We start from the raw sequence: 71,912 nt of genomic DNA on the forward strand, positions 1-71,912 counted from the left end.
TGTTGCACATAAGGGATCTTGTCCATATAATATTATTTTGTATTATTATATGTGATTTGATGATGAGCACGAGAGTCACCAATTCAGATGCTGCCCGAGTTTTGCTGTTGTAGCATTTTCTTCTACACAACTGAGGACAATTCCTTCCTCAAATGGGAGAACTGTTACATGTATGTATTTTATTATATTGTTGATGCATAATGATCGTAGAAAAGTACATAATGATCGTAGAAAAGTATGCTTGATTTAATGGAATGTGCAAATGTGCACAAGGTTATGTGGGAATGAGCACAAGGTTATTTTATGAGTTATTTTTGTTGGCCAAGTGCCAAATCTTTGTACAAATTATTTATGGATTCTTATGCATGGCGTTGCTATATTCCTAACACATATGCTAGAAGAGTTTTGATTATTTATAGTTAGTGTGTGAACAAGCTCTAGTATTTGAGCTTTTTTTGTAAAAGTGGAAAAGAAAGCTTAATTTTGTACACACAACTACTAATAGCTCCTTGGGCTATTAATTGAATACAATTCTCAAAAATACTCATGTCGTGGAAGTGGAGCTGCACGCATGAGGGGGGATATTGCACCCAATCTTGGAGTCATGCTTGTGAGCTAAGTATTATTTGTTATTCTCTCAAATATTGAAATATGTTGAACATGTGGTATTTGATAACTTATTTGATTTGATTTAATCAATTCTTGCTAGTTTCTTTTAACTCTATTTTCCTAGAAATTTAGATCCGTGAGACAAGAGAGAGACTACTCACCTAAACACCAAAAAACCGCTCGTTCCAAAATGCTCACCGAACAAATACACCCATCTCCATTGATGTTAATAAGAAGTTCTAGTGAACGTTAAGACCTATGCCTTCCCTCTTTGATGATCTTAGGAAATTAGCATCTCTGCTCGAAAATGAGAATCCTAATTTGATGCTCCCTAGTCCTCAACGAGAAGAAACAAATGACCAACCTAACAAAGAACAAAGGTTGAGAAAGACCTAGATCTAGTTCTAGATGTTTAGATTTTTTAGTACTACTTTATCTAGTTTATTATGAGTCTACTACTTTACATACTTTAGTTTATTGCTTTGGGAGCTTTCAAGAAGGTTTATCTCATCTTTGCAGAAATACTTTCATTTTATATTATTTGTATTCGCTTTGCTGTTTGGGTCTATAAATAGACTCAAGAATGTTTGTAGGTTTTTTTCGTAAATTATGGAGCTGATAATGTTAATTATTTTAATATTTTTTGATCACTTGTCAAATAATGTGATAGTTGTAAAATTTGTTTCAACAAATTTCATTTAAAAAAATCTCCTTCATTAATAAAATTTACGAAATATTTTTTTCTTTCAACCATATTAATATTTCTTTAAGTTGTGTGTGGACTTCTTCTATGCCATTTGAAAGTCAAGTTGCTTCATAGCAAACAATACCAATTTATAAATCTACGGAGGTCAATCTTGAAAAAATGTTAAAACTCATGTATTTTTTGATGTACAAATGAAATTCTAGATGTGTTTTCTAAAAAGTGCTATTTTAAGGTTTCCATGAACTTTGGATGGAATCGTTTTAGGTAACTCTCATCACTTACCTATTTTTCCCACAAAAATATTCTCTCTCCATTGTGATCCGTCTCTCTCTCTCTCTCTCTCTCATGGCTCTGTTTTTGATGCTGCAACCTCGGTGAATATTGTTGCTGCCATCATTATCATTATGGTTGCATTTCTCATGATGAGATTACCATAATCACCAACATAATAGCTATGTTTTCTCTTAGCACCAGCCTAAAACGTAACCTCAAGAAGTAGTAGTATTAAGTCATTTACCAAAACAAGGTAATGAGCTTCAAACTTCTGAGCATCAGTATCATCATAATGCGTGGTTCTTTAAAAATCTTGGAAAGTGAAGCTTTAAGAGAATAGTACAGGTGCTGGTTTTTTAAAGATACACCACCAAGTACAGTACCAGTTGCATAATGATTGGTGGTGTATCTTCAAAAAACCAGTACCCATACTATTCTCTTAAAGCTTTGCTTTCCAAGATTTTTAAAGAACCAAGCATTGTGATGATACTGATGCAGAGAAGTTTGAAGCTCATTACCTTGTTGGTAAATGACTTAATACTACTACTTCTTCTCTCTCCCTTGGGACAAGGGGGGAATCTTGGTATGGCTAAAGGTGTTTGTGATGTTTGAGATGTCATCAATGTGAAGACTCAAGAAAAGATCAATGTTGAAGTGGACGACTGCTCATGCTGTTTGTGATGTCATCAATGTGAAGACTCAAGCAAAACCAATAGCACGGGTGAACATGAAAAAACAAGAAACTTATATTTCTTCTCATTCTGATCCCGACTGATTGTAATGCAGTGTGACTCACCAAACCCACACAAAAAAGGGTAAACCTTTTTTTTAAACAATAATATGCACACACATTTAGGCACACGGTCAAAGAAACACATGCACATGTAATAAAACTGAATAGACGAGGGCAGAATGTTGGAATAGTAATCTAGTCCAAGATGATGTTAACCGTCACCTTCAGGCCCCTTGCATGCGACATGTTCCTTGCTATATATGTAACTAGCTCATTCTGTTTCTCTCCCGTGTCTGTGAGCACATTTAGGCACATTTAGGCACACTGTCAAAGAAAGACATGCACATGTAATAAAACTGAATAGACGAGGGCAGAATGTTGGAATAGTAATCTAGTCCAAGATGATATTAACCGCCCCCTTGCATGAGACATGTTCCTTGCTATATATGTAACTAGCTCATTCTGTTTCTCTCCCGTGTCTGTGAGCATCCTCGATTTACTCAGGCCACTAGGCCTCTCTTCTAATTCCCACCAACAGTGGGTAGATCGGTTGCTACAAGGACGACCTCATACAATCCAAAACCCATCTGCGCACCAAGGCTTCTCCAGTACCATTCCGCAGGGGAGCCAGATGGAGAGGTAAAGAAAGCGACCGCAGCTTGCTCACTCTGCCAGACCCCCAGCCCCACCATTTTTCCCAAGCCGCAATCAACGCCACAATCCAAGGACCTGTAGAAGGTGCAGGAAAGCAGCTCCTCCACTTGGTGGAAGTAAGCCTTGGTGATGGCCAAGCAAGCGTAGGAAAGCAGCTCCTCCGGATTCAATTCTGGCCGATCGGCAGTTAGTGTGACGTTCCGCAAGTGCACCACGTCGCCCTTTGTCGGTTGCGCCCGAGCTTTTAAGCCGGCCCCAACCGGTCTCTTGTCTAATTTAGAGTCCCAGCAGGAGACCTCGTACCAGCTCACGTCTATGGCGTCTGCCAAGGAAGAGATAGCCTTCTCATAAGCATTCACCTGCGCAAAGATTAAAGAGGTCCACGTTGGATCAGCTAGCTGGCGCATGTTGAGATTAGTAAAGTTAGAGAGCATTAACGATGTGTATTAGGTTAAGGGTGGTACCTTGGGGTGCTTATTGCAAGGACCGTCTTCAGGAGTCAATCCCTTATCCCAAATGGAGTAGACGGCGACCTGCGTAAGAATCGACGCTTATTGAACTCAGGCGATTTGATTGAATTATTGTGTGGTTCAGCTTTATTATATGAAAGTAAGTGATGGTGTGTGTAGTTAATACCGAAGTGGAACTGAGGCTCTTGAGGATTGCCGAGCGGACGAAGCCTGTGGAGTGGAAGGAGAGGGCCAGCGAGGAGAGGCGGACGATGACGTGGTGGGTTGTGAAGGGCGGGCGGGGTTTGAAGATGCCCACCGAGACCCAGGCCGAGGAGGAGTCCACGCACACACCCAAGCTGGAGCACGACGTGTTGCTGCTACAGCTGCGGCTAGCAGTTCCGGGCATCATCGACGCAGCAGCAGAGCCGCGAGCCTTGTATATAAATGTAAAGAAGAAATAATGAGAACTGTATTACCCAGGTTAGACCTAAATGGACTGCGTCGTATATATGTGTGTGTGTTTATCGGATCATCCTATCCTACCTATGGGAACACGAGAACTCTGCCGGGTGTCTTCCGTCACCAGTGACAACGTAAACAATGGCAGCGTGTTGTTTCGCCTGTTGACGGAGGCTTGTACGTCTTTTACCCTAGGTGCCGGTTAACGATTCGACTACAGATGAGGTGGATCGGACTTTCTTTGGCCAGAAAGTCGGGGTCACGACTCACTGCTTACCCATTGGACGGTTCTGACAACAAAACTTACCCTTGCCCAAGCGTGTCAGCTTGCAACACGTGTGACGTTCTTTTTTTTCCTTTTTGAAAATTTCCTGGTTTTGTGATCTAATACATTTTTTTCCGAGTAAATTATTTGTCTTCTATTTGGAGCTACATTTTTAAGGATAATGAAAAATCCTATTTCAAAAAGTGGCACTAGTTTGAATCTATTATTTTCTGACAATTTTGACAAGCAAATATTGATTTTAGCATTGAATGCATGCATGTTGTACAAGGGGTGGTGTGGCCAATGCCACTTGGATCATGGGCCATTACATGTCTAGAATTGAGGCTATTCTATATACCCTTAATTGACGCTATCCTGTATGCTCCTATAGAGCCATATCAAGGGTAGGTTAAGTTGGTTACTCGCGTCATCAAATTTTACACCCCTCTACATTTTTTAAAAGTGAAATCTTAGAAAGAAGTGCTTCAAAATTTTCTTTTCTAGGATATATCTACATGACCAAGAAACCAGTGAGTAAACAACATAGTCAACATTCATGATGCTGACTACATCCCAAATAGAGGTATGAAAAATATTAGAGGCATAAGAGGGTCTAACTTGCAACGTTACTCGGGGAGTTCACTATAAGTAAGCCCTCTATATCACGTGCGTTCAAGGCCTATTTTAAAAATCCCTTATCTGTGAATTTTTCATGAGTAAAATATACCCTTCTTCAATTCAACCTATGAATACCCCCTTTAAATGGTACCCTTATGTATGTAAAAAATGTGTAAAAAAGAGTATTTTAAAAATCGCTTCTGTTGAGCCCATGTGCTACGCTTACGTATTTATAAGTGACCCCTCCCCCGGGAGCAACTTTATGTCCTATACAAAAGAAAAAAAGTGATTTTGATGTGCCAATATTTTTGTATGAAGATTTAATATCGTATAAAAGCCTCGATAAAAGCATGGTATGAATAGTCCACATTTAATAAAAATTTGTACTCTAGAATTTACAACCATGAAGCTATAGGACATATTAAGGTTCTTTTATACATAATAATTCTAAAGTAAACATTGTACTACTACTTGATGATTGAAAACTCTAGACTATAGAATTATTATGCATAAAAGAATCTTAATATGTCCTACTTGATGATCCTAAGGAAAAAAAGTTTGACTACACCTTTGTTGCTTTTATAGAGAACCCTGTGGGGACGAGGCCCACAATGAAAATCTGGTCAAAGAACAGGGACATTCTGGAAAACCAGACCTCAAGGGGGTGTACCACTGAGGCCATTATGGAGGCCTGCATTATGATGGGTTATCAGATTTCTTGGCAGCAGTCTAGCTTTCTGTTGGAGGAGGAGAGTTGGGCATTGCTTTGTAAACTTCTAAATAAAGCAAAGTGTGCAAGTAGAGGACTGAATTGAGAAAATTATTGATGTACATGACTTACTGGTGTACTTGGTTTTCTAGCTAATATAGATACTTACTATTGTTCCCCAAAAAGAAAATCTTTTTCTACGATATATCTACATGACCAAGAAACCAGTGAGTAAACAACAACATTCATGACATTGGCGCCATGTATAAACAATATTACAGGCATAAGAGGGTTTACCTTGCAACTTTATGTCATATACAAAGTAAAAAAAAAGTGATTTGGATGTGGTAATATTTTTGTATGAAGATTTTATATCGTACAAAAGCCTCATAAAAGCATGGTATGAATAGTCCACGTGTAAAAACAATCTTTATTTATAATTTTCAACCATCAAGCTACAGGACATATTAAGGTTCTTTTATGCATAGTAATTCTAAAGTTGACATTGTCCTACTTGATGATGATGATTGAAAATTCTAGACTATAGAATTATTATGCATAAAAGAATCTTAATATGTCCTACTTGATGATTCAAATTTCTATCGTCTAGAAGTTTGAATCATCAAGTAGGACATATTAAGATTCTTTTATGCATAATAGTTCTAGACAGTCTAAATCATGATCGAAAACATATAGTCTAGAAGTTTGAGTCATCAAGTAGGACATATTAAGATTTTTTTATGCATAATAATTCTAAAGTTGATATATTACTACATATTTATATGACGATAGTCCAAAATCATAAAACTTTCATTATCATATTTCTACCATAATAGTAGCTCAAAAGAGCATTAAGAAATGTCAAAATTTAAAGAACTTGTAAGGTAATAGTCTCAAGGTCCAAACATTTATGTGGATAAAATCTAGCTATAGATCAACTTGCATATATTTGGAGCTCCCAATGGAGTACTCTTACTTTTGTAAATCGTTCTAATGCACATTAGAACCATCCGTTTCTCACTCGAAAATATACATGTAAGTACATTGAAATGTTTAAAAATGTATAAAAGAATGCATAATGCCTCTAATCTATGTTTTACCCAACCTTGTTCAAAGAACAATGTTTCAAAATGTCATTATAGATAGCTTAAATTTGTCTAGAACTCCACTATCATCTTAGTTTTGACTTCATCCTCCAGATTGCATGGCTTTGTAGGTTGGATTCATGCTCCAAATTGAATGGCCATTGCATATAAGAAGCCCTAAAAAAGTTTTCTAGCAAAGTTATCATGAAAGAAAGTTATGGCTTCTTCATGATGGTGGTGCATAGTAAGATCCTTAAGTTCTCTCTCCCTCCTTCCCTCCCTCTCCCTCTGTCTCTCTAAACTCCCAGATAGGCCTGGTATCATAAATCTTAATCTATGAGGTTTTCCATGTTTTTTTTATTGTGAACCTATTGAACTCAATGTATTCCACAAAACAACCAGGCAATTAGGTTTTGTAAACAAAAGAAGCCATTAACATAACTTGAATAGTTTAATTTACTTTAACATGTTGAATTAATGAGCACATTGTTGCTTCTTTTACACATGCATATGTCTATGTAAGAGAGAGAGAGAGAGAGAGAGAGAGGACCAAAGTATATATATATATACAAAGTTCAATTCAATTAGGCAGAATATACACATAGCCAATTAGCATACATCTCCACCAAGGCACTCTCGATGCAAAAACTTCAATAATTAAAGAAAATTTGGAAGTTGTATAAATGGATTTAGGCTTAAGTGGAGGTGTTGAGAAAGAAAAACAAACTAAACCAAATTTTGCTAAAAGTTTGAATATGACGTGCTGACTAAACCTATTAAGTGTCAATGACATGGCTCTATGGATCAATTGCCTCTAAGCGGTTTGTAACAGTTCACAACATGGAAGCTAGGATATTCATAGTTGATATAGATTTGTATGTTGATATGACACATGACTACATGGGAAAATATGGTATAGTTTATAACATCATGGATATCAACCTTAGAATATTGGTTGATGTGGACACACATGGATGGTCATCACTCTAAAGTATCTAGGTAGCAGCGCAGATGAATAGTTCATAATTTGATAGGATTTTGGTACAAGAAGAAATTTCTCACCACTCACTTTGACCTAACCATGGTAAAATCATATCAAAGTACATAAGGGACATGAAGAAAATTAACATAAGACAAAACATTAGGTGTAATCACCCCTCCCCGGGTGTCTATAGCTCCTCTTTCAACACATTAGTATTTTTTATATTTTCTCCAAAAAAACAGCCCAAGGCACCATAATTAAATTTTTTGTTACATAATGTCCATCCTTTAGTTGTACGGGATTCCCAGGTGCTAGTGTACACATTAAATACTGATTACCTAGTGGTATGTTGTTGAGGTGTAACAAGTAGTGCCATGCTTGACAACTGTATTGTGGTCAAAGTGAAACAAGTGGACTATGCTAGACAACTGCACACGGTCGAAGTGAAACAAGTGGTTTATTCAACTGATGTGCCATGCTCATTGGAGTGTAACAAGTGGTAACTCACACCATGCTAGATGATGTGTACGATGATACTATCATCATAGTGAAATAAGTGGTGAATATATGTTGTGTTTGTGCCTATCAACGTTTCATATTGGGATTAATTGTAGAGATGTACAATTAATTGCGATATGTTTACAAAAATAGGTGATTAGCACTGATTGTGTTGCACATAAGGGATCTTGTCCATATCATGTTATTTTGTATTATTATATGTGATTTGATGATGAGTGCGAGTCACCAGTTTAGGTGCCGCACGAGTTTTGCTGTTGTAGCATTTTCTTCTACACAATTGAGGACAGTTCCTTCCTCAAATGGGAGGACTATTAGATGTATATATTTTATCATATTGTTGATGCATAATGATCATAGAAAAATACGCTTGATTTAATGTGTGCAGAAATTCACTTAATAGAATGTGCAAATGTGCACAAGGTTATGTGGGAATGAGCACAAGGTTATTTTATGAGTTATTTTTGTTGGCCAAGTGCCAAATGTTTGTACAAATTATTTATGAATGCTTGTGCATGGCGTTGCTATATTCCTAACGCATATGCTAGAAGAGTTTTGATTATTTACACTTAGTATGTGAACAAGCTCTAGTGTTTGAGCTATTTTTGTAAAAGTGGAAAAGAAAGCCTAATTTTATACACACAACTAATAATAGCTCCTTAGGCTACTAATTGAATACAATTCTCAAAAATACTCATGTCGTGGAAGTTGAGCTACATGCATTAGGGGGGCTATTGCACCCAATCTTGGAGTCATGTTTGTGAGCTAAGTATTATTTGTTATTCTCTCAAAGGGTGAAATATGTTGAACATGTGGTATTTGTTAAAACATGAGGGAATGGTCTCTCTCTCTGTCTCTCTGTCTCTCTCTCTCTCTCTCTCACCATCTAATCTCAATATGGTATTAGAGCAAGTTTGAACCTCTCTCTCTCTCTCTCTCTCTCTCTCTCTCTCTCTCTCTCTCTCATGGCTATGTTTTTGATGATGCAACCTCCGTGAATATTGTTGCTGCCATCGTCATCATCATGATCATCATTATGGTTGCATTTCTCATGATGAGATTTCCATAAGCACCTAATAGCTATGTTTTTTCTTAGCACCAGCCTAAAACTTAACGTTAGACATATCCCTTCATTTTTAGTGCACGATGTTGTCCCCTAGTGGTTCCACCGTGATCCGTTGTGATCCGTCTCTCTCTCTCTCTCTCTCTCTCTCTCTCTCTCCCTCCCTCTCTCTCTCTCTCTCTCATGGCTCTGTTTTTGATGCTGCAACCTCGGTGAATATTGTTGCTGCCATCATTATCATCATGGTTGCATTTCTCATGATGAGATTGCCATAATCACCAACATAATAGCTATGTTTTTTCTTAGCACCAGCCTAAAACGTAACCTCAAGAAAAAGTAGTATTAAGTCATTTACCAAAACAAGGTAATGAGCTTCAAACTTCTCAGCATCAGTATCATCACAATGCGTGGTTCTTTAAAAATCTTGGAAAGTGAAGCTTTAAGAGAATAGTATGGGTACTGGTTTTTTGAAGATACACCACCAAGTACAGTACCAGTTGGTGGTTGCATATTAATTGGTGGTGTATCTTCAAAAAACCAGTACCCATACTATTCTCTTAAAGCTTCACTTTCCAAGATTTTTAAAGAACCATGCATTGTGATGATACTGATGTAGAGAAGTTTGAAGCCATTACCTTGTTGGTAAATGACTTAATACTACTAGTTCTTCTCTCTCCCTTGGGAGGACAAGGGGGGAATCTTGCTACGGCTAAAGGTGTTTGTGATGTTTGTGATGTCATCAATGTGAAGACTCAAGAAAAGATCAATATTCAAGTGGAAGACTGCTCATGCTGTTTGTGATGTCATCAATGTGAAAACTCAAGCAAAACCAATAGCACGACTGAACATGAAAAACGAGAAACTTATATTTCTTCTCATTCAAACTGTGGTTGATCTCGACTGATTGTAATGCAGTGTGACTCACCAAACCCACACAAAAAAGGGTAAACCTTTTTTCTAAACAATAATATTAGGCACATTTAGGCACACTGTCAAAGAAACACATGCACATGTAATAAAACTGAATAGACGAGGGCAGAATGTTGGAATAGTAATCTAGTCCAAGATGATATTAACCGTCACCTTCAGGCCCCTTGCATGCGACATGTTCCTTGCTATATATGTAACTAGCTCATTCTGTTTCTCTCCCGTGTCTGTGAGCATCCTCGATTTACTCAGGCCACTAGGCCTCTCTTCTAATTCCCACCAACAGTGGGTAGATTGGTTGCTACAAGGACGACCTCATACAATCCAAAACCCATCTGCGCACCAAGGCTTCTCCAGTACCATTCCGCAGGGGAGCCAGATGGAGAGGTAAAGAAAGCGACCGCAGCTTGCTCACTCTGCCAGACCCCCAGCCCCACCATTTTTCCCAAGCCGCAATCTACGCCACAATCCAAGGACCTGTAGAAGGTGCAGGAAAGCAGCCCCTCCACTTGGTGGAAGTAAGCCTTGGTGATGGCCAAGCAAGCGTAGGAAAGCAGCTCCTCCGGATTCAATTCTGGCCGATCGGCAATTAGTGTGACGTTCCGCAAGTGCACCACGTCGCCCTTTGTCAGTTGCGGTCTTTTGTCTAATTTAGAGTCCCAGCAGGAGACCTCGTACCAGCTCACGTCTATGGCGTCTGCCAAGGAAGAGATAGCCTTCTCATAAGCATTTACCTGCGCAAAGATTAAAGAGGTCCACGTTGGATCAGCTAGCTGGTGCATGTTGAGATTAGTAAAGTTAGAGAGCATTAACGATGTGTATTAGGTTAAGGGTGGTACCTTGGGGTGCTTATTGCAAGGACCGTCTTCAGGAGTCAATCCCTTATCCCAAATGGAGTAGACGGCGACCTGCGTAAGAATCGACGCTTATTGAACTCAGGCGATTTGATTGAATTATTGTGTGGTTCAGCTTTATTATATGAAAGTAAGTGATGGTGTGTGTAGTTAATACCGAAGTGGAACTGAGGCTCTTGAGGATTGCCGAGCGGACGAAGCCTGTGGAGTGGAAGGAGAGGGCCAGCGAGGAGAGGCGGACGATGACGTGGTGGGTTGTGAAGGGCGGGCGGGGTTTGAAGATGCCCACCGAGACCCAGGCCGAGGAGGAGTCCACGCACACACCCAAGCTGGAGCACGACGTGTTGCTGCTACAGCTGCGGCTAGCAGTTCCGGGCATCATCGACGCAGCAGCAGAGCCGCGAGCCTTGTATATAAATGTAAAGAAGAAATAATGAGAACTGTATTACCCAGGTTAGACCTAAATGGACTGCGTCGTATATATGTGTGTGTGTTTATCGGATCATCCTATCCTACCTATGGGAACACGAGAACTCTGCCGGGTGTCTTCCGTCACCAGTGACAACGTAAACAATGGCAGCGTGTTGTTTCGCCTGTTGACGGAGGCTTGTACGTCTTTGACCCTAGGTGCCGGTTAACGATTCGACTACAGGTGAGGTGGATCGGACTTTCTTTGGCCAGAAAGTCGGGGTCACGACTCACTGCTTACCCATTGGACGGTTCTGACAACAAAACTTACCCTTGCCCAAGCGTGTCAGCTTGCAACACGTGTGACGTTCTTTTTTTCCTTTTTGAAAATTTCCTGGTTTTGTGATGTAATACATTTTTTCCCGAGTAAATTATTTGTCTTCTATTTGGAGCTACATTTTTAAGGATAATGAAAAATCCTATTTCAAAAAGTGGAACTAGTTTGAATCTATTATTTTCTGACAATTTTGACAAGCAAATATTGATTTTAGCATTGAATGCATGCATATTGTACAAGGGGTGGTGTGGCCAATGCCACTTGGATCATGGGCCATTACATGTCTAGAATTGAGGCTATTCTATATACCCTTAATTGACGCTATCCTGTATGCTCCTATAGAGCCATATCAAGGGTAGGTTTAGTTGGTTACTCGCGTCATCAAATTTTACACCCCTCTACATTTTTTAAAAGTGAAATCTTAGAAAGAAGTGCTTCAAAATTTTCTTTTCTAGGATATATCTACATGACCAAGAAACCAGTGAGTAAACAACATTTCAACATTCATGATGCTGACTACATCCCAAATAGAGGTAGGAAAAATATTAGAGACATAAGAGGGTCTAACTTGCAACAGTACTCGGGGAGTTCACTATAAGTAAGCCCTCTATATCACGTGCGTTCAAGGCCTATTTTAAAAATCCCTAATCTGTGAATTTTTCATGAGTAAAATATACCCTTCTTCAATTCAACCTATGAATACCCCCTTTAAATGGTACCCTTATGTATGTTAAAAATATGTAAAAAAGAGTATTTTAAAAATCGCTTCTGTTGAGCCCATGTGCTACGCTTACGTATTTATAAGTGACCCCTCCCCTGGGAGCAACTTTATGTCCTATACAAAAGAAAAAAAGTGATTTTGATGTGCCAATATTTTTGTATGAAGATTTAATATCGTATAAAAGCCTCGATAAAAGCATGGTATGAATAGTCCACATTTAATAAAAATTTGTACTCTAGAATTTACAACCATGAAGCTATAGGACATATTAAGGTTCTTTTATACATAATAATTCTAAAGTAAACATTGTACTACTACTTGATGATTGAAAACTCTAGACTATAGAATTATTATGCATAAAAGAATCTTAATATGTCCTACTTGATGATCCTAAGGAAAAAAAGTTTGACTACACCTTTGTTGCTTTTATAGAGAACCCTGTGGGGACGAGGCCCACAATGAAAATCTGGTCAAAGAATAGGGACATTCTGGAAAACCAAACCTCAAGGGGGTGTACCACTGAGGCCATTATGGAGGCCTGCATTATGATGGGTTATCAGATTTCTTGGGAGCAGTCTAGCTTTCTGTTGGAGGAGGAGAGTTGGGCATTGCTTTGTAAACTTCTAAATAAAGCAAAGTGTGCAAGTAGAGGACTAAATTGAAAAAATTTCTGATGTACATGACTTACTGGTGTACTTGGTTTTCTAGCTAATATAGATACTTACTATTGTTCCCCAAAAAGAAAATCTTTTTCTACGATATATCTACATGACCAAGAAACCAGTGAGTAAACAACAACATTCATGACATTGGCGCCATGTATAAACAATATTACAGGCATAAGAGGGTATACCTTGCAACTTTATGTCATATACAAAGTAATTGGATGTGCTAATATTTTTGTATGAAGATTTTATATCGTACAAAAGCCTCATAAAAGCATGGTATGAATAGTCCACGTGTAAAAACAATCTTTATTTATAATTTTCAACCATCAAGCTACAGGACATATTAAGGTTCTTTTATGCATAATAATTCTAAAGTTGACATTGTCCTACTTGATGATGATGATTGAAAATTCTAGACTATAGAATTATTATGCATAAAAGAATCTTAATATGTCCTACTTGATGATTCAAATTTCTATCGTCTAGAAGTTTGAATCATCAAGTAGGACATATTAAGATTCTTTTATGCATAATAATTCTAGACAGTCTAAATCATGATCGAAAACATATAGTCTAGAAGTTTGAGTCATCAAGTAGGACATATTAAGATTTTTTTATGCATAATAATTCTAAAGTTGATATATTACTACATATTCATATGACGATAGTCCAAAATCATAAAACTTTCATTATCATATTTCTACCATAATAGTAGCTCAAAAGAGCATTAAGAAATGTGAAAATTTAAAGAACTTGTAAGGTAATAGTCTCAAGGTCCAAACATTTATGTGGATAAAATCTAGCTATAGATCAACTTTCATATATTTGGAGCTCCCAATAGAGTACTCTTACTTTTGTAAATCGTTCTAATGCACATTAGAACCATCCGTTTCTCACTCGAAAATATACATGTAAGTACATTGAAATGTTTAAAAATGTATAAAAGAATGCCTAATGCCTCTAATCTATGTTTTACCCAACCTTGTTCAAAGAACAATGTTTCAAAATGTCATTATAGATAGCTTAAATTTGTCTAGAACTCCACTATCATCTTAGTTTTGACTTCATCCTCCAGATTGCATGGCTTTGTAGGTTGGATTCATGCTCCAAATTGAATGGCCATTGCATATAAGAAGCCCTAAAAAAGTTTTCTAGCAAAGTTATCATGAAAGAAAGTTATGGCTTCTTCATGATGGTGGTGCATAGTAAGATCCTTAAGTTCTCTCTCCCTCCTTCCCTCCCTCTCCCTCTGTCTCTCTAAACTCCCAGATAGGCCTGGTATCATAAATCTAAATCTATAAGGTTTTCCATGTTTTTTTTATTGTGAACCTATTGAACTCAATGTATTCCACAAAACAACCAGGCAATTAGGTTTCTGTAAACAAAAGAAGCCATTAACATAACTTGAATAGTTTAATTTACTTTAAAATGTTGAATAAATGAGCACATTGTTGCTTCTTTTACACATGCATATGTCTATGTAAGAGGGAGAGAGAGAGAGAGAGAGAGAGAGAGAGAGAGAGGACCAAATTATATATATATATATATATATACAAAGTTCAATTTAATTAGGCAGAGTATACACATAGCCAATTAGCATACATCTCCACCAAGGCACTCTCGATGCAAAAACTTCAATAATTAAAGAAAATTTGGAAGTTGTATAAATGGATTTAGGCTTAAGTGGAGGTGTTGAGAAAGAAAAACAAACTAAACCAAATTTTGCTAAAAGTTTGAATATGACGTGCTGACTAAACCTATTAAGTGTCAATGACATGGCTCTATGGATCAATTGCCTCTAAGCGGTTTGTAATAGTTCACAACATGGCAGCTAGGATATTCATAGTTGATATAGATTTGTATGTTGATATGACACATGACTACATGGGAAAGATATGGTATAGTTTATAACATCATGGATATCAACCTTAGAATATTGGTTGATGTGGACACACATGGATGGTCATCACTCTAAAGTATCTAGGTAGCAGCGTAGATGAATAGTTCATAATTTGATAGGATTTTGGTACAAGAAGAAATTTCTCACCACTCACTTACCTTTTAAACTAGAATCAAATGGCATGTGTAAATGACCTAACCATGGTAAAATCATATCAAAGTACATAAGCGACATGAAGAAAATTAACATAAGACAAAACATTAGGTGTAATCACCCCTCCCCGGGTGTCTGTAGCTCCTCTTTCAACACATTAGTATTTTTATATTTTCTCCAAAAAAACAGCCCAAGGCACCATAATTAGATTTTTTGTTACATAATGTCCACCCTTTAGTTGTACGGGATTCCCAGGCGCTAGTGTGTGGGTGACTACACATTAAATACTGATTACCTAGTGGTATGTTGTTGAGGTGTAACAAGTAGTGCCATTCTTGACAACTGTATTGTGGTCAAAGTGAAACAAGTGGACTATGCTAGACAACTGCACACGATCGAAGTGAAACAAGTGGTTTATTCAACTGATGTGCCATGCTCATTGGAGTGTAACAAGTGGTAACTCACACCATGCTAGATGATGTGTACGATGATACTCTCATCATAGTGAAATAAGTGGTGAATATATGTTGTGTTTGTGCCTATCAACGTTTCATATTGGGATTAATTGTAGAGATGTACAATTAATTGCGATATGTTTACAAAAATAGGTGATTAGCACTGATTGTGTTGCACATAAGGGATCTTGTCCATATCATGTTATTTTGTATTATTATATGTCATTTGATGATGAGTGCGGGTCACCAATTTAGGTGCCGCACGAGTTTTGCTGTTGTAGCATTTTCTTGTACACAATTGAGGACAGTTCCTTCCTCAAATGGGAGGACTGTTAGATGTATATATTTTATCATATTGTTGATGCATAATGATCATAGAAAAATACGCTTGATTTAATGTGTGCAGAAATTCACTTAATAGAATGTGCAAATGTGCACAAGGTTATGTGGGAATGAGCACAAGGTTATTTTATGAGTTATTCTTGTTGGCCAAGTGCCAAATGTTTGTACAAATTATTTATGAATGCTTGTGCATGGCGTTGCTATATTCCTAACGCATATGCTAGAAGAGTTTTGATTATTTACACTTAGTATGTGAACAAGCTCTAGTGTTTGAGCTATTTTTGTAAAAGTGGAAAAGAAAGCCTAATTTTGTACACACAACTAATAATAGCTCCTTAGGCTACTAATTGAATATAATTCTCAAAAATACTCATGTCGTGGAAGTTGAGCTACATGCATTAGGGGGGCTATTGCACCCAATCTTGCAGTCATGCTTGTTATTCTCTCAAATAGTGAAATATGTTGAACATGCGGTATTTGTTAAAACATGAGGGAATGGTCTCTCTCTCTGTCTCTCTGTGTCTCTGTCTCTCTCTCACCATCTAATCTCAACATGGTATTAGAGCAAGTTTGAACCTCTCTCTCTCTCTCTCTCTCTCATGGCTATGTTTTCGATATTGCAACCTCCGTGAATATTGTTGCTGCCATCATCATCATCATGATCATCATTATGGTTGCATTTCTCATGATGAGATTTCCATAAGCACCTAATAGCTATGTTTTTTCTTAGCACCAGCCTAAAACTTAACGTTAGACATATCCCTTTATTTTTAGTGCACGATGTTGTTGTCCCCTAGTGGTTCCACCGTGATCCGTTGTGATCCGTATCTCTCTCTCTCTCTCTCTCTCTCATGGCTCTGTTTTTGATGCTGCAACCTCAGTGAATATTGTTGCTGCCATCATTATCATTATGGTTGCATTTCTCATGATGAGATTGCCATAATCACCAACATAATAGCTATGTTTTTTCTTAGCACCAGCCTAAAACGTAACCTCAAGAAAAAGTAGTATTAAGTCATTTACCAAAACAAGGTAATGAGCTTCAAACTTCTCAGCATCAGTATCATCACAATGCGTGGTTCTTTAAAAATCTTGGAAAGTGAAGCTTTAAGAGAATAGTATGGGTACTGGTTTTTTGAAGATACACCACCAAGTATTCTGTACTTGGTGGTGTATCTTCAAAAAACCAGTACCCATACTATTCTCTTAAAGCTTCACTTTCCAAGATTTTTAAAGAACCACGCATTGTGATGATACTGATGTAGAGAAGTTTGAAGCTCATTACCTTGTTGGTAAATGACTTAATACTACTAGTTCTTCTCTCTCCCTTGGGAGGACAAGGGGGGAATCTTGCTACGGCTAAAGGTGTTTGTGATGTTTGTGATGTCATCAATGTGAAGACTCAAGAAAAGATCAATATTCAAGTGGAAGACTGCTCATGCTGTTTGTGATGTCATCAATGTGAAAACTCAAGCAAAACCAATAGCACGACTGAACATGAAAAAACAAGAAACTTATATTTCTTCTCATTCAAATTGTGGTTGATCTCGACTGATTGTAATGCAGTGTGACTCACCAAACCCACACAAAAAAGGGTAAACCTTTTTTCTAAACAATAATATGCACACACATTTAGGCACATTTAGGCACACTGTCAAAGAAACACATGCACATGTAATAAAACTGAATAGACGAGGGCAGAATGTTGGAATAGTAATCTAGTCCAAGATGATATTAACCGTCACCTTCAGGCCCCTTGCATGCGACATGTTCCTTGCTATATATGTAACTAGCTCATTCTGTTTCTCTCCCGTGTCTGTGAGCATCCTCGATTTACTCAGGCCACTAGGCCTCTCTTCTAATTCCCACCAACAGTGGGTAGATCGGTTGCTACAAGGACGACCTCATACAATCCAAAACCCATCTGCGCACCAAGGCTTCTCCAATACCATTCCGCAGGGGAGCCAGATGGAGAGGTAAAGAAAGCGACCGCAGCTTGCTCACTCTGCCAGACCCCCAGCCCCACCATTTTTCCCAAGCCGCAATCTACGCCACAATCCAAGGACCTGTAGAAGGTGCAGGAAAGCAGCCCCTCCACTTGGTGGAAGTAAGCCTTGGTGATGGCCAAGCAAGCGTAGGAAAGCAGCTCCTCCGGATTCAATTCTGGCCGATCGGCAATTAGTGTGACGTTCCGCAAGTGCACCACGTCGCCCTTTGTCAGTTGCGGTCTCTTGTCTAATTTAGAGTCCCAGCAGGAGACCTCGTACCAGCTCACGTCTATGGCGTCTGCCAAGGAAGAGATAGCCTTCTCATAAGCATTCACCTGCGCAAAGATTAAAGAGGTCCACGTTGGATCAGCTAGCTGGTGCATGTTGAGATTAGTAAAGTTAGAGAGCATTAACGATGTGTATTAGGTTAAGGGTGGTACCTTGGGGTGCTTATTGCAAGGACCGTCTTCAGGGGTCAATCCCTTATCCCAAATGGAGTAGACGGCGACCTGCGTAAGAATCGACGCTTATTGAACTCAGGCGATTTGATTGAATTATTGTGTGGTTCAGCTTTATTATATGAAAGTAAGTGATGGTGTGTGTAGTTAATACCGAAGTGGAACTGAGGCTCTTGAGGATTGCCGAGCGGACGAAGCCTGTGGAGTGGAAGGAGAGGGCCAGCGAGGAGAGGCGGACGATGACGTGGTGGGTTGTGAAGGGCGGGCGGGGTTTGAAGATGCCCACCGAGACCCAGGCCGAGGAGGAGTCCACGCACACACCCAAGCTGGAGCACGACGTGTTGCTGCTACAGCTGCGGCTAGCAGTTCCGGGCATCATCGACGCAGCAGCAGAGCCGCGAGCCTTGTATATAAATGTAAAGAAGAAATAATGAGAACTGTATTACCCAGGTTAGACCTAAATGGACTGCGTCGTATATATGTGTGTGTGTTTATCGGATCATCCTATCCTACCTATGGGAACACGAGAACTCTGCCGGGTGTCTTCCGTCACCAGTGACAACGTAAACAATGGCAGCGTGTTGTTTCGCCTGTTGACGGAGGCTTGTACGTCTTTGACCCTAGGTGCCGGTTAACGATTCGACTACAGGTGAGGTGGATCGGACTTTCTTTGGCCAGAAAGTCGGGGTCACGACTCACTGCTTACCCATTGGACGGTTCTGACAACAAAACTTACCCTTGCCCAAGCGTGTCAGCTTGCAACACGTGTGACGTTCTTTTTTCCCTTTTTGAAAATTTCCTGGTTTTGTGATGTAATACATTTTTTCCCGAGTAAATTATTTGTCTTCTATTTGGAGCTACATTTTTAAGGATAATGAAAAATCCTATTTCAAAAAGTGGCACTAGTTTGAATCTATTATTTTCTGACAATTTTGACAAGCAAATATTGATTTTAGCATTGAATGCATGCATGTTGTACAAGGGGTGGTGTGTCCAATGCCACTTGGATCATGGGCCATTACATGTCTAGAATTGAGGCTATTCTATATACCCTTAATTGACGCTATCCTGTATGCTCCTATAGAGCCATATCAAGGGTAGGTTTTGCTGGCTACTCCCGTCATCAAAAATTTTTTTTTTCGAGAAAAGATCCTTTCATTAGTTATATAAAAAACGCCGGTAGGGCTACAAGAAGATCGCTCCTGCTCATAAGAGAGACAGAGCAGTGAGTATAGCATGGCAACCCGGGAGACTCTCCCTAGGTGCTGCAGAATACAAGCATCAGTACAAAGGACTAATGGCTAAATCATACAATAGGGGGGGGGAGAGCCAAACCGGTGGCCTGTAGTGCCAACGGGGGGATCCCGTGTGTAAGGTGTAGAAGGGGCCACAGCGCCAAGTGGTGTGAAAGGCCTGGCGCCGTAAGATCGCCTCGTCCGAGTCACCCCGGATGATGCGGTCGTACTGTCCTCGCAGGGTATGGATCAACTCTTGCCAGATCCCCCGTACTGTCTCTGCTGGTGGCTCCAATCTCCCCTCAAAGGCCGTAAAGCAACGGGCTCTCCAGGTGAACCAGATGGTGAGGCTACTGAGGAGCTCCCATCATAAATCCCTCTCCTGTGTCCAGCTGGCGGACGAGAAATCCGGTGCCGGAACCAGGCGAGGCTGGCCCCTAATAAATCTGATGGCCTGACTGCCCTGCTCCATCTCATAGCCCATAGCAGGCCCTGACGAAGTCGACCAAGCAGCGGCACCCCACGTAAACATACCCTCTGGAGAGAGGGGAGCCAGAATACGCAGCATCCCCGCAGCCAAATCTGCTGCGCCTGAGGGCAATCCCAAAGGCAATGTCTCTGTGTCTCCAGAGGGTGGCCGCATCGGACGCAGGCCGCCGGAAGACCGCTGTAAACAAGCCAAGTGCCAACTGCTGAGCCCCTGTGGGCGACCAGCCACACTGAAAAGTCGAGATCCTGCGGGCCTGTCGACTGGCCCAGAGCCGAGTCCAAAAATCCTCCAGGAACTCTTGAGAAAGTCCCTGTAGTAGCCACCAATGCCCCGCTGCCGCTGGAGAGACCATCCTCCTCGCCGTCAAAATATGCCGTCCCAGCCGAATAGTATACTGGAAAAAGGTAATCTCTGTGGCCTCAAGGGATGCATAAGGATCATGCCACTCGTACTCCCCCGGGTCCCACTGTAGCCGGGCCAAGGGGCGCGCTGCATATGCCCATATGCGCCAATCCGGGAGTACATCAGCAGGGTCGGGGTCAATATGCCACTTCCGAGAAGCGGCGGCCACTACCCGAATCCTCTGAAAAGTGCACTCTGCAACCAAAGGCGACTCCACCTCCACTCGCTGGAGTCTGCCCTCATCATGAATCTCATAGTAGAGGCAACTGCCATCCTCAGTGCAAGCTCTAACCGCAATCAGGATCTCCAACTGAGTAAAGGCTCCCATCCACCGTGGGGCCACTGGCTCGAGAGGCGTGAACCACTCCTCTGTGAGTGCCTCCTGGATATCATCCCTCATAATCAACCCCCCTCTGAAGTGACTCAGCCTCTCCACCTGAATCTCCTCTGGGAGACTGCAGAAGGCGTGCCAATCTCCAAAGCTACGAGCTGGGCCTGCCGCTAAAGGCCCCCAGGCTAGACGAGGCCGAGAACCCAGCATATGACCCTGCTCTATGCGAACAGATGAGCGGCTGTCTGGCCCGGTCCTCAACACAAGAAGGAGGTCGCTAAGAGAGCCCCGGTCTCAGCAGCTCCCAAGCTCTCAGGATACTCAAAGCAAATCTGTCCTCCCATCCTCTACTGAGGCCTGTCCTCCTCATCTCTATGAAGATCTAGCGAATCTCTGGTGCCCAAGTGCCCCCTGCTGGGGGCGCCCGAGCCTGCAGCCGCTGCAAGAGGAGCTCTTTCCAAGGCTCAGCGCCTGGAAGCAACCCCCGAACAATAAGCTTCCCCAATAAGGCTCTACTCTGATCGACTGGATCTATAATGCCCAAACCTCCCTGAGCCAGCGGAAGTGTAATAACTGCCCATGCAACCTTTGCCCGAGCTGGCTGACCATCCCGCCCACACCACAAAAAGTTCCTGATCAGCCTCTGTATCTGGCTGATGCAAGAGCTCGAGAAGATCCAGCAAGACGTAATGTACCACATGGTCGCTAACAGCACCTGATTTGCCACCACCACCCTCCCAGCCAAGGATAGTCGAGCTGTACTCCAATACAAAAGCTTCTTCCGAATGCTGAGAAGAAGCGGGGCAATCTGCTGCTCAGGTGACAAATCCAGGCCAATCTGGCATCCCAAATACCGCACTGCTGTGCCTGGAGGAATCCATCTAAAACCGGGGTCCGGGCTCCATGCCGGAGTAGGAGCACTACTGATCCAAAAGGCCACTGTCTTGCGCCAATTGATCGCTCCCGAGGCTGCACTAAAAACTTGGAGCGACTGCTCTGTTCGAAGAAGATTGGCCTCTTGGCCATGCAAAAATAAGCCCGTGTCGTCTGCAAACTCAGCATCAAGCAGGTCCTCCCCCCGGACTGGGAGCTGGAGTCCTCTCAAACCAACCTCCTCTGCTGTCAAATACATGCTCATAGCCTCCGCAAAGAAGAGAAAAAGAAAAGGAGCAAGGGGACACCCCTGACGGACTGATCTGGTCAACTCAAAACTCGGCCCCCGTCCTCCTGCAATCAACACCTGGCTTGCGAGCTGTGGAATACAGAGCCGCCACCCCTCTGATCCATCCTGGCTCAAAGCCCAAGCGAAGCATAGTGCCCTCTAAGAAACCCCAATCAACTCTATCGTATGCCTTCTCAAAATCGAGAAGCATCACGACCAAGTCCTCGCCAAGAAATCTAGCTCGGGCCGTCGCCTCCCAGAAAGTGAAGATGTTGTCAAGGATACTGCGCTCCTTGACAAATCCTGTCTGAGTAGCATGAATCAACTCCCCCAGGAAGGGCTGGATCCTCAAACTCAAGGCCTTTGCTAAGACCTTGTAGACAGTATTGAGGATCGTAATAGGCCTCCAATGCCGAATAGGATCGTAATAGGCCTCCAATGCCGAATATCATCTGATACTCCCTCCCCCTTGGGGATAAGATAGATCAAGCCCTCTGAAAAGCTCTACGGTATCACCCCAGTATCCAAAACATGCTGAAAGCCCCTGCAGAGGCCTGGCCCCAATAGGTCCCAATAGCGCATAAAAAAGGCCAGCGTCAGTCCGTCCTCCCCTGGGCAACTATGTCGCGGCAGGACCCTCAAGGCCTCGACAAGCTCAATCTCTGAAAGAGGCGCACCAAGAATTGAACGCATACAATCTGTGACCCTCCTCTGCACATGGGCCCACACAGTCTGTCTGCAAGCATCTCTGTCCTCAGTGTGGCTTACTCCGCTGAAAGCAGATCTCTATAAAATGCAGTGGCAATGGCTCTGATCTCCCCAGGCTCAGTAGCTACCGAACCATCTGGTCTACCAAGCTGACGGACTCCTGCCCGAGCACGGCGGGGTCCAGTGATCTCAAAGAACTCCCCAGTCACTCTATCACCAAGCTGCGTCCACTGAGAGGCCTGACGACGATAGTAAAACTCATGTCTCTGCTCCTCTGCCTCTCTAACCTCCTGGCGTGCCTGGCTCAGCTGTGACGCCAACCACTCACATGCAGGCTGCTGCTCCTGAAGGCGCTAAAGTGAGGCAAGGCTGCGTCTCAGCCGATGCTCCCGCTCGCGAATCTCTCCCAGCCATGTCAAAGCTGCAGCGTGCAGAAAAGAGCTAAGCTCGATAAGTCCCTGGGCACACTGGCCTGCTGCATCCTGGTCAAGGCACTGACTATCAAGCCAGATCCTCTCAATGTCCTCAGCGAGACTGGGATCTGTAAGTACCCTCTCTGGGATCCTCAACTGTCAGCTGGGCTCCCGTGTCCTCTCCTCCAATGTCAGGATAACTGGCGCATGATCTGAAAATGAGGTGCCAGCGGGAATGCCGACGGAGCCCCCTCGCTCTCCTAACCAGTCGCCCACATAAAAGCGATCAATTCGAGATAAATTAGTCCCTCCCTGTCGACGATCCGACCGAGAGAAACTAAGACTATCCTGAGAGCGGGAAAAGGCCCCATGCTGCCATGCATCAGTGATCCTCAATGTCATGCAAAACCGATCCCAAGCTGCAAGCTCCGTGCCGTGCACTGTAACATGACTGCCTCCCACCCTATCGGCCGGGTCCTCAAGCATGTTGAAGTCTCCCCCGACACACCAATGTGCGGCCTCTGGCAATACATCCATAACCTGGGTCCAGAACTCTGCTCTGGCACTAGCATGATTAGGCACATAGACGTTGAGCACGCCCACTAGCTCATCATGCATCCTCAGAATGACATACTGTGCTCTGCCAGGCACAATGATCCCTCGATCCACAATGGCCTGCCACCATACATCTGCAATGACCATGCAAACACCTCCCTATCCACCCAAAGGACCAAACCCTGTAGACCAAAGGGTATCCCATCTACCAGGCATCACCGAACCATATCTCCGGATCCTGCTCTCACCCAAGTGGTGCTCCTGCATCATCCAAATATCAATGCTGCCACCAACTAGGCATCTCTGAAGCTCCTGCCTCAAGCAACCTCGATAGCGTATAAAATGTGCTCCGCCCAGGCCCTGTATATTCCATGAGATGATCCTCATGGGTGACCTGCTAAGGTGGGTGCTGTCTCAGCCGTACGGCGGGCCTTCGCAAGCGGCTTGGATGGAGAGTAGTCCCCATCCGAGCGGCTTCGAATCTGCCCACCCGGTGTACCACAAGAATCACGGAGCAGGCGCCACTTGGCTATGGCCCATGGCGACTGCCTCCTGCTCTGACAGAGCAACCTCGTGTATACATACATATCCAGGGTCGTGTGCTAAGTCTGCCACTATACGCACGACCAAATGACGAATCCTTGAGGCATCCACACTCCCGGGATCCAAGAAAAAATGAGCCAGCTCCCAGAGCCGGCCTATCACATCTGTCACCTCAAGGTCGCTCACATGATGAGAAAACTCAACTGCCTGAGTCTTCAAAGTGCTAAGAGCGAGCTCTAGAGTCCACTTCTCGTCGCAAGGGCCACAAAGAGGGAACGAGAAGGCCACCACTGAATCAAGTGCCTCCTCCCCGCGGGCCGGAGGTATCACTACATGAACTCGGATGGGTGCTGGCTCATGGGGGCCCTCTGCTCCGAAAAGCCGAGTGAAGGTGTAATCGAAAGCCTCCGATCGCTGTCTAACACCGAGGCGACTCAGCCGACTGCGGATAGATGATATCCGTGAAGCCCGAATCGGCATGGTAGGTCTCCTCTGTGGTGCTCGAGCGAGGTCAGTGCTTAGCGCCCTTCGGACTGTGGGCGAACGCCAGGGGACTGCCAGGGTCTCCCGGGAAGGCGAGGCGGGTGGGGGGGAGGAGGGGGGGGCGAGGGGGGTGGAGAGGGAGTCGCTACCGCAACCGGAGCGGGGACGGGAGGAGGCGAAGGTGGAAGCGAGGCGGTGGGAGGGGATGGGGTTGGGGGGGAGAAGGAGGGGGAGCTGGCATCTCCTGGTCCTCAGTGGTCTCTGCAGGTGTCTCCTCCTGGAGGGGAGCGAAGCTGTTCCTCACGGGAACCCAGTGAGGCTGAGACTGTGGCTGCTGCTGCAGCGGTCTCTGAGCGTGCTGCTGTGGCTGTCTCCCTCGGTGGCGCCCCTGTCCAGGCTGCCACTCCGAAGTCTCTGTGGCCTGAGCAGGTGTCCCGGAGGCAGCCTGCCCGTGCCACATCTGTGGGCGGGCCACCAGGGGCCTGCTGCTGTGGCCTGGTGAGGGTCGAGGTCTCCTGCGAGGGCAGGCCTTGGCCAGATGGCCGACCTGCCTGCATATGAAACACTGGTTCGGGAGCCCCGAAAACTCTACCCTCTGATCAATCCATCCCCCCCCCTATCCTAGGTAGCTGAATGACCTTAGGAAGGGAGGAGATGTCAGACACCAAAACTCTGACGGAGGGTAGCCCAGCTGCTCTGGCCACCAATGCTCCTAGCCGAGAGAGGAGCGGAAGATACTCCCGACGGAGTCCAGGGAAGCAAACTGTAACATGAAAAAGGTGCTCTCCCTGCTCAGCCGCTCTGCTGGGTCAAAGCCATGCTGCCAAGGTCTGAAGAAAGCCCGAGCACCCTGGATGTCAAGGGGACTCATGGCAAGGACCTTGGCCACACTCTGGGCGGTCTCTAACTCGATCTGATAATGTCCATGGCCCAGTATGTGTACGTCCAGGATCTTGCCCACATCTGCAAGAAGGCGGGCCTGAAGAAGATCCCGGATCTCCCCTCTGCTGGGGCGAGTGCCGACTATACGGCAGATGGTGGAGTGAGCCTGAAGGTGTTCCACCTCTGCGGTGAGGCTCGCTTCCTCTTCCGGCAAAAGAGAAAGCCTGATGGGGATGTCCTCGCGGGGGCGGGCGAGGGGGCTGCGGATGAGTCCCTCTGAGGCGAGGCGGGAGGAGTCTCCATCATAGTCTGAAGCTCAGGCGTAGGCGAGGCGAAAGCGAAAATCCTGCAAGAAACGGGCTGCACACAGAGAGGCGGAAGACCGGAGGAAAATGAAAAAACAAAACCCCCTGGGGGTGAAAGACAGCACGAAAGGGGAGGGGGGGCGGAATGACGAAGGAGAAGCCCGGGGGGGTGGGCGGCAGCTACGCGAAGAGGGGCGGGGAAGAGAAAAAATGACGGAGGGGGGGGCGGGGCGCTGCAGAAGTGGGGTGGGCGCGAAGAAGGGGGGGCGAATAGGCGAAGAGGCTGGGGGGGCGAGATGGCGAGGACGGGGGCGTAGCAGCGAGGGAGGGGGGGCGCAACAAAGAAGCAGGCGAAGGGGGGAAACAAAAATGGCGGCAGGCAAAGCAGCGAGGGAAGAGGGGCGCAGGACCTACAGCAGGCGGGGGGGCAGGAGCAAAGCGAGGGGACCAGGCGGGTGGCGCAACAGTGCAGAACGCGCAAGCAGGGGTGAGGCGGGGCTTCAGCGAGCGCTCGAGTCTGTTGAGGTTTTTAAATTCACGTCATCAAATTTTACACCCCTCTATATACCCTTAATTGATGCTATCCTGTATGCTCCTATAGAGCCATATCAAGGGTAGGTTTAGCTGGCTACTCGCGTCATCAAATTTTACACCCCTCTACATTTTTTAAAAGTGAAATCTTAGAAAGAAGTGCTTCAAAATTTTCTTTTCTGGGATATATCTACATGACCAAGAATATATCTTAGAAAGAAGTGCTTCAAAATTTTCTTTTCTAGGATATATCTACATGACCAAGAATATATCTTAGAAAGAAGTGCTTCAAAATTTTCTTTTCTAGGATATATCTACATGACCAAGAAACCAGTGAGTAAACAACATTGTCAACATTCATGATGCTAACTACATCCCAAATAGAGGTATGAAATCTTAGAAAGAAGTGCTTCAAAATTTTCTTTTCTAGGATATATCTACATGACCAAGAAACCAGTGAGTAAACAACATTGTCAACATTCATGATGCTGACTACATCCCAAATAGAGGTATGAAAAATATTAGAGGCATAAGAGGGTCTAACTTGCAACATTACTCGGGGAGTTCACTATAAGTAAGCCCTCTATATCACGTGCGTTCAAGGCCTATTTTAAAAATCCCTTATTTGTGAATTTTTCATGAGTAAAATATACCCTTCTTCAATTCAACCTATGAATACCCCCTTTAAATGGTACCCTTATGTATATAAAAAATGTGTAAAAAAGAGTATTTTAAAAATCGCTTCTGTTGAGCCCATGTGCTACGCTTACGTATTTATAAGTGACCCCTCCCCCGAGAGCAACTTTATGTCCTATACAAAAGAAAAAAAGTGATTTTGATGTGCCAATATTTTTGTATGAAGATTTAATATCGTATAAAAGCCTCGATAAAAGCATGGTATGAATAGTCCACATTTAATAAAAATTTGTACTCTAGAATTTACAACCATGAAGCTATAGGACATATTAAGTTTCTTTTATGCATAATAATTCTAAAGTAAACATTGTACTACTACTTGATGATTGAAAACTCTAGACTATAGAATTATTATGCATAAAAGAATCTTAATATGTCCTACTTGATGATCCTAAGGAAAAAAAGTTTGACTACACCTTTGTTGCTTTTATAGAGAACCCTGTGGGGACCACGCCCACAATGAAAATCTGGTCAAAAAATAGGGACATTCTGGAAAACCAGACCTCAAGGGGGTGTACCACTGAGGCCATTATGGAGGCCTGCATTATGATGGGTTATCAGATTTCTTGGGAGCAGTCTAGCTTTCTGTTGGAGGAGGAGAGTTGGGCATTGCTTTGTAAACTTCTAAATAAAGCTATACTTGGTTTTCTAGCTAATATAGATACTTACTATTGTTCCCCAAAAAGAAAATCTTTTTCTACGATATATCTACATGAACAAGAAACCAGTGAGTAAACAACAACATTCATGACATTGGTGCCATCCCAAATAGACGTATAAACAATATTACAGGCATAAGAGGGTATACCTTGCAACTTTATGTCATATACAAAGTAAAAAAAAAGTGATTTGGATGTGCTAATATTTTTGTATGAAGATTTTATATCGTACAAAAGCCTCATAAAAGCATGGTATGAATAGTCCACGTGTAAAAACAATCTTTATTTATAATTTTCAACCATCAAGCTACAGGACATATTAAGGTTCTTTTATGCATTATAATTCTAAAGTTGACATTGTCCTACTTGATGATGATGATTGAAAATTCTAGACTATAGAATTATTATGCATAAAAGAATCTTAATATGTCCTACTTGATGATTCAAATTTCTATCGTCTAGAAGTTTGAATCATCAAGTAGGACATATTAAGATTCTTTTATGCATAATAATTCTAGACAGTCTAAATCATGATCGAAAACATATAGTCTAGAAGTTTGAGTCATCAAGTAGGACATATTAAGATTTTTTTATGCATAATAATTCTAAAGTTGATATATTACTACATATTCATATGACGATAGTCCAAAATCATAAAACTTTCATTATCATATTTCTACCATAATAGTAGCTCAAAAGAGCATTAAGAAATGTGAAAATTTAAAGAACTTGTAAGGTAATAGTCTCAAGGTCCAAACATTTATGTGGATAAAATCTAGCTATAGATCAACTTGCATATATTTGGAGCTCCCAATGGAGTACTCTTACTTTTGTAAATCGTTCTAATGCACATTAGAACCATCCGTTTCTCACTCGAAAATATACATGTAAGTACATTGAAATGTTTAAAAATGTATAAAAGAATGCCTAATGCCTCTAATGTACCTTGTTCAAAGAACAATGTTTCAAAATGTCATTATAGATAGCTTAAATTTGTCTAGAACTCCACTATCATCTTAGTTTTGACTTCATCCTCCAGATTGCATGGCTTTGTAGGTTGGATTCATGCTCCAAATTGAATGGCCATTGCATATAAGAAGCCCTAAAAAAGTTTTCTAGCAAAGTTATCATGAAAGAAAGTTATGGCTTCTTCATGATGGTGGTGCATAGTAAGATCCTTAAGTTCTCTCTCCCTCCTTCCCTCCCTCTCCCTCTGTCTCTATCTCTCTAAACTCCCTCCTTCCCTCCCTCTCCCTCTGTCTCTCTGTCTCTATCTAAACTCCCAGATAGGCCTGGTATCATAAATCTAAATCTATAAGGTTTTCCATGTTTTTTTAATTGTGAACCTATTGAACTCAATGTATTCCACAAAATTTGGAAGTTGTATAAATGGATTTAGGCTTAAGTGGAGGTGTTGAGAAAGAAAAACAAACTAAACCAAATTTTGCTAAAAGTTTGAATATGACGTGCTGACTAAACCTATTAAGTGTCAATGACATGGCTCTATGGATCAATTGCCTCTAAGCGGTTTGTAACAGTTCACAACATGGCCGCTAGGATATTCATAGTTGATATAGATTTGTATGTTGGTATGACACATGACTACATGGGGAAAATATGGTATAGTTTATAACATCATGGATATCAACCTTAGAATATTGGTTGATGTGGACACACATGGATGGTCATCACTCTAAAGTATCTAGGTAGCAGCGCAGATGAATAGTTCATAATTTGATAGGATTTTGGTACAAATAGAAATTTCTCACCACTCACTTTGACCTAACCATGGTAAAATCATATCAAAGTACATAAGCGACATGAAGAAAATTAACATAAGACAAAACATTAGGTGTAATCACCCCTCCCCTGGTGTCTGTAGCTCCTCTTTCAACACATTAGTATTTTTTATATTTTCTCCAAAAAAACAGCCCAAGGCACCATAATTAGATTTTTTGTTACATAATGTCCACCCTTTAGTTGTACGGGATTCCCAGGCGCTAGTGTGTGGGTGACTACACATGATTACCTAGTGGTATGTTGTTGAGGTGTAACAAGTAGTGCCATGCTTGACAACTGTATTGTGGTCAAAGTGAAACAAGTGGACTATGCTAGACAACTGCACACGATCGAAGTGAAACAAGTGGTTTATTCAATTGATGTGCCATGCTCATTGGAGTGTAACAAGTGGTAACTCACACCATGGTAGATGATGTGTACGATGATACTCTCATCATAGTGAAATAAGTGGTGAATATATGTTGTGTTTGTGCCTACCAACGTTTCATATTGGGGTTAATTGTAGAGATGTACAATTAATTGCAATATGTTTACAGAATTAGGTGATTAGCACTGGTTGTGTTGCACATAAGGGATCTTGTCCATATCATGTTATTTTGTATTATTATATGTGATTTGATGATGAGTGCAAGTCACCAATTTATGTGCCGCACGAGTTTTGCTGTTGTAGCATTTTCTTCTACACAATTGAGGACAGTTCCTTCCTCAAATGGGAGGACTGTTAGATGTATATATTTTATCATATTGTTGATGCATAATGATCATAGAAAAATACGCTTGATTTAATGTGTGCAGAAATTCACTTAATAGAATGTGCAAATGTGCACAAGGTTATGTGGGAATGAGCACAAGGTTATTTTATGAGTTATTTTTGTTGGCGAAGAGCCAAATGTTTGTACAAATTATTTATGAATGCTTGTGCATGGCGTTGCTATATTCCTAACGCATATGCTAGAAGAGTTTTGATTATTTACACTTAGTATGTGAACAAGCTCTAGTGTTTGAGCTATTTTTGTAAAAGTGGAAAAGAAAGCCTAATTTTGTACACACAACTAATAATAGCTCCTTAGGCTACTAATTGAATACAATTCTCAAAAATACTCATGTCGTGGAAGTTGAGCTACATGCATTAGGGGGGCTATTGCACCCAATCTTGGAGTCATGCTTGTGAGCTAAGTATTATTTGTTATTCTCTCAAATAGTGAAATATGTTGAACATGTGGTATTTGTTAAAACATGAGGGAATGGTCTCTCTCTCTGTCTCTCTCTCTCTCTCTCTCTCTCTCACCATCTAATCTCAACATGGTATTAGAGTAAGTTTGAACCCCTCTCTCTCTCTCTCTCTCTCATGGCTATGTTTTTGATGTTGCAACCTCCGTGAATATTGTTGCTGCCATCATCATCATCATGATCATCATTATGGCTGCATTTCTCATGATGAGATTTCCATAAGCACCTAATAGCTATGTTTTTTCTTAACACCAGCCTAAAACTTAACCTTAAACATATCCCTTCATTTTTAGTGCACGATGTTGTTGTCCCCTAGTGGTTCCATCATGATCCGTTGTGATCCGTATCTCTCTCTCTCTCTCTCTCTCTCTCTCTCTCTCTCATGGCTCTGTTTTTGATGCTGCAACCTCGGTGAATATTTTTGCTGCCATCATTATCATTATGGTTGCATTTCTCATGATGAGATTGCCATAATCACCAACATAATAGCTATGTTTTTTCTTAGAACCAGCCTAAAATGTAACCTCAAGAAAAAGTAGTATTAAGTCATTTACCAAAACAAGGTAATGAGCTTCAAACTTCTCAGCATCAGTATCATCACAATGCGTGGTTCTTTAAAAATCTTGGAAAGTGAAGCTTTAAGAGAATAGTATGGGTACTGGTTTTTTGAAGATACACCACCAATTATTATGCAACTGGTACTGTACTTGGTGGTGTATCTTCAAAAAACCAGTACCCATACTATTCTCTTAAAGCTTCACTTTCCAAGATTTTTAAAGAACCATGCATTGTGATGATACTAATGTAGAGAAGTTTGAAGCTCATTACCTTGTTGGTAAATGACTTAATACTACTAGTTCTTCTCTCTCCCTTGGGAGGACAAGGGGGGAATCTTGCTACGGCTAAAGGTGTTTGTGATGTTTGTGATGTCATCAATGTGAAGTCTCAAGAAAAGATCAATATTCAAGTGGAAGACTGCTCATGCTGTTTGTGATGTCATCAATGTGAAAAATCAAGCAAAACCAATAGCACGACTGAACATGAAAAAACAAGAAACTTATATTTCTTCTCATTCAAACTGTGGTTGATCTCGACTGATTGTAATGCAGTGTGACTCACCAAACCCACACAAAAAAGGGTAAACCTTTTTTCTAAACAATAATATTAGGCACATTTAGGCACACTGTCAAAGAAACACATGCACATGTAATAAAACTGAATAGACGAGGGCAGAATGTTGGAATAGTAATCTAGTCCAAGATGATATTAACCGTCACCTTCAGGCCCCTTGCATGCGACATGTTCCTTGCTATATATGTAACTAGCTCATTCTGTTTCTCTCCCGTGTCTGTGAGCATCCTCGATTTACTCAGGCCACTAGGCCTCTCTTCTAATTCCCACCAACAGTGGGTAGATCGGTTGCTACAAGGACGACCTCATACAATCCAAAACCCATCTGCGCACCAAGGCTTCTCCAGAGGTAAAGAAAGCGACCGCAGCTTGCTCACTCTGCCAGACCCCCAGCCCCACCATTTTTCCCAAGCCGCAATCTACGCCACAATCCAAGGACCTGTAGAAGGTGCAGGAAAGCAGCCCCTCCACTTGGTGGAAGTAAGCCTTGGTGATGGCCAAGCAAGCGTAGGAAAGCAGCTCCTCCGGATTCAATTCTGGCCGATCGGCAATTAGTGTGACGTTCCGCAAGTGCACCACGTCGCCCTTTGTCAGTTGCGGTCTTTTGTCTAATTTAGAGTCCCAGCAGGAGACCTCGTACCAGCTCACGTCTATGGCGTCTGCCAAGGAAGAGATAGCCTTCTCATAAGCATTCACCTGCGCAAAGTTTAAAGAGGTCCACGTTGGATCAGCTAGCTGGTGCATGTTGAGATTAGTAAAGTTAGAGAGCATTAACGATGTGTATTAGGTTAAGGGTGGTACCTTGGGGTGCTTATTGCAAGGACCGTCTTCAGGAGTCAATCCCTTATCCCAAATGGAGTAGACGGCGACCTGCGTAAGAATCGACGCTTATTGAACTCAGGCGATTTGATTGAATTATTGTGTGGTTCAGCTTTATTATATGAAAGTAAGTGATGGTGTGTGTAGTTAATACCGAAGTGGAACTGAGGCTCTTGAGGATTGCCGAGCGGACGAAGCCTGTGGAGTGGAAGGAGAGGGCCAGCGAGGAGAGGCGGACGATGACGTGGTGGGTTGTGAAGGGCGGGCGGGGTTTGAAGATGCCCACCGAGACCCAGGCCGAGGAGAAGTCCACGCACACACCCAAGCTGGAGCACGACGTGTTGCTGCTACAGCTGCGGCTAGCAGTTCCGGGCATCATCGACGCAGCAGCAGAGCCGCGAGCCTTGTATATAAATGTAAAGAAGAAATAATGAGAACTGTATTACCCAGGTTAGACCTAAATGGACTGCGTCGTATATATGTGTGTGTGTTTATCGGATCATCCTATCCTACCTATGGGAACACGAGAACTCTGCCGGGTGTCTTCCGTCACCAGTGACAACGTAAACAATGGCAGCGTGTTGTTTCGCCTGTTGACGGAGGCTTGTACGTCTTTGACCCTAGGTGCCGGTTAACGATTCGACTACAGGTGAGGTGGATCGGACTTTCTTTGGCCAGAAAGTCGGGGTCACGACTCACTGCTTACCCATTGGACGGTTCTGACAACAAAACTTACCCTTGCCCAAGCGTGTCAGCTTGCAACACGTGTGACGTTCTTTTTTCCCTTTTTGAAAATTTCCTGGTTTTGTGATGTAATACATTTTTTTCCGAGTAAATTATTTGTCTTCTATTTGGAGCTACATTTTTAAGGATAATGAAAAATCCTATTTCAAAAAGTGGCACTAGTTTGAATCTATTATTTTCTGACAATTTTGACAAGCAAATATTGATTTTAGCATTGAATGCATGCATGTTGTACAAGGGGTGGTGTGGCCAATGCCACTTGGATCATGGGCCATTACATGTCTAGAATTGAGGCTATTCTATATACCCTTAATTGATGCTATCCTGTATGCTCCTATAGAGCCATATCAAGGGTAGGTTTAGTTGGTTACTCGCGTCATCAAATTTTACACCCCTCTACATTTTTTAAAAGTGAAATCTTAGAAAGAAGTGCTTCAAAATTTTCTTTTCTAGGATATATCTACATGACCAAGAAACCAGTGAGTAAACAACATTGTCAACATTCATGATGCTGACTACATCCCAAATAGAGGTATGAAAAATATTAGAGACATAAGAGGGTCTAACTTGCAACAGTACTCGGGGAGTTCACTATAAGTAAGCCCTCTATATCACGTGCGTTCAAGGCCTATTTTAAAAATCCCTTATCTGTGAATTTTTCATGAGTAAAATATACCCTTCTTCAATTCAACCTATGAATACCCCCTTTAAATGGTACCCTTATGTATATAAAAAATGTGTAAAAAAGAGTATTTTAAAAATCGCTTCTGTTGAGCCCATGTGCTACGCTTACGTATTTATAAGTGACCCCTCCCCCGGGACCAACTTTATGTCCTATACAAAAGAAAAAAAGTGATTTTGATGTGCCAATATTTTTGTATGAAGATTTAATATGGTATAAAAGCCTCAATAAAAGCATGGTATGAATAGTCCACATTTAATAAAAATTTGTACTCTAGAATTTACAACCATGAAGCTATAGGACATATTAAGGTTCTTTTATACATAATAATTCTAAAGTAAACATTGTACTACTACTTGATGATTGAAAACTCTAGACTATAGAATTATTATGCATAAAAGAATCTTAATATGTCCTACTTGATGATCCTAAGGAAAAAAAGTTTGACTACACCTTTGTTGCTTTTATAGAGAACCCTGTGGGGACGAGGCCCACAATGAAAATCTGGTCAAAGAACAGGGACATTCTGGAAAACCAGACCTCAAGGGGGTGTACCACTGAGGCCATTATGGAGGCCTGCATTATGATGGGTTATCAGATTTCTTGGGAGCAGTCTAGCTTTCTGTTGGAGGAGGAGAGTTGGGCATTGCTTTGTAAACTTCTAAATAAAGCAAAGTGTGCAAGTAGAGGACTGAATGGAAAAAATTTCTGATGTACATGACTTACTGGTGTACTTGGTTTTCTAGCTAATATAGATACTTACTATTGTTTCCCAAAAAGAAAATCTTTTTCTACGATATATCTACATGACCAAGAAACCAGTGAGTAAACAACAACATTCATGACATTGGCGCCATGTATAAACAATATTATAGGCATAAGAGGGTATACCTTGCAACTTTATGTCATATACAAAGTAATTGGATGTGCTAATATTTTTGTATGAAGATTTTATATCGTACAAAAGCCTCATAAAAGCATGGTATGAATAGTCCACGTGTAAAAACAATCTTTATTTATAATTTTCAACCATCAAGCTACAGGACATATTAAGGTTCTTTTATGCATAATAATTCTAAAGTTGACATTGTCCTACTTGATGATGATGATTGAAAATTCTAGACTATAGAATTATTATGCATAAAAGAATCTTAATATGTCCTACTTGATGATTCAAATTTCTATCGTCTAGAAGTTTGAATCATCAAGTAGGACATATTAAGATTCTTTTATGCATAATAATTCTAGACAGTCTAAATCATGATCGAAAACATATAGTCTAGAAGTTTGAGTCATCAAGTAGGACATATTAAGATTTTTTTATGCATAATAATTCTAAAGTTGATATATTACTACATATTCATATGACGATAGTCCAAAATCATAAAACTTTCATTATCATATTTCTACCATAATAGTAGCTCAAAAGAGCATTAAGAAATGTGAAAATTTAAAGAACTTGTAAGGTAATAGTCTCAAGGTCCAAACATTTATGTGGATAAAATCTAGCTATAGATCAACTTGCATATATTTGGAGCTCCCCATGGAGTACTCTTACTTTTGTAAATCGTTCTAATGCACATTAGAACCATCCGTTTCTCACTCGAAAATATACATGTAAGTACATTGAAATGTTTAAAAATGTCTAAAAGAATGCCTAATGCCTCTAATCTATGTTTTACCCAACCTTGTTCAAAGAACAATGTTTCAAAATGTCATTATAGATAGCTTAAATTTGTCTAGAACTCCACTATCATCTTAGTTTTGACTTCATCCTCCAGATTGCATGGCTTTGTAGGTTGGATTCATGCTCCAAATTGAATGGCCATTGCATATAAGAAGCCCTAAAAAAGTTTTCTAGCAAAGTTATCATGAGAGAAAGTTATGGCTTCTTCATGATGGTGGTGCATAGTAAGATCCTTAAGTTCTCTCTCCCTCCTTCCCTCCCTCTCCCTCTGTCTCTCTAAACTCCCAGATAGGCCTGGTATCATAAATCTAAATCTATAAGGTTTTCCATGTTTTTTTTATTGTGAACCTATTGAACTCAATGTATTCCACAAAACAGCTAGGCAATTAGGTTTTTGTAAACAAAAGAAGCCATTAACATAACTTGAATAGTTTAATATACTTTAACATGTTGAATAAATGAGCACATTGTTGCTTCTTTTACACATGCATATGTCTATGTAAGAGGGAGGGAGGGAGAGAGAGAGAGAGAGAGAGAGAGAGAGGACCAAAGTATATATATATATATACAAAGTTCAATTTAATTAGGCAGAGTATACACATAGCCAATTAGCATACATCTCCACCAAGGCACTCACGATGCAAAAACTTCAATAATTAAAGAAAATTTGGAAGTTGTATAAATGGATTTAGGCTTAAGTGGAGGTGTTGAGAAAGAAAAACAAACTAAACCAAATTTTGCTAAAAGTTTGAATATGACGTGCTGACTAAACCTATTAAGTGTCAATGACATGGCTCTATGGATCAATTGCCTCTAAGCGGTTTGTAACAGTTCACAACATGGCAGCTAGGATATTCATAGTTGATATAGATTTGTATGCTGGTATGACACATGACTACATGGGGAAAATATGGTATAGTTTATAACATCATGGATATCAACCTTAGAATATTGGTTGATGTGGACACACATGGATGGTCATCACTCTAAAGTATCTAGGTAGGAGCGCAGATGGATAGTTCATAATTTGATAGGATTTTGGTACAAGTAGAAATTTCTCACCACTCACTTACCTTTTAAACTAGAATCAAATGGCATGTGTGAATGACCTAACCATGGTAAAATCATATCAAAGTACATAAGCGACATGAAGAAAATTAACATAAGACAAAACATTAGGTGTAATCACCCCTCCCCTGGTGTCTGTAGCTCCTCTTTCAACACATTAGTATTTTTTATATTTTCTCCAAAAAAACAGCCCAAGGCACCATAATTAGATTTTTTGTTACATAATGTCCACCCTTTAGTTGTACGGGATTCCCAGGCGCTAGTGTGTGGGTGACTACACATTAAATACTGTGGGTGACTAGTGGTATGTTGTTGAGGTGTAACAAGTAGTGCCATGCTTGGCAACTGTATTGTGGTCAAAGTGAAACAAGTGGACTATGCTAGACAACTGCACACGGTCGAAGTAAAACAAGTGGTTTATTCAACTGATGTGCCATGCTCATTGGAGTGTAACAAGTGGTAACTCACACCATGCTAGATGATGTGTACGATGATACTCTCATCATAGTGAAATAAGTGGTGAATATATGTTGTGTTTGTGCCTATCAACGTTTCATATTGGGATTAATTGTAGAGATGTACAATTAATTGCGATATGTTTACAGAAATAGGTGATTAGCACTGATTGTGTTGCACATAAGGGATCTTGTCCATATCATGTTATTTTGTATTATTATATGATTTGATGATGAGTGCGAGTCACCAATTTAGGTGCCGCACGAGTTTTGCTGTTGTAGCATTTTCTTCTACACAATTGAGGACAGTTCCTTCCTCAAATGGGAGGACTGTTAGATGTATATATTTTATCATATTGTTCATGCATAATGATCATAGAAAAATACGCTTGATTTAATGTGTGCAGAAATTCACTTAATAGAATGTGCAAATGTGCACAAGGTTATGTGGGAATGAGCACAAGGTTATTTTATGAGTTATTTTTGTTGGCCAAGTGCCAAATGTTTGTACAAATTATTTATGAATGCTTGTGCATGGCGTTGCTATATTCCTAACACATATGCTAGAAGAGTTTTGATTATTTACACTTAGTATGTGAACAAGCTCTAGTGTTTGAGCTATTTTTGTAAAAGTGGAAAAGAAAGCCTAATTTTGTACACACAACTAATAATAGCTCCTTAGGCTACTAATTGAATACAATTCTCAAAAATACTCATGTCGTGGAAGTTGAGCTACATGAATTAGGGGGGCTATTGCACCCAATCTTGGAGTCATGCTTGTGAGCTAAGTATTATTTGTTATTCTCTCAAATAGTGAAATATGTTGAACATGTGGTATTTGTTGAACACCGTTACTCCAAATTGAACGCTCTATAGCTCACTAGATTCCATTTTCCAAGCGCTTTCCAACAATAGGTCACATGATATGGTTTTGAAAAACTTATAGGCATGTTATCCAGGTCCCACCTTTTTAGTATTCAAAAAATGGGAGTTGGGAAATTCCCAAACTCACGAATATAGTGTTATTGTGGGCCTTGTCCCCTCAGGGTTCTCTATAAAAGCAACAAAGGTGTAGTCAAACTTTTTTTCCTTAGGATCATCGAGTAGTACATATTAAGATTCTTTTATGCATAATAATTCTATAGTCTAGAGTTTTCAATCATCAAGTAGTAGTACAATGTTTACTTTAGAATTATTATGCATAAAAGAACCTTAATATGTCCTATAGCTTCATGGTTGTAAATTCTAGAGTACAAATTTTTATTAAATGTGGACTATTCATACCATGCTTTTATCGAGGCTTTTATACGATATTAAATCTTCATACAAAAATATTGGCACATCAAAATCACTTTTTTTCTTTTGTATAGGACATAAAGTTGCTCCCGGTGGAGGGGTCACTTATAAATACGTAAGCGTAGCACATGGGCTCAACAGAAGCGATTTTTAAAATACTCTTTTTTACACATTTTTTACATACATAAGGGTACCATTTAAAGGGGGTATTCATAGGTTGAATTGAAGAAGGGTATATTTTACTCATGAAAAATTCACAGATAAGGGATTTTTAAAATAGGCTTTGAACGCACGTGATATAGAGGGCTTACTTATAGTGAACTCCCCGAGTAATGTTGCAAGTTAGACCCTCTTATGCCTCTAATATTTTTCATACCTCTATTTGGGATGTAGTCAGCATCATGAATGTTGACAATGTTGTTTACTCACTGGTTTCTTGGTCATGTAGATATATCCTAGAAAAGAAAATTTTGAAGCACTTCTTTCTAAGATTTCACTTTTAAAAAATGTAGAGGGGTGTAAAATTTGATGACGCGAGTAGCCAACTAAACCTACCCTTGATATGGCTCTATAGGAGCATACAGGATAGCGTCAATTAAGGGTATATAGAATAGCCTCAATTCTAGACATGTAATGGCCCATGATCCAAGTGGCATTGGCCACACCACCCCTTGTACAACATGCATGCATTCAATGCTAAAATCAATATTTGCTTGTCAAAATTGTCAGAAAATAATAGATTCAAACTAGTGCCACTTTTTGAAATGGGAGTTTTCATTATCCTTAAAAATGTAGCTCCAAATAGAAGACAAATAATTTACTCGGAAAAAAATGTATTACATCACAAAACCAGGAAATTTTCAAAAAGGGAAAAAAGAACGTCACACGTGTTGCAAGCTGACACGCTTGGGCAAGGGTAAGTTTTGTTGTCAGAACCGTCCAATGGGTAAGCAGTGAGTCGTGACCCCGACTTTCTGGCCAAAGAAAGTCCGATCCACCTCATCTGTAGTCGAATCGTTAACCGGCACCTAGGGTAAAAGACGTACAAGCCTCCGTCAACAGGCGAAACAACACGCTGCCATTGTTTACGTTGTCACTGGTGACGGAAGACACCCGGCAGAGTTCTCGTGTTCCCATAGGTAGGATAGGATGATCCGATAAACACACACACATATATACGACGCAGTCCATTTAGGTCTAACCTGGGTAATACAGTTCTCATTATTTCTTCTTTACATTTATATACAAGGCTCGCGGCTCTGCTGCTGCGTCGATGATGCCCGGAACTGCTAGCCGCAGCTGTAGCAGCAACACGTCGTGCTCCAGCTTGGGTGTGTGCGTGGACTCCTCCTCGGCCTGGGTCTCGGTGGGCATCTTCAAACCCCGCCCGCCCTTCACAACCCACCACGTCATCGTCCGCCTCTCCTCGCTGGCCCTCTCCTTCCACTCCACAGGCTTCGTCCGCTCGGCAATCCTCAAGAGCCTCAGTTCCACTTCGGTATTAACTACACACACCATCACTTACTTTCATATAATAAAGCTGAACCACACAATAATTCAATCAAATCGCCTGAGTTCAATAAGCGTCGATTCTTACGCAGGTCGCCGTCTACTCCATTTGGGATAAGGGATTGACTCCTGAAGACGGTCCTTGCAATAAGCACCCCAAGGTACCACCCTTAACCTAATACACATCGTTAATGCTCTCTAACTTTACTAATCTCAACATGCACCAGCTAGCTGATCCAACGTGGACCTCTTTAAACTTTGCGCAGGTGAATGCTTATGAGAAGGCTATCTCTTCCTTGGCAGACGCCATAGACGTGAGCTGGTACGAGGTCTCCTGCTGGGACTCTAAATTAGACAAAAGACCGCAACTGACAAAGGGCGACGTGGTGCACTTGCGGAACGTCACACTAATTGCCGATCGGCCAGAATTGAATCCGGAGGAGCTGCTTTCCTACGCTTGCTTGGCCATCACCAAGGCTTACTTCCACCAAGTGGAGGGGCTGCTTTCCTGCACCTTCTACAGGTCCTTGGATTGTGGCGTAGATTGCGGCTTGGGAAAAATGGTGGGGCTGGGGGTCTGGCAGAGTGAGCAAGCTGCGGTCGCTTTCTTTACCTCTCCATCTGGCTCCCCTGCGGAATGGTACTGGAGAAGCCTTGGTGCGCAGATGGGTTTTGGATTGTATGAGGTCGTCCTTGTAGCAACCGATCTACCCACTGTTGGTGGGAATTAGAAGAGAGGCCTAGTGGCCTGAGTAAATCGAGGATGCTCACAGACACGGGAGAGAAACAGAATGAGCTAGTTACATATATAGCAAGGAACATGTCTCATGCAAGGGGGCGGTTAATATCATCTTGGACTAGATTACTATTCCAACATTCTGCCCTCGTCTATTCAGTTTTATTACATGTGCATGTGTTTCTTTGACAGTGTGCCTAAATGTGCCTAATATTATTGTTTAGAAAAAAGGTTTACCCTTTTTTGTGTGGGTTTGGTGAGTCACACTGCATTACAATCAGTCGAGATCAACCACAGTTTGAATGAGAAGAAATATAAGTTTCTTGTTTTTTCATGTTCAGTCGTGCTATTGGTTTTGCTTGAGTTTTCACATTGATGACATCACAAACAGCATGAGCAGTCTTCCACTTGAATATTGATCTTTTCTTGAGTCTTCACATTGATCACATCACAAACATCACAAACACCTTTAGCCGTAGCAAGATTCCCCCCTTGTCCTCCCAAGGGAGAGAGAAGAACTAGTAGTATTAAGTCATTTACCAACAAGGTAATGAGCTTCAAACTTCTCTACATTAGTATCATCACAATGCATGGTTCTTTAAAAATCTTGGAAAGTGAAGCTTTAAGAGAATAGTATGGGTACTGGTTTTTTGAAGATACACCACCAATTATTATGCAACTGGTACTGTACTTGGTGGTGTATCTTCAAAAAACCAGTACCCATACTATTCTCTTAAAGCTTCACTTTCCAAGATTTTTAAAGAACCACGCATTGTGATGATACTGATGCTGAGAAGTTTGAAGCTCATTACCTTGTTTTGGTAAATGACTTAATACTACTTTTTCTTGAGGTTACGTTTTAGGCTGGTGCTAAGAAAAAACATAGCTATTATGTTGGTGATTATGGCAATCTCATCATGAGAAATGCAACCATAATGATAATGATGGCAGCAACAATATTCACTGAGGTTGCAGCATCAAAAACAAAGCCATGAGAGAGAGAGAGAGAGAGAGAGAGAGAGAGATACGGATCACAACGGATCACGGTGGAACCACTAGGGGACAACAACATCGTGCACTAAAAATGAAGGGATATGTCTAACGTTAAGTTTTAGGCTGGTGCTAAGAAAAAACATAGCTATTAGGTGCTTATGGAAATCTCATCATGAGAAATGCAACCATAATGATGATCATGATGATGATGGCAGCAACAATATTCACGGAGGTTGCAACATCAAAAACATAGCCATGAGAGAGAGAGAGAGAGAGAGAGAGAGAGAGAGAGAGAGAGAGAGGTTCAAACTTGCTCTAATACCATGTTGAGATTAGATGGTGAGAGAGAGAGAGAGAGACAGAGAGACAGAGAGAGAGACCATTCCCTCATGTTTTAACAAATACCACATGTTCAACATATTTCACTATTTGAGAGAATAACAAATAATACTTAGCTCACAAGCATGACTCCAAGATTGGGTGCAATAGCCCCCCTAATGCATGTAGCTCAACTTCCACGACATGAGTATTTTTGAGAATTGTATTCAATTAGTAGCCTAAGGAGCTAATATTAGTTGTGTGTACAAAATTAGGCTTTCTTTTCCACTTTTACAAAAATAGCTTTGTAAACTTCTAAATAAAGCAAAGTGTGCAAGTAGAGGACTGAATTGAGAAAATTTCTGATGTACATGACTTACTGGTGTACTTGGTTTTCTAGCTAATATAGATACTTACTATTGTTCCCCAAAAAGAACATCTTTTTCTACGATATATCTACATGACCAAGAAACCAGTGAGTAAACAACAACATTCATGACATTGGCGCCATCCCAAATAGACGTATAAACAATATTACAGGCATAAGAGGGTATACCTTGCAACTTTATGTCATATACAAAGTTAAAAAAAAGTGATTTGGATGTGCTAATATTTTTGTATGAAGATTTAATATCATATAAAAGCCTCATAAAAGCATGGTATGAATAGTCCACGTGTAAAAACAATCTTTATTTATAATTTTCAACCATCAAGCTACATGACATATTAAGGTTCTTTTATGCATAATAATTCTAAAGTTGACATTGTCCTACTTGATGATGATGATTGAAAGTTCTAGACTATAGAATTATTATGCATAAAAGAATCTTAATATGTCCTACTTGATGATTCAAACTTCTATCGTCTAGAAGTTTGAATCATCAAGTAGGACATATTAAGATTCTTTTATGCATAATAATTCTAGACAGTCTAAATCATGATCGAAAACATATAGTCTAGAAGTTTGAGTCATCAAGTAGGACATATTAAGATTTTTTTATGCATAATAATTCTAAAGTTGATATATTACTACATATTCATATGACGATAGTCCAAAGTCATAAAACTTTCATTATCATATTTCTACCATAATAGTAGCTCAAAAGAGCATTAAGAAATGTGAAAATTTAAAGAACTTGTAAGGTAATAGTCTCAAGGTCCAAACATTTATGTGGATAAAATCTAGCTATAGATCAACTTGCATATATTTGGAGCTCCCAATGGAGTACTCTTACTTTTGTAAATCGTTCTAATGCAAATTAGAACCATCCGTTTCTCACTCGAAAATATACATGTAAGTACATTGAAATGTTTAAAAATGTCTAAAAGAATGCCTAATGCCTCTAATCTATGTACCAGGCAATTAGGTTTTTGTAAACAAAAGAAGCCATTAACATAACTTGAATAGTTTAATTTACTTTAACATGTTGAATGCATATGTCTATGTAAGAGGGAGAGAGAGAGAGAGAGAGAGAGGACCAAAGTATATATATATATACAAAGTTCAATTTAATTAGGCAGAGTATACACATAGCCAATTAGCATACATCTCCACCAAGGCACTCTCGATGCAAAAACTTCAATAATTAAAGAAAATTTGGAAGTTGTATAAATGGATTTAGGCTTAAGTGGAGGTGTTGAGAAAGAAAAACAAACTAAACCAAATTTTGCTAAAAGTTTGAATATGACATGCTGACTAAACCTATTAAGTGTCAATGACATGGCTCTATGGATCAATTGCCTCTAAGTGGTTTGTAATAACAGTTTAGTTGATATAGATTTGTATGTTGGTATGACACATGACTACATGGGGAAAATATGGGATAGTTTATAACATCATGGATATCAACCTTAGAATATTGGTTGATGTGGACACACATGGATGGTCATCACTCTAAAGGATCTAGGTAGCAGCGCAGATGAATAGTTCATAATTTGATAGGATTTTGGTACAAGTAGAAATTTCTCACCACTCACTTACCTTTTAAACTAGAATCAAATGGCATGTGTAAATGACTTAACCATGGTAAAATCATATCAAAGTACATAAGCGACATGAAGAAAATTAACATAAGACAAAACATTAGGTGTAATCACCCCTCCCCTGGTGTCTGTGGCTCCTCTTTTAACACATTAGTATTTTTTATATTTTCGCCAAAAAAACAGCCCAAGGCACCATAATTAGATTTTTTGTTACATAATGTCCACCCTTTAGTTGTACGGGATTCCTAGGCGCTAGTGTGTGGATGACTACACATTAAATATTGATTAACTAGTGGTATGTTGTTGAGGTGTAACAAGTAGTGCCATGCTTGTCAACTGTATTGTGGTCAAAGTGAAACAAGTGGACTATGCTAGACGACTGCACACGGTCGAAGTGAAACAAGTGGTTTATTCAACTGATGTGCCATGCTCATTGGAGTGTAACAAGTGGTAACTCACACCATGCTAGATGATGTGTACGATGATACTCTCATCATAGTGAAATAAGTGGTGAATATATGTTGTGTTTGTGCCTATCAACGTTTTATATTGGGATTAATTGTAGAGATGTACAATTAATTGCGATATGTTTACAGAAATAGGTGATTAGCACTGATTGTGTTGCACATAAGGGATCTTGTCCATATCATGTTATTTTGTATTATTATATGTGATTTGATGATGAGTGCGAGTCACCAATTTAGGTGCCGCACGAGTTTTGCTGTTGTAGCATTTTCTTCTACACAATTGAGGACAGTTCCTTCCTCAAATGGGAGGACTGTTAGATGTATATATTTTATCACATTGTTGATGCATAATGATCATAGAAAAATTCGCTTGATTTAATGTGTGCAGAAATTCACTTAATAGAATGTGCAAATGTGCACAAGGTTATGTGGGAATGAGCACAAGGTTATTTTATGAGTTATTTTTGTTGGCCAAGTGCCAAATGTTTGTACAAATTATTTATGAACGCTTGTGCATGGCGTTGCTATATTCCTAACGCATATGCTAGAAGAGTTTTGATTATTTACACTTAGTATGTGAACAAGCTCTAGTGTTTGAGCTATTTTTGTAAAAGTGGAAAAGAAAGCCTAATTTTGTACACACAACTAATAATAGCTCCTTAGGCTACTAATTGAATAGAATTCTCAAAAATACTCATGTCGTGGAAGTTGAGCTACATGCATTAGGGGGGCTATTGCACCCAATCTTGGAGTCATGCTTGTGAGCTAAGTATTATTTGTTATTCTCTCAAATAGTGAAATATGTTGAACATGTGGTATTTGTTAAAACATGAGGGAATGGTCTCTCTCTCTGTCTCTCTGTCTCTCTCTCTCTCTCTCACCATCTAATCTCAACATGGTATTAGAGCAAGTTTGAACCCCTCTCTCTCTCTCTCTCTCTCTCTCTCTCTCTCATGGCTATGTTTTTGATGTTGCAACCTCCGTGAATATTGTTGCTGCCATCATCATCATGATCATCATTATGGTTGCATTTCTCATGATGAGATTTCCATAAGCACCTAATAGCTATGTTTTTTCTTAGCACCAGCCTAAAACTTAACCTTAGACATATCCCTTCTTTTTTAGTGCACGATGTTGTTGTCCCCTAGTGGTTCCACCGTGATCCGTTGTGATCCGTATCTCTCTCTCTCTCTCTCTCTCTCTCTCTCTCTCTCTCTCTCTCATGGCTTTGTTTTTGATGCTACAACCTCGGTGAATATTGTTGCTGCCATCATTATCATTATGGTTGCATTTCTCATGATGAGATTGCCATAATCACCAACATAATAGCTATGTTTTTTCTTAGCACCAGCCTAAAACGTAAACTCAAGAAAAAGTAGTATTAAGTCATTTACAAAAACAAGGTAATGAGCTTCAAACTTCTCAGCATCAGTATCATCACAATGCGTGGTTCTTTAAAAATCTTGGAAAGTGAAGCTTTAAGAGAATAGTATGGGTACTGGTTTTTTGAAGATACACCACCAAGTACAGTAATACTTGGTGGTGTATCTTCAAAAAACCAGTACCCATACTATTCTATTAAAGCTTCACTTTCCAAGATTTTTAAAGAACCATGCATTATGATGATACTGATGCAGAGAAGTTTGAAGCTCATTACCTTGTTGGTAAATGACTTAATACTACTACTTCTTCTCTCTCCCTTGGTACAAGGGTGGAATCTTGCTACGGCTAAAGGTGTTTGTGATGTTTGTGATGTCATCAATGTGAAGACTCAAGAAAAGATCAATGTTCAAGTGGAAGGCTGCTCATGCTGTTTGTGATGTCATCAATGTGAAAACTCAAGCAAAACCAATAGCACGACTGAACATGAAAAAACAAGAAACTTATATTTCTTCTCATTCAAGCCGTGGTTGATCTCGACTGATTGTAATGCAGTGTGACTCACCAAACCCACACAAAAAAGGGTAAACCTTTTTTCTAAACAATAATATGCACACACATTTAGGCACATTTAGGCACACTGTCAAAGAAACACATGCACATGTAATAAAACTGAATAGATGAGGGCATAATGTTGGAATAGTAATCTAGTCCAAGATGATATTAACCGTCACCTTCAGGCCCCTTGCATGCGACATGTTCCTTGCTATATATGTAACTAGCTCATTCTGTTTCTCTCCCGTGTCTGTAAGCATCCTCGATTTACTCAGGCCACTAGGCCTCTCTTCTAATTCCCACCAACAGCGGGTAGATCGGTTGTTACAAGGACGACCTCATACAATCCAAAACCCATCTGCGCACCAAGGCTCGGGGAGTTCACTAAGCCCTCTATATCACATGCGTTCAAGGCCTATTTTAAAAATCCCTTATCTGTGAATTTTTCATGAGTAAAATATACCCTTCTTCAATTCAACCTATGAATACCCCCTTTAAATGGTACCCTTATGTATGTAAAAAATGTGTAAAAAAGAGTATTTTAAAAATCGCTTCTGTTGAGCCCATGTGCTACGCTTACGTATTTATAAGTGACCCCTCCCCCTGGAGCAACTTTATGTCCTATACAAAAGAAAAAAAGTGATTTTGATGTGCCAATATTTTTGTATGAAGATTTAATATTGTATAAAAGCCTCGATAAAAGCATGGTATGAATAGTCCACATTTAATAAAAATTTGTACTCTAGAATTTACAACCATGAAGCTATAGGACATATTAAGGTTCTTTTATGCATAATAATTCTAAAGTAAACATTGTACTACTACTTGATGATTGAAAACTCTAGACTATAGAATTATTATGCATAAAAGAATCTTAATATGTCCTACTTGATGATCCTAAGGAAAAAAAGTTTGACTACACCTTTGTTGCTTTTATAGAGAACCTTGTGGGGACCAGGCCCACAATGAAAATCTAGTCAAAGAACAGGGACATTCTGGAAAACCAGACCTCAAGGGGGTGTACCACTGAGGCCATTATGGAGGCCTGCATTATGATGGGTTATCAAATTTCTTGGGAGCACTTTAGCTTTCTGTTGGAGGAGGAGAGTTGGGCATTGCTTTGTAAACTTCTAAATAAAGCAAAGTGTGCAAGTAGAGGACTGAATTGAGAAAATTTCTGATGTACATGACTTATTGGTGTACTTGGTTTTCTAGCTAATATAGATACTTACTATTGTTCCCCAAAAAGAAAATCTTTTTCTACGATATACCTACATGACCAAGAAACCAGTGAGTAAACAACAACATTCATGACATTGGCGCCATCCCAAATAGACGTATAAACAATATTACAGGGATAAGAGGGTATACCTTGCAACTTTATGTCATATACTAAATTAAAAAAAAGTGATTTGGATGTGCTAATATTTTTGTATGAAGATTTAATATCGTATAAAAGACTCATAAAAGCATGGTATGAATAGTCCACGTGTAAAAACAATCTTTATTTATAATTTTCAACCATCAAGCTATAGGACATATTAAGGTTCTTTTATGCATAATAGTTCTAAAGTTGACATTGTCCTACTTGATGATGATGATTGAAAATTCTAGACTATAGAATTATTATGCATAAAAGAATCTTAATATGTCCTACTTGATGATTCAAACTTCTATCGTCTAGAAGTTTGAATCATCAAGTAGGACATATTAAGATTCTTTTATGCATAATAATTCTAGACAGTCTGAATCATGATCGAAAACATATAGTCTAGAAGTTTGAGTCATCAAGTAGAACGTATTAAGATTTTTTTATGCATAATAATTCTAAAGTTGATATATTACTACATATTCATACGACGATAGTCCAAAATCATAAAACTTTCATTATCATATTTCTACCATAATAGTAGCTCAAAAGAGCATTAAGAAATGTGAAAATTTAAAGAACTTGTAAGGTAATAGTCTCAAGGTCCAAACATTTATGTGGATAAAATCTAGCTATAGATCAACTTGCATATATTTGGAGATCCCAATGGAATCCTCTTACTTTTGTAAATCGTTCTAATGCACATTAGAACCATCCATTTCTCACTCGAAAACAATGCATGTAAGTATCATTGAAATGTTTAAAAATGTCTAAAAGAATGCCTAATGCCTCTAATCTATGTTTTACCCAACCTTGTTCAAAGAACTATGTTTCAAAATGTCATTATAGATAGCTTAAATTTCTCTAGAACTCCACTATCATCTTAGTTTTGACTTCATCCTCCAAATTGCATGGCTTTGTAGGTTGGATTCATGCTCCAAATTGAATGGCCATTGCATATAAGAAGCCTTAAAAAAGTTTGCTAGCAAAGTTATCATGAAAGAAAGTTATGGCTTCTTCATGATGGTGGTGCATAGTAAGATCCTTAAGTTCTCTCTCCCTCCTTCCCTCCCTCTCCCTCTCTCTCTCTGTCTCTATCTCTCTCCCTCTCCCTCCTTCCCTCCCTCTCTCTCTGTCTCTATCTCTCTAAACTCCCAGATAGGCCTGGTATCATAAATCTAAATCTATAAGGTTTTCCATGTTTTTTTTATTGTGAACCTATTGAGCTCAATGTATTCCACAAAACAACCAGGCAATTAGGTTTTTGTAAACAAAAGAAGCCATTAACATAACTTGAATAGTTTAATTTACTTTAACATGTTGAATAAATGAGCACATTGTTGCTTCTGTTACACATGCATATGTCTATGTAAGAGGGGGGGAGAGAGAGAGAGAGAGAGAGACAGAGAGAGAGAGAGAGAGAGAGAGAGAGAGAGAGAGGACCAAAATATATATATATACAAAGTTCAATTTAATTAGGTAGAGTATACACATAGCCAATTAGCATACATCTCCACCAAGGCACTCTCGATGCAAAAACTTCAATAATGAAAGAAAATTTGGAAGCTGTATAAATGGATTTAGGCTTAAGTGGAAGTGTTGAGAAAGAAAAGCAAACTAAACCAAATTTTGCTAAAAGTTTGAATATGACGTGCTAACTAAACCTATTAAGTGTCAATGACATGGCTCTATGGATCAATTGCCTCTAAGCGGGTTGCAACAGTTCACAACATGGCAGCTAGGATATTCATAGTTGATATAGATTTGTATGTTGGTATAACACATGACTACATAGGGGAAAATATGGTATAGTTTATAACATCATGGATATCAACCTTAGAATATTGGTTGACGTGGACACACATGGATGGTCATCACTCTAAAGTATCTAGGTAGCAGCACAGATGAATAGTTCATAATTTGATAGGATTTTGGTATAAGAAGAAATTTCTCACCACTCACTTACCTTTTAAACTAGAATCAAATGGCATGTGTAAATGACCTAACCATGGTAAAATCATATCAAAGTACATAAGTGACATGAAGAAAATTAACATAAGACAGAACATTAGGTGTAATCACCCGTCCCCGGGTGTCTGTAGCTCCTCTTTCAACACATTAGTATTTTTTATATTTTCTCCAAAAAAACAGCCCAAGGCACCATAATTAGATTTTTTGTTACATAATGTCCACCCTTTAGTTGTACAGGACACCCAGGCGCTAGTGTGTGGCTGACTACACATTAAATACTGATTACCTAGTGGTATGTTGGTGAGGTGTAACAAGTAGTGCCATGCTTGACAACTGTATTGTGGTCAATGTGAAACAGGTGGACTATGCTAAACAACTGCACACAGTCGAAGTGAAACAAGTGGTTTATGCAACTGATGTGCCATGCTCATTGGAGTGTAACAAGTGGTAACTCACACCATGCTAGATGATGTGTACGATGATACTCTCATCATAGTGAAATAAGTGGTGAATATATGTTGTGTTTGTGCTTATCAACGTTTCATATTGGGATTAATTATAGAGATGTACAATTAATTGCGATATGTTTACAGAAATAGGTGATTAGCACTGATTGTGTTGCACATAAGGGATCTTGTCCATATCATATTATTTTGTATTATTATATGTGATTTGATGATGAGTGTGAGTCACCAATTTAGGTGCCGCACGAGTTTTGCTGTTGTAGCATTTTCTTCTACACAATTGAGGACAGTTCCTTCCTCAAATGGGAGGACTGTTAGATGTATATATTTTATCATATTGTTGATGCATAATGATCATAGAAAAATACGCTTGATTTAATGTGTGCAAAAATTCACTTAATAGAATGTGCAAATGTGCACAAGGTTATGTGGGAATGAGCACAAGGTTTTTTTATGAGTTATTTTTGTTGGCCAAGTGCCAAATGTTTGTACAAATTATTTATGAACGCTTGTGCATGGCATTGCTATATTCCTAACGCATATGCTAGAAGAGTTTTGATTATTTACACTTAGTATGTGAACAAGCTCTAGTGTTTGAGCTATTTTTGTAAAAGTGGAAAAGAAAGCCTAATTTTGTACACACAACTAATAATAGCTCCTTAGGCTACTAATTGAATACAATTCTCAAAAATACTCATGTCGTGGACGTTGAGCTACATGCATTAGGGGGGCTATTGCACCCAATCTTGGAGTCATGCTTGTGAGCTAAGTATTATTTGTTATTCTCTCAAATAGTGAAATATGTTGAACATGTGGTATTTGTTAAAACATGAGGGAATGGTCTCTCTCTCTATCTCTCTGTCTCTCTCTCTCTCTCTCACCATCTAATCTCAACATGGTATTAGAGCAAGTTTGAACCTCTCTCTCTCTCTCACCATCTAATCTCAACATGGTATTAGAGCAAGTTTGAACCTCGCTCTCTCTTTCTCTCTCTCTCTCTCTCTCTCTCTCTCTCTCTCTCTCATGGCTATGTTTTTGATGTTTCAACCTCCGTGAATATTGTTGCTGCCATCATCATCATGATCATCATTATGGTTGCATTTCTCATGATGAGATTTCCATAATCACCTAATAGGTATGTTTTTTCTTAGCACCAGCCTAAAACTTAACCTTAGTTATATCCCTTCATTTTTAGTGCACGATGTTGTTGTCACCTACTAGTGGTTCCACCATTGCGCATATGTAACTGCCATACTGCCTACGTTTTGTCCCACATAAACAGCTACCTCTTCTACCTAACAGTTTGTTGTTGATCATCAATGCCTCCATGCATAACAAGCATATGATCACACCTTGTTGCATTTTTCTTTGCTACATGAGCTACATTTTACCTACGTTTTTCTTCACTACATGACCTGCATTTTCTCTCATAAGAAGCTACATGTTGCTGCCATAATACCTACATTGTCCCTCATAAACAACTACCTCTTCTACCTAGCATGTAGCCTACAGTTGGTTGCATCGTAGCCTGCAGTGTGTTGTTCATCAATGCCTCCATGCATACCTTTGATGAGGAGGGAGGACTTTTTATGGATGATGAGTGGGCAAGGAATTGCATAATAAAGATCCTCAATAATTGGAGAGTGAAACAATACATATATTTCATGTGTGGTGCAGTGCATGCATGAGCATTTCCAAAACCCACCACACACACATTTTTTGATAAGTGGGCGAGGAATCACACAATAAATATCCTCAATAATACCAGGTCTCGTGCAAGGAGGTGCGTGAAAGATGGTTCACAAATGCCCTCTAATTGTACAATTAAGGAGTGGAAGAAGGTGCAAAAAGAAGTCAAGAAGGGTACTCAACACCTTTAATAAAAAGGTGGGGCATTTGAGTCAGCTATAGATGTACGGTGCGACAACGTATGAGGAAAGGTAGCTTGGCTGACACGATTGGTAAGTTTTTTTTCTTTACCATGCATCACTAAGTTTAATTCATTTATCCTCGTGAATTTGATACCTCATGCATGTTGAAATTTGTTGAAGGAAAGGGTAGTAGGTCGCCTCCCAATGGCTTGAGAGAATAGGTACTGCAAGCACCACAACAAAGATGAGACTTGGGAGTGACTCAAACACGAGGGAATGGTCACCGATGCAACTATCCAAGGAGCTCAACCGAGAAACTTAGTGATCAGTAGTTGAACTTGAATTTTAATTATCACCTGTGTCTCAATTCCTATGTTGTTTTGCTTATGGCTAACTTTTTACATTGTTTCAGTATTTAACATAGGAAGATGCTGTTGAAAGTGGTGGTGAGGGTGAGGAGAATCTTGATGAAGATGAAGACAATGTATTAATTATTTACTTAGTTCTCTTAGTCATCTTCATCTTTTGTAATTTGCAATCTAATCCATGACATTGTTTTGTAATTTTTTTTTTGTGTATGTATGTTTTAAGTGATTAAGTGTTTAAAAAAATGTGATTAATTAGTATTTTAAAAATATGATTTAAAAAAGGGGACAAAAAGGAAGAGAGATGTGGGGGACATTTGTCCCCCACATCTCTCCCTCATTTTGTCTCCTTTTGGTTGAAGATAGTCCTAGGCTATACATGTTGCTGCTACAGACATGGCTATAGACGCTGCTATATATGGGGTTACATGCATGGCTATAGCCACATGCCAGTAGCCACATGTATAGTCGTGTAAATATTTTTTCATAAATGAATTCTTTTAAATTTGTGTGATCTGGACGCGGCTGTTCGCTTTAGTTATCCTGAAAGAAAGTAGCCACCATGGCTAGGGGATGATGGGTAAGAAGAGAAATTATGGCTTCTTCATGATGGTGGTGCATAATAAGGTCCTTAAGTTCTCTCTCCCTCCTTTCCTCCTTCCCTCCCTCTCCCTTTGTCTCTCTGTCTCTATCTCTCTAAACTCCTAGATAGGCCTGGTATCATAAATCTAAATCTATAAGATTTTCCATGTTTTTTTTATTGTGAACCTATTGAACACTAGGATATTCATAGTTGATATAGATTTTTATGTTGGTATGACACATGACTACATAGGGGAAAATATGGTATGCTTTAGAACATCATGGATATCAACCTTAGAATATTGGTTGACGTGGACACGCATGGATGGTCATCACTCTAAAGTATCTAGCTAACAGGCACAGATGAATAGTTCATAATTTGATAGGATTTTTCTCACCACTCACTTACCTTTCAAACTAGAATCAAATGGCATGTGTAAATGACCCAACCATGGTAAAATCATATTAAAGTACATAAGCAACATGAAGAAAATTAACATAAGACAAGACATTAGGTGTAATTACCCCTCCCCCCATGTGTAGCTCCTCTTTCAACACATTAGTATTTTTTATATTTTTTCCAAAACAGCCCAAGGCACCATAATTAGATTTTTTGTTACATAATGTCTACCCTTTAGTTGTACGGGACGCCCAGGTGCTAGTGTGTGGGTGACTACACATTAAATATTGATTACCTAGTGATATGTTGTTGAGGTGTAACAAGTAGTGCCATGCTTGACATCTGTATTGTGGTCAAAGTGAAACAAGTGGACTATGCTAGACAACTGCACACGGTCGAAGTGAAACAAGTGGTTTATGCAACTGATGTGCCATGCTTATTGGAGTGTAACAAGTGGTAACTCACACCATGCTAGATGATGTGTATGATGGTACTCTCATCATAGTGAAATAAGTGGTGAATATATGTTGTGTTTGTGCCTATCAACGTTTTATATTGGGATTAATTGTAGAGAAGTACAATTAATTGGGATATGTTTACAGAAATAGGTGATAAGCACTGTGTGTGTTGCACATAAGGGATCTTGTCCATATCATATTATTTTGTATTATTATATGTGATTTGATGATGAGCGCGAGAGTCACCAATTTAGGTGCTGCACGAGTTTTGTTGTTGTAGCATTTTCTTCTACACAACTGAGGACAATTCCTTCCTCAAATGGGAGGACTATTACATGTATATATTTTATCATATTGTTGATGCATAATGATCGTAGAAAAATACGCTTGATTTAATGTGTGTAAAAATAATGGAATGTGCAAATGTGCACAAGGTTATGTGGGAATGAGCATAAGGTTATTTTATAAGTTTTTTTTTTGGCCAAGTGCCAAATCTTTTTACAAATTATATATGGATTGTTGTGCATGGCATTGCTATATTTCTAACACATATGCTAGAAGAGTTTTGATTATTTACAGTTAGTGTGTGAACAAGCTCTAGTGTTTGAGCTATTTTTGTAAAAGTGGAATAGAAAGCTTAATTTTGTACACACAACTACTAATAGCTCCTTGGGCTATTAATTGAATACAATTCTAAAAAATACTCATGTTGTGGAAGTGGAGCTACATGCATGAGGGGGATATTGCACCCAATCTTGGAGTCATGTTTGTAAGCTAAGTATTATTTGTTATTCTCTTAAATATTGAAATATGTTGAACATGTGGTATTTGATAACTTATTTGATTTGATTTAATCAATTCTTCCTAGTTTCTTTTAACTCTATTTTCCTAGAAATTTAGATACGTGAGACAAGAGAGAAACTGCTCACCTAAACACCAAAAACCCGCTCATTCGAAAATGCTCGCCAAACAAATACACCCATCTCCATTGATGCTAATATGAAGTTCTAGTCAGCGTTAAGACCTATGGCTCCGCTCTTTGATGATCTTGGGAAATTAGCATCTCTACTAGAAAATGAGAATCCTAATTTGATGCTCCCTAGTCCCCAAGGAAAAGAAACAAATGACCAACCTAACAAAGAACAAAGGTTGAGAAAGATCTAGATCAAGTTCTAGATGTTTAGATTTTTTAGTCTACTACTTTATATTATCTAGTTTATTATGAGTCTACTACTTTACATACTTTAGTTTACTACTTTACATACTTTAGTTTACTACTTTGGGAGCTTTCAAGAGGTTTATCTCATCTTTGCAGAAATACTTTCATTTTATATTATTTGTATTCGCTTTGTTGTTTGGGTCTAGAAATAGACTCAAGAATGTTTGTAGGTTTTTTTCGTAAATTATGGAGTTGATGATGTTAATTACTTTAATCTTTTTTGATCACTTGTGAAATACTGTGATAGTTGTAAAATATGTTTCTAGAAATTTTATTTAAAAAAATCTCCTTTATTAATGAAATTCACGAAATATTTTTTTCTTTCACCAGATTAATATTTCTTTAAGTTGTGTGTGGACTTCTTCTATGCCATTTGAAAGTCAAGTTGCTTTATATCAAACAATACCAATTTATAAATCTATGGAGGTCAATCTTGAAAAAATGTTAGATCTCATGTATCTTTTAATGTACACATGAAATTCTAGATGTGTTTTTAAAAAAAGTGCTATTTTAAGGCTTTCACGAACTTTGGATGGAATCGTTTTAGGCAACTCTCATCACTTAACTATTTTTCCCACAAAAATATTCTCTCTCCATTGTGATCTGTATTTCTCTCTCTCTCTCTCAAACACCATCCAATCTCAACATTGTATTAGAGCAAGGTTGAACCTTTCTCTCTCTCTCTCTCTCATGGCTATGTTTTTGATGCTCCCAACCTCCGTGAATATTGTTGCTGCCATCATCATCATGTCATCATTATGTTTGCATTTCTCATGGTGAGATTGCCATAATCACCAACATAATAGCTATGTTTTTTCTTAGCACTAGCCTTAACCTCAACCTAGACGTATCCCTTCATTTTTAGTCCACGATGTTGTTGTATCCTAGTGGGTCCACAGTTGTGCATATGTTGCTGCCATACTGCCTACGTTGTCCTAGATAAACAACTACCTCTTCTACCTAACATGTACCCTGCAGTTCTTTGTTGATCATCAATGCCTCCATGCATAACCAGCATAAGATCACACATTGTTGCATTTTTCTTTGCTACATTAGCTACATTTTACCTATGTTTTTCTTCACTACATGAGTTGCATTTTCTCTCATAAGAAGCTACATGTTACTGCCATAATACCTACGTTGTCCCTCATAAACAACTACCTCTTCTACCTAGCATGTAGCCTATAGTTCATTGCATTGTAGCCTACAGTGTGTTGTTCATCAATGCCTCCATGTATACCTTTGATGAGGAGGGGGGGACTTTTTATGGATGATGAGTGGGAAAGGAATTTCATAATAAATATCCTCAATAATTGGAGAGCGAAAGAATACAGATTTCATGTGTGGTGTAGTGCATGCATGAGCATTTCCAAAACTCACCACACACACATTTTTTGATGAGTGGGCGAGGAATCGCACAATAAATATCCTCAATAATACGAGGTCTCATGCAAGGAGGTGCGTGAAATATGGTTAATAAATGCCCTCTTATTGTACAATTAAGGAGTGGAAGAAGGTGCAGAAAGAAGTCAAGAAGGGTACTCAACACCCTTAATAAAAAGGTGGGGCATTTGAGTCAGCTATAGAAGTACAATGTGACAACATATAGATCTAGAGGAAAGGCAGATTGGCTCACATGATTAATAAGTTTTTTTCTTTACCATGCATCACTAAGTTTAGTTCATTTATCCTTGTGAATTTCATACCTTATGCATGTTGAAATTTGTTGAAGGAAAGGGTAGTAGCTCACCCCCCAATGGCTTGAGAGAATAGGTACTGCAAGCATCACAATAAAGATGAGACTTCGGAGTGGCTCAAACATGAGGGAATGGTCACCGATGCAAATATCCAATGAGCTCATCCGGGAAACTTACTGATCAGTAGGTTGAACTTGAATTTTAATTATCACCCGTGTCTCAATTCCTATGTTGTTTTGCTTATGGCTAACTTTTTACATTGTTTCACTATTTACATAGGAAGATAATGCTGAAAGTGTTGGTGAGGGTGAGGAGAATCTTGATGAAGATTAAGACGATGCATTAATTATTTACTTAGTTCTCTTAGTCATCTTCATCTTTTGTAATTTGGAATCTAATCCATGACGTTGTTTTGCAATTACTTTTTTTGTGTATGTATGTTTTAAGTGATTAAGTGTTTAAAAAAATGTGATTAATTAGTGTTTTAAAAATATAATTTAAAAAAAGGAGACAAAAAGGGAGAGAAATGTGGGGGACAAAAAGGGAGAGAAACGTGGGGAACAAATATCCCCACATCTCTCCCTCATTCTGTCTCCTTTTGGTTGAGGACAGTCCTGGGTTATACATGTTGTTGCTCTATAGACATGGCTATACATGCTACTATATACGCGGTTACATGCATGGCTATAGCCACATGTATAGCCACGTAAAGATGCTTTTCATAAATGGATTCTTTTTAATTGGTATCGTGGGTGACTACACATTAAATATTGGTATCGAGGGTGACTACACATTAAATATTGATTACCTGGTGGTATGTTGTTGAGGTGTAACAAGTAGTGCCATGCTTGACAATTGTATTGTGGTCAAAGTGAAACAAGTGGACTATACTAGACAACTGCATACGGTCGAAGTGAAACAAGTAGTTTATGCGCAACACATGTGCCATGCTCATTGGAGTGTAACAAGTAGTAACTCACACCATGCTAGATGATGTGTATAATGATACTCTCATCATAGTGAAATAAGTGGTTAATATATGTTATGTTTGTGCCTATCAACATTTCATATTGGGATTAATTGTAGAGAATTATAATTATATGGGATATGTTTATAGAAATAGGTGATGAGCACTATCGTGTGTCGCACATAAGGGATCTTGTCCATATCTTATTATTTTGTAGTATCATATGTGATTTGATGAGTGCGAGAGTCACCAATTTAGGTGTCACACGACTTTTGCTGTTGTAGCATTTTCTTCTACACAACTAAGGACAGTTCCTTCCTCAAATGGGAGGACTGCTACATGTACATATTTTATCATATTGTCGATGTGTAATGATCGTAGAAAAATATGCTTGATTTAATGTGTGTAGAAATCAGCTATGGAATGTGCAAATGTGCATGGCCATTGCATATAAGAGGCCCTAAAAAAGTTTGCTAGCAAAGTTATCCAGAAAGAAAGTTATCCTAAAAAAGTTTAATGGGTAAGAAGAGGAATTATGGCTTCTTCATGGTGGTGGTGCATAGTAAGGTCCTTAAGTTCTCCCTCCCTCACTCTCTCCCTCCCTCACTCTCTCTCTCTCTCTCTCTCTCCCTCCCTCTCTCTCTCTGTCTCTCTCTCTACTCCCACATATGCCTCGTATCATAAATCTCAATCTACAAGATTTTTCCATGTTTTTTTAATTGTGAACCTACTGAACTCATTGTATTGGGCCACAAAACTCGAGGGGCTCACTATATGTAAACTCTCTACGTACGTTCAAGGCCTAATTAAAAAACCCCTTATTTGTAAAAATTTCATGAATAAGACACACCCTTTTTCTATTCAAAATATCTATAGTATTTTGGAAAAATTATTTGTTAAATTTTTTTTGGTTACTTTGGAGTTTTGCTTGAACGACATCACGTGTTCATATACTTCGGATTGATGAGTTGGCCACCAATTTTAATGCTTCTTTTGGATGACCATTAGATGGCATGCATTGATTGTTATGATCAACTATGGTTTTCATGGATTTGAGGAGCTTCTATGCTTTTATCCATGGTTTCATAAGGATCTTTTGATCTTTTGGATAATTTCATGTGCTTTGAGGGTAGCATTTGCCTTCGTTTTTTGCACAAAATTTTGGAGTATATTGCTTGTACTTTTGTACATATTCCAACTTACATACCTAGTTGCTTATATATCTAGGTGAATTGTTATTTTTCTACCCTAAATTTATTGAGTTTATTGGGTAGTTATCATTATAAAGACGCCAATAATTCAAAATTCTTTTCTAATGATGTACTCGGAAAGAGTTATTTCTTGATGTGGTCTTAGGAATATAGAGACAGGTTTTAGTATGTGAAAGTCTGGGATCTCCGAACCCTATCGTGTTATATATCAATGGATAGCTTTTGAAGAGTAGAATCTAAATATGTGAGGTCCGACAAATTTGGAGTTCGTTTGCAAAAATTTTATCCAGTGCCCCTTTTTGGAGGGAATATTCCGATCAAACTTCCTTACAGGGCCCCAAAATGAGCTCAAAAATTTCCTAATGCCCAGAAAGATAAGATTAGCAAAGAGGACATTGCTAAAAGATACACTCTGCAAACAAGGCATCATAAGGAATATTTTTCCTATCCCTACAAAGATAAGATTAGCAAAGATGACATGCAATGATGATGTGCAACGCAAAATTGGAGAATACTATTGCATCAATGATACATTAACCATTGGAGCTTGGAGGAAAAAGCAAGGAACAAATGGTAAGATCATGTATCCCTACAATGAGTTCAACAATATATTTGTTGATCTACAACGTCTATACATGGGGTGATACCAACATTACGCATTACATGGTAAACATGAGTTTCTTTCTTCTCATCAATTTGAAGTGATTATGAAGTATAGCTTGTGAATTGGTCCTATTTTCTTCTGTAGAGAACATTTTGTATGCTCATGGTGCATACTTCATGAATGAATATGGTTCTCTTGACATGTGGAGCACCCACGGAATGGAAAAATCTCACTACCGAGCTACAGGAGTATATTTCAAAAACACCCGATATGGAGGAGGAAAGACGTACAAATTACCTCAAAGAAATGTTCAATTGGTTCTACAGATATGCTTTTAAGTGAAAACTATCAATGGAAAAGACCCTTATGAGTGATTTAGCAAAGGCATTACAAAATCAAGCCAAAATGAGGAGATCACTAAAGTGCAAAGCTGGCACAAGACCATGTCATGCAGCATGGAGATGATCAAGAAGATGAGAAGGAAGAATTTGGATTTAGTGTAATGAAATTTTGTATGTGAAATTTATAACATTTTGAAGTGTTGTAAATATTTTTGCTTAATACAGACTTTTAATTAAAACTTAATCGCATCATTTCATTACATAAAAGATATAACAAAATATTTATAATGACAAGATAATTAATGGCTCTCGAGTCTCTTCTCTACTTGCTCTTCCTCTTCACTAGGCATTTTTCCTCTATAATGCAAAAACTTCTTTGCGACTATAACCCTTGAGTGCATTTACATCTTCTAGTCCGACACCTAGAGTATAGCTAGCATAATAGAGGAAGTATCCAGTTCTGGAAGGCCAAAATCCTGTACCGTATCCAAAGATATGAATAGCAGCACACTTCTCTATCAGCATGACCTTATGTGTATTGTATGGGATAAAAGAATAGCCCGTATATTTAGATAGTGCCTTGAGTGGTGTGAGAAGTGGAATTTCAGCATCACTAGAATATTTGTTGTGGTATACAATAAATATTTATTTGTCAATAGATGGGATGTAGTGTGCAAGAGAAGCATCTTGGCCAACTCTTGCATGGGAAGCACCTCCACGTCCAAGGAAACCATCGACATCATCAACTTTCAATCTGCATTAAACAAAGAATTTGGCTGTCACATAAATTCAGTCAATACCATAAATCACATAAATTAACTCACTCAAGAATAGATAAATTACCTTTTGGTTCTCATCCTCTTCCAACTTGGATGTATCCCAAAGGTTGATGGAGCCTTCTTCATTTCCTTGATCAAGGGCGGGCAAGGGCTCTCTTCCCATTATTTCAGTAATTCCCAACTCCTCTTGAAGACTTTGAAATTCTAGCTCTGTGGGAAGAGAAGATTCATTATCCTTGGCTTTGTCAAAGCAAAATGACATGGCTCTAGGGGCTTCAATGAAGTTCTCTATCACTTCAGTGTCCAATTTCAGAAACTCCTCTTTATGTTCATTTTCCACATCGAGTATACCCCTGGCGGCTTCACAACCATCTGCAATAATAGCGAGGCAATAATCCTCCCTTAAATTATAAAGCTTTTATATATGGGAGAGAAGAATAAAATTCTTGCCATTTATAAGAAAGGATGGAAGCCCAAGGATGACAAAGATTGATTTTAAGTGTTCTCCATGCATAGATGATCCATTAATAACAGTGGATGCCTTAAACTCTACCACATCAAACCCTGTGCTTAGAAGGCACTCCTCATCACCAGAAACTAGGTCCATAACCTCATCATCAGATTCAATCTCTATGACAAATGAAGCTTGTGAAACCTTTTGACCCTTCTGAACTTTGAGTTCATCCTTTGTGTAGTCCTCTTTGTCTGCATGAAGAAATAGATAAGCAACAAATCCAAAGTAGTACTCAAGAATCTTGCACGTTTTCTTGTGTAGAGGGCAGTTGTCAAGACAAGTATTTATCCTCTTATCTTCTGAATTTCTGACATGCTCTTCTTTTCAGATGAGGATAGGGAAAAGCTAGACATGTGAACATATTGTATGATACCTTGTTTATAATTTTTGTATTAACCAATTTACTATATGCCTCCCACTCTTCCCCTAACATAGATCTTGCCATGTCCTTAACAATATGTTCTAAATTAAAGGACACATTGAATATAGGCTCAACATCTGGAAGACGTTCATCGTGCCCAGCTCTCCTTAACAAATCGAATAGATTTTCATTGGCACTAGGCTCATCTATTACCTCTTCAAGTGTCTCTACATCTTCCAAAGGATCACAGTAGTGAACAACCTCCTCCATGCTCGAATTGCTAGCCACGACGCGAGGATGAGACGCGAGGATGAACAACTAATAAGAAGTGAAATTGCCAATCGCACGATGAACTCAAGGCGTGAGTGACTGGGGATGAAAACCAAGCCACAACACCAAGACGAATAATTGACCAGAAGTGAATTTGCTTATCACACGGTGAACTGAAGGCATGAGTGAAGGAGGACCAAAACCAAATTACGACACGAGGAAGGGGGACCAAAATAAAAAAATTAAATTTAAACAAGGCACGACTATATATAGATATTATTAGGGCTAATATCATACATGTATGATGGAAGTGAAGGACTGACGTCATTGAAGTGTGCCGTTGTGCCACGTGTAAGGCTGACATCATCACCGAAGAGCCACGTGCAAGGCTTACATCATCCTCGCAAATGATGACATCGCATTCTATAAAAAGGAGAAAATATTCATTTTTTTTGTCGGGTACCATTGACGGCACGAGAATTATGTCATTATTTTTGAACTTTTCCTTTCGCTCCGTGGATGATTGCAGCATTGGCCCTCCGTGTATGGTGCGATTCTGAGTATTGTCAGCAAATTATCTTTATCGCTTTGTGGGCGGAATGCGATGTCTTCTTCACCCCACCCGATTCCATCGACGACGTGAGTCACACGTCCGTCAGGCTTATATTCGTCTTATCGCTCTGTGGATAACACTAGCTCATCGTCCGATTCCTTCCACGGCACAAGTCTAGTCTTCCTGTCAGGCTTAAATTTTCCTTATCGTTCCATGGATAGCGCTCCGACTCGTCCCTTGCCTTGTTGCTCGCCAGATTCCTTCCACGGTGCGAATCTAGCTCTTCTCGAAGGATTGGATTTACTTCATCGCTCCTTGGATTGATTCTTGGAAGTATGGCTTGTACAAAGCAAATTGTGAGGATGGTTTACCCAGATCCCTCCCTTCCGAAATAGCAAGAATTTAGAGCTAGAGCCTTAAACTGAAGCTGAGGCAACAACTACTAGATAAGAAACCAGTAAAGGGTAGAACCAATATATCTAAGGCAAGAACTTTCCTTCAGAGACAAAAGAAATTGTTTGTTGAGATAAGGCAAGCATAAGATTCTACACATCTTCTGATCCCTAGGGCACCATTCCTGAGAATTGTAAGAACATTAGTTCATCCGCTTGCAATGGGACCCAACTACTATTTTTCTTCATCCACCGTAAAAGCAAACGTATAAGGTAGCACGAGATTTAAGATACCAAAATGTAACACTAGAATCTACTATTTTGCAATTGAATGTATCATCCTTATGCTTCCCCTCTCTACAATGTTCCACTGCTCTCCAAGCAAGGCAACCATGTCATCACCTAGTACTTTCTTGCACACAAGCATGGTAAGTGTTTGTGAGAAAGTAAATTGATTGAACATCTTAGCAAAAAGATAAAATGGGCATACCCAATTGAGACCCATAGATCTAGATGGCTTTACAAACTTCAAAGATCCTTGTATGTCACAAAGCATCTTTGATTTCATGACCATAATCGTCCAAGCATCAAGAGTTGGTCATTCAACAGAAGAGAGGAGTGGAGATGTGATGATCTCTAGCTTACAAAACCCACCGTCATGCATTGGCACCACATAGGAGTGCGGTGAAAGAAGATATTTTCCTTAAGAAGGTCAGCATTGGTTTTACAAGAAATTAGTACCTCACCAATGTCTGCATGGAGTGCTTGAAATGTTCCGGTAAGCCTTCGTAATGGTTTCTCCTCTGCCAATTTGGAAGCAAAAATATCTGCAACCCAAAAATAAGATCATTAAACATGAAAGATGTAGCTATCATAATATCACATGCCTCATTCCTAATTCCCTATGATACTTATAGCTGCATGGGAATCGAGTTTGTGTAAGAAGATGTATGTCTCGTGCCGTGTACACATGTTGTACAATGGCCACTAGGTCTCCATTGCTCGATTTTTTGAATCCCTCTAAATGACCCTTGCCAATGAAGCTCCATCACATCTCGTTGTCGAGCTCGATGCGGACCAATAGCAGTAGGCTACAAGAAAACCTAAATACCCTTACGAAATGCCACTCTCACCCAAGCACCATCATCGTCCCTCTTGTTAAACACTGAGATCTCCTCAATGTCATCTTTTGGGTCTTCTTCGTGGTGTAGCCATATCAATTGTGAAGCTATAGTAGTGAGATTAGGGCTGGGCGAATGAGATAGAGAAAGAAAACACAAAGATGCTATGCAGATTAGGGTTTCAGGCTTGATGGATATTGAAGAGATGGAAGAGGAAGGGAGGAAGGTTAATGAGAGTCTAATTTGAACGTTCAAGAGGGAAAGCGGACTTGAAAATGAAAATTTCGACTACAATGAAATTTGAGATGGGTTTTTGGGGGGGAAAGTGACTTTTGGGGGAATCTCAAAAATTTTTAAATTTTAAGGATTTTTTGAGCCACGAAAATGGTGGGACCATACCTACCCTAACCCCCCTATTTTTTGAAAGGGACAAGTGTAATTATTAGTATTGAAAGTCTAGTCTCCCTCCCTATAGCCTAATCGCCCTCCCTATATTCAAAGGAGACCAAATGTGCACAATCCTCTATTCCTATTGGTCCGTTGCTAATTACTTCCATTAGTAAAAGGCCCAAAATATGTTCAAATGCCTAATGAAGCCTTATGCATAAGGCTTCATGCTTTTTTGATGTGGAGTGCTATGCATGGACAGACAGTATAAGTTTTTTGAATGTTTATACTCTCTTATGCATATAGCCGCTATATTTCTTATGCTCTATTTTTCTATGCATAAGGTATTCTATCTATTCATAGAGTTTACATGTGTATAGACATAGTCATCACAATTCTTGCTAGACCTCCTTATGTTAAAGTTCAGTGAGAAGTGACTTTGCATGTTAATGTAAGGAGATCAAGCAAGTATTTTGAAGTGGGATCCTCTCACATATTAGAGCATACATAGGCTCTATGCATGCATGCATATATATTATGCATACAGCTTTTCTCATAAATGTGTTACTAATCACTTTTTTTCATGTTATGTTTTGTAGGTCTTGCATTGTTATCCCCTCCTTAGGCTTGACATTATCGAGATAAGCTCTCTTATTCATGTACTCATTAATGCAAGCTCATGTTTATTTCACCCTTGGGTGCTGGGTTTAGGGTTTAGGCACTCTTGTGTTAGAGCATTCTTATTTTGTTGCCTCTTTTTTTTTGTATCTCTTGCACTAATCCTCTCTTTTGGCTTCACAAAAAAGAGGCAAGCTATCTTCTTCTTTTAATTTTTTGTGCAAGGTTTTCTTTTATTGCACCTTTGGGTGCTAGGTTTAGGTTTAGTTTAGGTTTACCTCTATGCATAAGGCTATATGCATAAGGATTTATGCATATGAATCTATGCATAGAGATTTATACATAAGACTCCATGCATAGGCTCTATCCATAGAGCTTTATGTATAAGGTTCTATGTGTAAGCTTTATGTATAAGGTTTATGCATAAGGTTTATGCATAAGTTTCTATGCATAAGGCTCTATGCATAAAGCTTTATGCATAAGGCCTTTATGAATAACTATTTATGAATGTTTTATGCTTCAAGAAATTGACTCCTATGCATGTATTTGGGTTGGATTGTATGTATATGCAATGTCGATTGACCCATCTCGCAGGACCCAAATGTTGAAAATCTACTCTCTATCTATTATCAACGAACGATATGGGTAATAGGCTTGGACACAATTCACTCAGACACAGGTATGGTTTAACAAAACCTTTTCACATACACAAAGTTCACCCTTTATGCATTTTGTAAGTCTTATCATTTAATCTTATATGTAGTCCACATTACCATCGGGCTAGTTGACGCCATATGGACAATCTACCCCATATGGCCAATCGTCTCCATGGGGGCAGTCCACTCCTTTGATAGACACAGGTGAGAGTGGCGAGTGGCAAGGGTCCGAGTGGTGCAAGCCCATCACAATATGGCTGTGATGAGCCTACATCGACGAATAGACCCACCCCTGGTCCCTCATGTCCATCTTCACTAACTACGACGATAATGTAGTAGGGAGTCTAGTGGGATAATAGACGTACTAGTGGGGGGAGCAGGTTACTTTTTCTTTCACAAAAGTAGCACTAGGTCTCCCAAGTTCTCTGGGGCTCTTTATTTTCTCATTATTATGAGCCAACCCCCCTATAACATACCTCCGAGTTTAAGCAAGTTATGATTAAAGATAATCTTAAGTTATGATTAAAGATAATCTTAAGTTTTGGATGCTATGGATTCTCACGTAATGAATTCCAACAGGTTTTCAGCAATAAAAATTCTAAGTGTTAAAATTAAGTGAAATTGTAAGTCTGAGTTTTCTATTATTTAATATTCTCAAAGGCAGCCTTTAAGTGTGTATATGGACATGCAAATCAAAATTTTATAAAAAAGTAAAATGTGTCCTATTTTTGGAGTCAACTTTCACGTATAGCTGATTTTGGCGATTTCATCTGCGACGATAGGTTGTACAACACGTAGATTCTAGTAATTTTGGATACCCACATGACTAGTTTTTGATAACTACGTGTGAAGTTATACCTGTTGTAGGTTGCAACCCTCACAACAGATCTGAGAGGCTGGCCAAATCTACAAATAGCACTTCCATAACTTCTGGAGAGTAGACATGGATTCCAATCACTCAAGACATCATCAAATATATCAAAAAAGTATACAAACCCTCTTTCTATTATTTTGTTTTCAATTCTTTTGAGATTAAATAAATAAATCAGTAAGCATGTATATGAGAGAATCTGAGTCGAGGTATGGCACACTTAACGATGACTAGTAATTATTGACTTTCTTAACTATAGTAATTATTGACTAGTAATAAATTTCCTAAAGTCACTTATAAGTGTCCATACATTAAAACGTGAATAAAATACTAACTAAAGAGAATATCCTATGCATCCTATATGTCATTTTATGAAGCTCCTGCGCGAGTGCCACACATCTCTCTATGGCTGATCCACAAATCTAAGAATAAATGAGCATTATATCCATCAAATCTCCCACTTAATGATCAGCTTATTCTCTCCGACACCCATCATGTCTCTAAAGAACTCAAACTTGGTTTTTCGGACCGGTTTGGTAAGAATATCTGGCACTTGATCATTGGTAAGAACAAAAAACCGATTCCACCTACTTTGCTTGCACTTTCTCGTGAACAAAATGATAATGAACTCCAATATGCTTTGTGCGAGCATGGAACACTGGATTCTTTGCAATTTGGATACAACTTTGATTGTCACAATGACTAGGTGTTGGTCTATTCTGAGTGAACATCAATTCGCCAAGTAATCTTCTCAACCATACACATTCGCATACAACATTCTTTGCGGAAATATATTCAGCCTATTGTGAAGATAATGCCAGAGTTGATCGCTTCTTACTTTTCCATGAAATAACACTCGAACCAAGAGAAAAGATATAAGCTGAAACTGACTTTCTATCCTCCACAACTACTACCCAATGGACATCACAATATCGTGACAAAGCAAGATCAAATGTGGAAACATATTCAAGCCCAAAATTATATGTGCCTTTTAAGTACTTCAATACACGATTGGGTTCTCGCCAACAATGTGAATCTTTTGGGTCATCCATGTGTTGATTAAGCTTGCCAACTGCATATACAATATATCCGGCAACATTATTAGACTCCCAATAAGCTCTCTATATAATGTTCCCTCAACATTTAATTCTTGGTTGAATGCTGAAATTTTCAGATTTAGCTCCATAGATATTGCAACAGGCTTGCGATTATCCATATCAAAATTTTCCAACAGCTCTTCCACATAATTGGATTGAGCAAGTCATAATTTGTCCTATTGTCTCTATACTTCAATAAGAAAGTAATGTATCCCAATTGTTCCTAGGGTTTGGGTGAGAGTTGATTGAAGGGGCCGGACGCCGATTCATGGTACAAGGGGGAGACGAAATCAAGGGTCTCCCACACTTAAAAGCCTTGTGGTTCTCATCAAAACACTTAAAGCATGGTTCTCCTCCTTGGCCCATTGAAGAAGCTCAGGAGTAAGATTTGAAAAGGTACTTCGTATCTCATAAAAGATTGTAATTGTGTGATGAAATTCGTACAAATTGATATTCAGATTGAAATTCATATATTAATAATTGGGTCTTCAGATGGAAGCACCGCAATTGCATGGAATCCTTGACTTGGTTGAGGCCTAGACATGATATACAATTAGTTAAAGGAAACAATATAGTACAAAACAAAATGAAAGAGGAGACGAAAATGATTAGGAAAATAGGTACTTACGAAACGATCAATGAAGGAGAACTTTCCTCTTGAGCTAAAGTGTGAAGCCCCTCGCTTCTGTAGTTGGGAAACACTCACTGCCTCTTGTTGTTGAAAAGCACGTGCGTGCTTTCTCACGAAGATTTACACATGCCTCCACTCCTCATCATGTGAACAAACACTGGGCTTTTCCAAATTGTTCTTTGCCACTCTCTTGATGTTTTCTCTCCTATTACAGAGCAAAATATTTATTCTTCTCTTCATCTACTCCTCCGAGAAGCAAAGGCCCGCATGTGGAAAGGTGAACTCTACCTTGAGCATATCAATGACATATTGCTTTCAGAGCTCATATTGTGCTTTTCACTTTTTAAAGGAGTTTGTGAACTCCAAGTTACTAAGTACATGCATGCAGTTCATAACTTGCTTCCCTCATGCATCCATCTCATGAGGGCACCATCGACATCCATGTTGTATGGTAAGGTGCGTGGATCGTTACGTGTTTACCTCAACATCTGATTCTAAACACATGGAAAGATAAATGCTTCGCAAAATAGGTTATACCTAAAATCTAGTCATAACCTAGTCAAATATTCTTTATTCTAATTCTTTAACTTCAAAAGTGTTTATTCTATGAGTCACATAGACTAAGTCGATGTGAGGGAGGTTGTTGGGCATGACCCAACAAAGGAGGAGTACGATTATGGATACATAGCCTCCTTGTCCGTAATTGTGATTGTGGATGCGTGCACGAGGTGTACGCTTGGACAAGTCCGTTTTGGGGACTTAAGGAGACAAGGTAAGTAGTGAAACAACCCTTCTCTTATGTATATCTAATTGTCTTTTATCATATTACACTTACCTTGCTCTTGTTTACATGTATGTAGTAGGATGAAGGAGGGGAAGAGGAAGAGGAAGATCCAACTTACGAGCATGAAGTGGGAGAAGGAAGTGAATAGGAGGATAAAGATGATGATGATGAACACTTGGAATCCGATGAGGATTTCGAGTAGTCTCCTCTTATTTGATTTAGTTTTTGTATATATGGCCAAAGGCCTTACAATTCATGAAATATAATTTACATATTGGGCTCACTTACATTCCTCTCGGTTTATGTCTTTTTTAAGTTTATGTTTGTATCACAAAACTGTGACTCTGTTTTCATTTTAAAAAAGAGCTCGGGCAGACTGGTGAGTCCTGTGCAGACTCCCCTGTCTGTCCTAGCTTTTTTTTTTCTATGTAGTTCTTTTGGGTAGACTAGGGAGTCCTGTGCAGACTGCCCAGTATGCCCTAGCCTTTTTTTACATGCAATTCTTTCACTATTGATGAGCAGTGATCTCGTTGCATTGCTGTACTTTTTTATATACCCTAGGAGTGGTTTCTTGCATGTTGTTGCCATACTACCTATGTTGTCCAACCATAAACAACTACCTCTTCTACCTAGCATCATGTAGTATGTTGTTCATCATCAATGCCTCCATGCATAACCACCATAAGATCACACATTGTTGCATTTTTCTTTGCTACATTAGCCACATTTTTCATAAGAAGCTACATGTTGCTACCATACTACCTACGCTATCCCTCATAAATTATTGCCTCTTCTACCTAGCATGTAGCCTACAATTTGTTGCATCATGACATGTAGCCTGTTGTTCACCAATGCCTCCATTCATACCCTTGATGAGGGGGGTAGACATTTTAAGGAAGACATGGAGGGTAGACATTTTAAGGAAGACATGGAGAGGAGGATTTATTATACCTTCCATCAATTAGTCAACCAAACCTATAAAGATGCCTTTAAACCATGGGGAGAGCAGATGAATACAAATTTCATGTACTATGTGGTGCAATGCATGCATGAGTGTTTCCCAAACCCACCACCCATGCATTTTTTTGACAAGTGGACAAGGAAGTTTATAATAGTGATTAGTACATGAAACATAAGATTAAACAAAGTAAGCTTGTAAGAAGCATAGAGCTTGCAAGAAGCTTTATGCAAGACTATACATAGAGCCTATGCATAACACTTGAATTTAGCTTGCAAGAAGCTTTATGCAAGGCTATACATAGAGCCTATTCATAGAGCTTGTAAGAAGCTTTATGCATAATCTTTATGCAAGCCTATGCATAAAGCTTTATGTAGCCTATGCATAAAGCTTTATCCAAGCCTAATGCATAGAGCTTTATGCAAGCCTATACATAAAGCCTAATGCATAGAGCTTTATGCAAGCCTATGCATAGATCTTACAAGCCTATGTATAGAGGTTTATGCAAGCCTATGTCTAAAGCTTGCAAGCCTATGCATAGGCTTTATGCATAGATCTTGAAAGCCTATGCATAGAGCTTGCATAATCTTTATGTAAGCTTATGCATAAATCTTGCAAGCCTAAACTAAACCTAAACCTGGTACCCCCAAGGGTGCAATAAACTCGGAACCTGCATAAACAAATAAAAGAAAAATAAGGCTTACCAAGATTAGTGCAAGATCTACAAAACATAAGATTAAACAGAGTCATTAGTACATGGAACATAAGATTAAATGAAGTGATTAGTGCATTGAGAGAATTGAGGCTCTATGCGTGCATTAAGAGCATTGAGAGCACTATGCATGCATTGAGAGCTCTATACATGCTCTCAATGCATGTATAGCGAAGTAGGCTTGAGAGGCTACCTGAGGCCATTGGCAAAATTTCATCTCTCCATGCTCTTAGAGTTGGTGTATCCATTACATTTTATGGAGTGCAGTAGGCTTAAGAGGCTACTTAAGGCCATTGGCAACATTTCATCTCTCCGCGATGTTAGAGTTGGTGCCTATGGGATCCCTTATGCATAAGGTCTCTAGGCATAAGCCTCAAAGCTTAAAGCACTTATGCTTAAGCCTCTATGCATAAGGCTTCATACATAGAGCCATAATGCATAAAGGCTTCATGCATGAAGCCATATTGCATAAAGCCTTTATCCATAAAGGCTTCATAGGCTTTATGCATAAGCTTTAAAAAATGATTACATGCATAATTTAAAAATGCCAAGCACCCGGGGGGTGCACCATAAATAAGAAAAGAAAGGGTTTGGATAGAAAAGTGCTCTTACCTTAATTTAGAGGAGTTGAATGTTTGTTAAGAAGTAGAGTTTTTGGTGAAAGACCAACTTGTAGAAGAATAAAAATAAATAAATTAGAGCTATGCATAAACAAACAAGTGAAGAAAAGTAAAAAGAATAAGAAAAAGAAGAAGACAAAAATCAAGACACAAGTATGCATGCACATAGAAATATAAACCCTTACCTTCACCACCATGAAATTATGAAAACACATAAATGAAGGAGAAGAGCACGAGTTTCATGCTTGAGGTCCTTGAGATTCTTGAGGTATGGAACATGAAGGCAGTAGCATAAGTTTTTGGGAGTACAAAGAAAGGGTGTGTGTCAGTGGGAGAATTGAATTTTTCCCAATACAAGGCTATATGTGTAGCTATAGCCACACACAGCCATACACGTATGCATAGCTACGCATGACTTTAGTCGTGTATAACAACTATAGCTATGTGTATAGTTGCATACTGGAAAAAAAATCTTTTTGCATGCAG

The 71,912-nt window shown here is 39.5% G+C and overlaps 5 protein-coding genes across 5 annotated transcripts; 1 reads left to right on the forward strand and 4 right to left on the reverse strand.

Annotated features, from left to right (window-relative positions):
* Window positions 1–2,326: 2,326 nt before the first annotated feature.
* On the reverse strand, window positions 2,327–3,959 carry LOC147640974 (uncharacterized). Its single transcript, XM_086809350.1, has 3 exons — window positions 3,612–3,959; window positions 3,440–3,508; window positions 2,327–3,334 (listed from the first exon to the last, which is right to left on the reverse strand). Exons 1-3 carry the CDS (start codon window positions 3,834–3,836, stop codon window positions 2,843–2,845), a joined length of 786 nt encoding a protein of 261 aa, XP_086665476.1. The 5' UTR covers window positions 3,837–3,959; the 3' UTR covers window positions 2,327–2,842.
* Window positions 3,960–10,135: 6,176 nt separating this feature from the next.
* Window positions 10,136–11,410, reverse strand: LOC147640975 (uncharacterized). Its single transcript, XM_086809361.1, has 3 exons — window positions 11,063–11,410; window positions 10,891–10,959; window positions 10,136–10,785 (listed from the first exon to the last, which is right to left on the reverse strand). The coding sequence occupies exons 1-3, from the start codon at window positions 11,285–11,287 to the stop codon at window positions 10,321–10,323; spliced, it is 759 nt and encodes a 252-aa protein (XP_086665487.1). The 5' UTR covers window positions 11,288–11,410; the 3' UTR covers window positions 10,136–10,320.
* Window positions 11,411–17,392: 5,982 nt separating this feature from the next.
* On the reverse strand, window positions 17,393–18,828 carry LOC147640976 (uncharacterized). The gene is made up of 3 exons (XM_086809373.1): window positions 18,490–18,828; window positions 18,318–18,386; window positions 17,393–18,212 (listed from the first exon to the last, which is right to left on the reverse strand). The coding sequence occupies exons 1-3, from the start codon at window positions 18,712–18,714 to the stop codon at window positions 17,748–17,750; spliced, it is 759 nt and encodes a 252-aa protein (XP_086665499.1). The 5' UTR covers window positions 18,715–18,828; the 3' UTR covers window positions 17,393–17,747.
* A 13,116-nt stretch (window positions 18,829–31,944) lies between these two features.
* LOC147640977 (uncharacterized) lies at window positions 31,945–33,190 on the reverse strand. The gene is made up of 3 exons (XM_086809381.1): window positions 32,865–33,190; window positions 32,693–32,761; window positions 31,945–32,587 (listed from the first exon to the last, which is right to left on the reverse strand). The coding sequence occupies exons 1-3, from the start codon at window positions 33,087–33,089 to the stop codon at window positions 32,183–32,185; spliced, it is 699 nt and encodes a 232-aa protein (XP_086665507.1). The 5' UTR covers window positions 33,090–33,190; the 3' UTR covers window positions 31,945–32,182.
* Window positions 33,191–39,800: 6,610 nt separating this feature from the next.
* LOC147640978 (uncharacterized) lies at window positions 39,801–41,186 on the forward strand. The gene is made up of 3 exons (XM_086809395.1): window positions 39,801–40,140; window positions 40,244–40,312; window positions 40,418–41,186. The coding sequence occupies exons 1-3, from the start codon at window positions 39,916–39,918 to the stop codon at window positions 40,880–40,882; spliced, it is 759 nt and encodes a 252-aa protein (XP_086665521.1). The 5' UTR covers window positions 39,801–39,915; the 3' UTR covers window positions 40,883–41,186.
* The last annotated feature ends 30,726 nt before the right edge of the window (window positions 41,187–71,912 follow it).

This window comes from Cibotium barometz, chromosome 2, assembly GCF_041138505.1.
Source record: "Cibotium barometz isolate CiBa-2024 chromosome 2, ASM4113850v1, whole genome shotgun sequence".
NCBI lineage: Eukaryota > Viridiplantae > Streptophyta > Polypodiopsida > Cyatheales > Cibotiaceae > Cibotium > Cibotium barometz.

What these genes read in the sequence shown, in the direction of transcription:
- LOC147640974 (XM_086809350.1), bottom strand. Translation starts at nt 3,836, where the DNA reads ATGATGCCCGGAACTGCTAGCCGCAGCTGTAGCAGCAACACGTCGTGC. An exon ending in AGAGCCTCAGTTCCACTTCG is followed by an intron (nt 3,509 to 3,611) that starts GTATTAACTACA and finishes ATTCTTACGCAG; the next exon opens with GTCGCCGTCTACTCCATTTG. An exon ending in CTTGCAATAAGCACCCCAAG is followed by an intron (nt 3,335 to 3,439) that starts GTACCACCCTTA and finishes ATCTTTGCGCAG; the next exon opens with GTGAATGCTTATGAGAAGGC.
- LOC147640975 (XM_086809361.1), bottom strand. Translation starts at nt 11,287, where the DNA reads ATGATGCCCGGAACTGCTAGCCGCAGCTGTAGCAGCAACACGTCGTGC. An exon ending in AGAGCCTCAGTTCCACTTCG is followed by an intron (nt 10,960 to 11,062) that starts GTATTAACTACA and finishes ATTCTTACGCAG; the next exon opens with GTCGCCGTCTACTCCATTTG. An exon ending in CTTGCAATAAGCACCCCAAG is followed by an intron (nt 10,786 to 10,890) that starts GTACCACCCTTA and finishes ATCTTTGCGCAG; the next exon opens with GTAAATGCTTATGAGAAGGC.
- LOC147640976 (XM_086809373.1), bottom strand. Translation starts at nt 18,714, where the DNA reads ATGATGCCCGGAACTGCTAGCCGCAGCTGTAGCAGCAACACGTCGTGC. An exon ending in AGAGCCTCAGTTCCACTTCG is followed by an intron (nt 18,387 to 18,489) that starts GTATTAACTACA and finishes ATTCTTACGCAG; the next exon opens with GTCGCCGTCTACTCCATTTG. An exon ending in CTTGCAATAAGCACCCCAAG is followed by an intron (nt 18,213 to 18,317) that starts GTACCACCCTTA and finishes ATCTTTGCGCAG; the next exon opens with GTGAATGCTTATGAGAAGGC.
- LOC147640977 (XM_086809381.1), bottom strand. Translation starts at nt 33,089, where the DNA reads ATGATGCCCGGAACTGCTAGCCGCAGCTGTAGCAGCAACACGTCGTGC. An exon ending in AGAGCCTCAGTTCCACTTCG is followed by an intron (nt 32,762 to 32,864) that starts GTATTAACTACA and finishes ATTCTTACGCAG; the next exon opens with GTCGCCGTCTACTCCATTTG. An exon ending in CTTGCAATAAGCACCCCAAG is followed by an intron (nt 32,588 to 32,692) that starts GTACCACCCTTA and finishes AACTTTGCGCAG; the next exon opens with GTGAATGCTTATGAGAAGGC.
- LOC147640978 (XM_086809395.1), top strand. Translation starts at nt 39,916, where the DNA reads ATGATGCCCGGAACTGCTAGCCGCAGCTGTAGCAGCAACACGTCGTGC. An exon ending in AGAGCCTCAGTTCCACTTCG is followed by an intron (nt 40,141 to 40,243) that starts GTATTAACTACA and finishes ATTCTTACGCAG; the next exon opens with GTCGCCGTCTACTCCATTTG. An exon ending in CTTGCAATAAGCACCCCAAG is followed by an intron (nt 40,313 to 40,417) that starts GTACCACCCTTA and finishes AACTTTGCGCAG; the next exon opens with GTGAATGCTTATGAGAAGGC.